A 72089-nucleotide genomic window follows, 5' to 3' on the forward strand; every position below is an offset into this window, starting at 1 on the left:
GAAAACAGTATGTCAGGGGCACCTGGGTGGCTCAGTCGGTGAAACATCTGCCTTCAGCTCAGGCCATGATCCCGGGGTCCTGGGATCGAGTCCCACATCGGGCTCCCTGCCCAGCGGGAGTCTGCTTCTCCCTCTCCCGCTCAACCTGCTTGTGCTTTCTCTCTCTCTGTCAAAAAAAAAAAAAAAAAAAACCTCTTAAAGAAAACAGTATGCCAGTTTCTTACATAAAGTTATATATTTACTTACTGTATTACCCAGGAATTCTACTCTTATGTATTTATCCAGGAGCACTGAAGATTTTATACTTGAATGTTCATAATAGCCCCAAATTGGAAACAACCTAAACGTGCATCCACTGGTGAGTGGAGAAACTGTGATATGCCCATAGAATAGAATACAAATTAGCAATAAAAAAGAGTACAACTTTGATACATGATGCCTAAGAACCTGGATGAATCACACAATCCATATGCTAAGTGAAAGAAACCGGACAAAAAAGATTACATTCTGTATCATTCCATTTATAGATATTCTGGAAAAGGCCACATTATAGAGCAGAAAACCATCAGCAGTTGTCAGAAGCTGGGGGTGGTGGTGAGGGGATTTACTGCAAAGGGCCGTAAGGTGACTTTACGGGGAGACAGAAATGTTCTATATTCTGATTATGGTTGTGGTTACACAACTATATACCTTTTTCAAAGCTCATCAAATTATACAATAAAAATCATGAATTTATTGTATGTAAATTATATCTAAGTCAAGCTGTTTTTTTAAAGCTATTCCTTAGCTATCAAAATTACAGATGCACATATCAGATGCACATATCCTTGGGCCCAGTAATCCCATTTCAAGAAACATTCTACAGATATACTTGCACATGTGGTATAATTTGTGCACAGGGTAATCATGGCATTGTTTGTGATGCCTCACTAAAGGGGAATGGGGTAGTTAGTGGTGGGGATGGGAGGGAGACTCTTTGCTTTTGTACATTTTGGATTTTGAATCATTGAATGTATTCTTATTTATTTTTTTAAAAAGAAACTATTGGGGCACCTGGGTAGCTCAGTCCATTAAGCATCCAACTCTTGGTTTCAGCTCAGGTCATGATCTCAGGGTCGTGGGACTGAGACCCCCATCAGCTCTGCACTCAGTGCGGAGTCTGCTTGTCCCTCTCCCTCTGCTCCTCCTCCATCCCACCCCCCCTCAAATAAATAAAATCTTTAAAAAAAAGAACAGAATTTTTTTTAGCAATTTCCATGGTCCAGGTGAGAGGTGCTGGTGTCCTGGTCAAGGATTTCCTCCCCTCAGGGCAGCTGCTTATTTATCACATGACCCCAAGCAGGTCATTCCCCTTAATCTCCACATCTGTGAAATGACTCCTTGTTCCTAGAGCCTTCGCTCCTCTCTGGCTGAGTATCATCCTCAGTTTTTCAAAATCCCAGGGTAGCGTCTGAAGTTTGGTTCTTTATGCCACCTTTTCTGTCACACTAGGTTGACGGCACCCCAGGTTGGGAAGCAGTAACTTTTCCTTGGTGCCCTGCGGGACCTGGCCCAGGGTGGGTGCTCGGGCTGCTATTTGGTAGTGTCACCACCAGATGGCAGCATGGCTCTGTTCCCAGAGGCCAGGTCTTAGATGCTGGATCTGTCCAATATGGTAGCCACTAGCCACAGAATGGTTATTGAGCACTTTAAATGTGGCTAGTCCTAATTAAGACTGTTTTACATGTAAAATACTCATAGGATTTTGAAGACTGAATATGAAAAAAGAACATAAAGTCCCTCGTTAATAATACTTTTACATTGGGCACCTGGGTGGCTCAGTCGTTAAGTGTCTGCCTTCGGCTCAGCTCATGATCCCAGAGTGCTGGGATCAAGTCCCGCATCGGGCTCCCTCCTCGGGGTGGGGAGGCCTGCTTCTCCCTCTCCCACTTCCACTGCTTGTGTTCCTGCTCTCGCTATCTCTGTCTCTGCCAAATAAATAAATAAAATAATATTTTAACATTGATTACATATTGAAACAATATTTTAGATATACTGGTTTACATAAAATACAATAAAATTTCCACCTTTTTTTTTTTAAGATTTTATTTATTTATTTGACAAAGAGAGACACAGCGAGAGAGGGAACACAAGCAGGGGGAGTGGGAGAGGGAGAAGCAGGCTTCCCGCCTAGCAGGGAGCCCAAAGCAGGGCTTGATCCCAGGACTCTGGGATCATGACCTGAGCCGAAGGCAGACAGTTAACGACTGAGCCATCCAGGCGCCCCTCCACCTTTTTTTTTTTTTTTTAACTCTTTTTAATGCGACTCTTAGAAAACTTGAACTTACACATGTGATTCACATTATATTTCTACTGGACAGTGCTGGGCTTAGACTCTCTGTAGAACCTCCCTCGCACAGAGCCAAGGAACTGGTGCCCCTGCCTCTGCCCCAAGATGGACAGCCACATGGCACATGGGTGTCACAGAACTCCTTCCCCATCACAGAGGTCCAGATCACAGCAAGGCCCCGATCAAGAAGGAGCCTCTGACCATCCTGACTGCTCCTCTCCTCAGTCAGGTCTCATGGGGAATCCATGGGGGAAGAGGCCATCCCCAGTGGGCACTGGCAGGGCTGGCCAATATGCAGCACTTTTCCTGTATTCTCTCACTGACCCCTCCCATCAGCCCAACTTCAGTGAAGAAATAGGATCAGAGGAGTGGAGAAATCTGCCCAAGTTCCCCAGCGGCGACTCACAGAGCTGTCACAAGATGTCACTAGATGCAGACTGTCTTCCTCTGCGTCACCCTGCTATCCTAGCAAACCCACTGGGGCCACAGAGGAAGGAAGGAACTATCCTTCTACATGCTCCTGAATGAGCTAGAAACCTGGACTGCCAGTCATCTCAGTTCTGCTCATGGGTTGCCTGTGATTTCCTGAAGGCAGAAATGGGGCGGCTTACCTCTCAGGCGATGCCCAAATCCTGAACAAGGGGAGAATAGCTGCTTTGTGTCCTCAGACCACACTGTCTGTGAGTGGGACATACTAGAGGGAAGACTGGCCAAGGGAAGCCCAGAGCAGAAGGCTCTCCTGGAGGCTGGCTTCATGCCAGACCCGGTGCTATGCACTTTTCTTACATTATCTCGTTTAATCCACATAGGACCCCACCAAAGTAGGTGCTATTAACCCAAATTCACAGTTGAGGAAACTAAACCATTGAGAGATCTATGTGGACAAGCAGGAGAAGCTGAGACCTTGTGGTCATAGTCTGTGCCTCTCTTGGGTCTTCAGTCTCAGCAGTGTGAGTGTGCAGACATTACCTTCCTGATGGTAGGTGAGGCTGGGTCTTGCAGAGCCCACGAGGGGCATGAAGAGGGAGGGGAACATCTAGAATCTACTCTGAATGACCTCTGAGATGGTTGGAGCAAAACCAGGAGAAAGATGCCCAGCAGGGAATGCAGATGCCCATGTCTTTTCCTTTCAAACCACTTTGGTAGATTCTTCTTCACCTACTGAATAAGAGCCAGGTATCCTAGACCTGCACTTATGGTCCCAACAGTCCAGCTGTGGATGATACTCTAGCCTCACCTTCTACAATACACATCTTTCATGCAGCCCAGTAGCCTGCTCCTGCTTCACACACATGCAACCTTGCTTACCTGTCCCCTGGCCTCTGCTCCCATTATGTTCCCCCTAGAAATGTTCTCTCCCACACAACCTGCAACAGCCCTCTCTGTCTTTGCCTGTCCTTAGCTTGCCCACTGTTCAAGGCACAGCCAGAGCATGCATGGGCTAAACATAACAATTAGGTGTACTTGACAGACAGGTAAGTTTTGTGCAGGACTGTCAGGAGACTTGAATGCTAAGATAATTAATCTAGAGAGAGCTCCTAGCATTGAAGAACAAGCAAAGGTTTGGGGGCAGGAGAGAGACCTTAAAAGCATGGTCTTTTGGAATACGAGGCAAAGGTGAGGCAGAGAGCCCAGGGAAGCTACTCAGAGACCACAGAACTCGGTGATTTCAAACAATGCCGAAGGCATCCCAGATGCGGGTTCCAGTCTAGTCCTGATACAAACCAACAACATGGCCTTGGCAGGTCACTTCTGGTGTGACAAATACACATCACAAACATAGTATTTAATTCTTACTATTACTCTGGGATTATATGCTATTTTTATCTCCAGCTTACAAATAAAGAAGCTGGGGCTTTTGGATGTTGTACTATTTCTCTAACACCACATAGCTGGTAAGGGTTGGTAGCAGGAATCCATAGGCCACATCATAATAAGAATAGCACAGATGCCTAAAGTGCTCATCTGGGACATCTATAGATACTAAACTTCAAGTGATGGCCCTGAACCAAAACATGGAAGTACCAATGGAGAGAAGACCAAGGCTCCACAGTTATTGAAGCTGCAGGAAAAAAGCACTTTATCATTAGCAGTAATATATGTCTGTGGACTGTACATGTTATAGAGCTCATTCACATCCATTATTCCAGAAGAATCTCCTGAGAGATTTGTGAGCAGAATTTAAATTCCCTGCTTTGCAAGAAGAGAAGCAGAGGCGTTTCTGGTAGAGGGTCATGCCACTCCTGCGCAACGTTCCACAGTGCCTTTCCCACTGCTATCAGTCAGGGCTCGTGGGGAGGAGGTCAACCAGACCCTCCTCAGCTTAAGCAAAAGGGAAGGATGGCAGGATGACGGGGTGGCAATGTCCCTGGACCTCAGCCTCAATTAAGACTGGGACTCAGGAGACACCAAGATCTTCCATTCCTGATTAGGACATAAAGTCATGGGGAACTATCTCTCTTACCCTTAAGATCAATAACATCAACAAAAGCCAAATACTCTACAAAATCATAGATTTAAAAAAAATGATGGGAAAGGAAAAAAAGAGAGGGGGGGAAGCAAACCATAAGAGACTCTTAACTATAGAGAGCAAACTTAGGGTTGATGGAGGGAGGTTGGGGGGGGGATGGCTAAATGGCTGATGGGTATTAAGGAGGGCACTTGTTATGATGAGTACTGGGTGTTATATATAAGTGATGAGTCACTAAATTCTACTCCCAAAACCAATATTATGCTATATGTTAACTAAAATTTAAACAAAAATTTGAAATAACAACAACAAAATGATGGTTTAGCCCATCAGAAAGCTGAGGTCACCAAGAAACCTACTAAGTTAAAATATAGAAAGTGACAGAGTCCTCTTGAAAGAAAAGGTACCCCAGTTATTTTATCATTGCAAGAGCCGCATGAAGAGGAGGAGGGTGCCATAGATATGGGTAGGAAGACTTTCTGAAAGCCAAACGGGGGCTGTTTTGACAATTTAGAACCTTCAGTAGCACCAGATGTAAAGGGAGCCTACAGCCACTGCACAGCTGTTTTCTTTTTCTTTTTCTTTTTTTTTTTAAGATTTTATTTATTTATTTGACAGAGACACAGTAAGAGAGGGAACACAAGCAGGGGGAGTGGGAGAGGGAGAAGCAGGCTTCCCGCCTAGCAGGGAGCCTGATGCGGGGCTCAATCCCAGGACCCTGGGATCATGAGCTGAGCCGAAGGCAGACACTTAACGACTGAGCCACCCAGGTGCCCCCGCACAGCTGTTTTCAACAGGCTTTCACTGAGTGCTCTTGAGAAAGACTGGGGGCAGAGGATGTGGTCCATATATACAATGGAATATTACTCAGCCATCAGAAAGGATGAATACCCAACTTTTACATCAACATGGATGGGACTGGAGGAGATTATGCTAAGTGAAATAAGTCAAGCAGAGAAAGTCAATTATCATATGGTTTCACTTATTTGTGGAACATAAGGAATAGCATGGAGGACATTAGGAAAAGGAAGGGAAAAATGAAGGGGGGGAATTGGAGGGGGATATGAACCATGAGAGACTATGGACTCTGAGAAACAAACTGAGGGTTTTAGAGGAGATGGGGGTGGGGAGATGGGTTAGCCCGGTGATGGGTATTAAGAAGGGCACGTACTGCATGGAGCACTGGGTGTTATACAAAAACAATGAATCATGGGTCACTACATCAAAAACTAATGATGTATTGTATGGTGACTAACATAATATAATAAAATTAAATTAAATTAAAAAAAAAGACTGGGGGTAGAGCAACAGAGCTGAAAGAGACTTCCTCTGAGGCACAGACACTCACAGATGGCTGAAAAACCTAGAACAAAAAAGGAAAACAGAAGAACTCCACAGGAACTGTGGCCATTACACTGGGTATGGGGCAGTGGTGGTCCACAGAATGGGGACAGGTCAGGGAGACAAGAGAATTGGCCAAGGGGGCAGGCAGCATTTGCTGAAGTCTGGGGGACAGTGGGAGGACTGAAGGGACTGTAAGACACTCAGGATCTTACAAGAAATAGGAGGCAGTGGCCTCCACAGCTGTCAGCTTCAACAAAGGAAGGACTCTTGACCCAGAATTGGCCCCGATAGTGGAACAAACAAACAGAAACTAAAATAACAAAAACAGCTGACTATTTTAAGGAATCTAGTGGAAAGAGAGAACGACATGAACAGTGGGGAATTTTGGCATACAGTTGAAAGCTTTTTTTCTTCAAAAAGAAATGCTAGAAATAAAAGATACATCAGAGAAGAAAAAAATCTTTCAATGGACTTACCAGCATGATACAGCAAAGAATAGATAAACTCAAGATAAGTCAACAGAAAGTAGTCAAATTGAAACACAAAAAGTAAAGAGTAGAAAAATAGTGTTAAGAAGATTTTTTAATGAATAATAATACATCAAAAACAATTGGGTTTATCCCAGAAATGCCATTCACTTAACATTTGAAAGTCAATGTAAAACCCCATATTGATAAGCTTGAAAGAGGAAAAAAAAGATCATTTAAGCAGACACAGAAAAAGTAATTGATAAAGTCTAATCCATTCATAATTTGTAAAACCTGTCAGCAAACTATGAACAGAAGGAAACTTTCTCAACCTGTGAAACCTATAGTTGATATCATACTGAATGAAAGTTTTCTCTTCTAACAGCAGAAACAAGACAAGGTGCCCAGGATGTCCACTCTCACCACTTCTGTTCAATGCTGAATTGGGGGACAGTGGAATAAGTGCAAAACAATAAATAAAAGGTATCCAAAATGGAAAGGAAAAAGTAAAAATGTCTTTGTTCACAAATGGCATGACCATCTATGTAGACAATCCAATGATTAATTCCAAGGAAACTAATAAGTTTAGCAACTTGCAAAAAAGATTCTTTTAAATGTGTTTTTATAATGAACATTTTTATAAAGAATGATCAGAAATTAAGTTTATCACAGGGCACCTGGGTGGCTCAGTCGTTAAGCGTCTGCCTTCGGCTCAGGTCATGATCCCGGGTCCTGGGATCGAGCCCCGCATCGGGCTCCCTGCTTGGCGGGAGGCCTGCTTCTCCCTCTTCCACTCCCCCTGCTTGTGTTCCCTCTCTCGCTGTGTCTCTGTCAAATAAATAAATAAAATCTTAAAAAAAAAAAAAAAAGAATGGGGGTGCCTGGGTAACTCAGCCGTTAAGCGTCTGCCTTCGGCTCAGGTCATGATCCCAGGTCCTGGGATCGAGTCCCGCATCGGGCTCCCTGCTCCGCGGGAAGCCTGCTTCTCCCTCTCCCACTCCCCCTGCTTGTGTTCCCTCTCTCACTGTCTCTCCCTCTGTCAAATAAATAAAAAAAAATCTTTAAAAAAAAAATTTAAAAAAAAAGAAATTAAGTTTATCACAATAATATTTATAATATCACCAAAAACAAAATTCTGACAGATAAATATGAAAAAATATCTGTAAGATCTAGAACTACAAAACATTGCTTTTAAAAGATGTTTTAAGGGGCACCTGGGTAGCTCAGTCAGTTAAGCATCCAACTCTTTTTTTTTTTTTTTTAAAGATTTTATTTATTTGACAGAAAGAGAGAGACATCAAGAGAGGGAACACAAGCAGGGGCAGTGGGAGAGGGAAAAGCAGACCTTCCATGGAGCAGGGAGCCTGGCACAGGGCTCGATCCCAGGACCTTGGGACCATGACCTGAGCTGAAGGCAGATGCTTAATGACTGAGCCACCCAGGTTCCCCAAGCATCCAACTGTTGATTTCGGCTCTAAGTCATGATCTCGGTTGTGAGATCAAGCCCTGTGTTGGGCTCCATGCTGGGTGCAAAGATTCTCTCTCCCTCTCCCTCTCCTCCCGCCTCCCTGTCTTAAAAAAAAAAAAAAAGACATTTTAAAAAATACTTTGTTCGTGTATAGGAAGGTGCAATGTTATTAAGATGTTAATTCTCGGGCGCTTGGGTGGCTCAGTTGGTTAAGCCACTGCCTTAGGCTCAGGTCGTGATCCTGGAGTCCCGGGATCGAGTCCCGCATCGGGCTCCCTGCTCGGCTGGGGGTCTGCTTCTCCCTCTGACCCTCCCCCCTCTCATGTGCTCTCTCTCTCATTCTCTCTTTTTCAAATAAATAAATAAATAAATCTTTAAAAAAAAATTTTTTTAAAAAGATGTTAATTCTCCCTAAATTGATCTACTGATTCACTAAAACTCCAACCAAAATACCAGAAGATTTTTTTTAGGAATTGACAAGCTGATTCTAAAATTCATATGGAAATGCAAAAATCTAGAAGAATCTAAACTACTTAAAAAAAACAAAACAGAACAAAGTTGTAATTTCAAGACTAAGAAAATCTAATTTCAAGACTTACTAGAAAGCCACAACGATCAAGACAGTGTGGTGTTGACATCAAGATAGGCAAATAGTAAATGGGACAGAATTGAGAGTCTAGAAATAGGTTCACACATATACAGAAAACTGGGTTTTGACAAAGATACAAAGGCAACTCAGTTGATAAAGGATAATCTTTTCAATAAATAGGGCTGGAATAATTATATACCCATATGCAAAACAAAAAAAAAATGAACTTCAGTCCATACCTCCCACCATATTAAAAATTAATTCAGAATATAGACCTAATCAGAAAACCCAAAAGTATAAAACGTACAGCAGAAATTCAGCACAGTTATAGGATACAAAATAAAATACAAAAATGAATTGCATTTCTATATACTAACAACACACATTTGGAAACCAAAATTAAAATCACAATACCATTTAAAATTTTTCCAAAGAAACAGAAATAATTAGGTATAAGTCTAATTAAACATGTATAGGATCTGTATGATGAAAATTATAATATGCTGATAAAAAAGAATCAAAGAACTCCTATAAATGAAGAGACGCACAGTGACCATGAACTGGAAAACAACACAGTAAAAATGTCAATTTTAGGGGTGCCTGGGTGGCTCAGTCGTTAAGCATCTGTCTTCAGCTCAGGTCGTGATCCCAGGGTCCTGGGATAGAGCCCCGCATCCGGCTCCCTGCTTGGCGGGAAGCCTGCTTCTCCCTCTTCTGCTCCCCCTGCTTCTGTTCCCTCTCTCGCTGTGTCTCTCTCTGTCAAATAAATAAATAAAATCTTTAAAAAAAAAAAGTCAATTTTACCTAAATTCATTGTTAGGTTCAATGCAATTCCTAGCAAAACCCCAGCAAGGTTTTGTGAATTTATTCTAAAGTTAAATGGAAAGGCACAGGACCTAAATAGCTAAAACAATTAAAAAGAATAAGAAAGTGGGAACTTACTATATAGTTACAGTAATCAAGACAGTGTGGGGCTGGCAGCAGGTTAGATGCATAGATCAACAGAAGAGACTAGAGATCCCAAAATAGATCTATTTGAAATACCCAACTGATTTTTTACAAAGGTGCAAAAGTATTGCGATGGAAGATTTGCTTTTTTGGCAAACAGTGCTGGAGCAATTGGACATTCCTGGGGAGGGAGGGAATGAATCTCAAACTAACCCTTACACCTTATATAAAAACTAACTCAAAATGGATCACAGACTTAAATGTAATGCATAAAACTTCTACCAAAAGAGGGGGAGACAGAGAGAGGTGGGGGGGGCAAACCATAGGAAACTCTTGACTGTGGAGAACAAACTGGGGGTTGTGGAGGAAGGTGGGTGGGGGAGGGGCTGAGTGATGGGTATTGAGGAGGGCACTTGTGATGAGCACTGGGTGTTGTATGTAGGTGATGAGTCACTAAATTCTACACCTGAAGCCAAAAAAAGGAAAAAAGGCTTTGAGACCTAAGACAAGGAGGATTAGGCCTAGAATTCTTAGCCTTGACACAAAAAGCATGATTCATAAAAAGGAACTTTTATAAATTGAACACAATCAAAATTTTAAACTTTCACTCTGTAAAAGAGAATAAAAAAGCAAGCTACCAGCTGGGAGAAAATAGTTTCAAACTACAAATTCAACAAAAGACTTGTATCTAGAATATCTCAAAACTCAAAAGCAAAAAAAAATCAAACAACCCAATTTTTAAAAAGGTCAAAAAGAAAAAAAGAAAAAAAACATTTCACTGAAGAAGATATACAGATGACAAATAAGCACGAGAAGATGGTCAATATCATTAGCCATTAGGGAAATACAAATTAAAACTACAATGAGGTATCACTATACACTTATCAAAACAGGCAAAATAAAAGTAGTGTTAACACCAAATGCTGGGGAGGATGTGAAAAAACTGGATTGCTCATACATTGCTATTGGGAATGTAAAATGATACAATTACTCTGGAAAAGAATATGGCAGTGTTTGGTTTTTTTTTTAAGATTTTATTTATTTATTTGAGAGAGAAAGAATGAGACAGAGAGAGAGCATGAGAGGGGGGAGGGTCAGAGGGAGAAGCAGACTCCCTGCTGAGCAGGGAGCCTGATGCAGGACTCGATCCCGGGACTCCAGGATCATGACCTGAGCTGAAGGCAGTCACTTAACCAACTGAGCCACCCAGGCACCCAGAATATGGCAGTTTCTTATAAAACTAAGTATGTCCCTACCATATGGCCCAGAAATCATGCTCTGTAGTATTTATCACAAAGAAACAAAAAATTATACTCATACAAAAACATGTGCATAAATGTTCACAGCAGCTTTATTTTTAATGCCCAAAAACTAGGAACAATGAGTGAATGCTACTCAGCCATCAATAGTAACACAGCAGCTTGGATGGATACAAGGGAATTATGCTAAGTGAAAAAAGCCAACCTCAAATGGTAACATACAAATAATTTCACTTAGGGGCACCAGGGTGGCTCAGTTGGTTGAGCATCCAACTCTTGGTTTCAGCTCAGATCATGATCTCAGGGTTCTGAGATTGAGCCCTGGGACGGGCTCCACACTAAATGGGGAGTCTGCCTCCCCCCTCTCTCTCTCCCTCTGCTCCTTCCCCTGCTCATGCACTCTCTCTCTCTCTCACTGAAATAATTAAATATTTTATTTATTTATTTTAAAATATATTTTTTAAAGATTTTATTTATTTATTTGAGAGAGAGAGACCCAGCGAGAGAGGGAACACAAGCAGGGGGAGTGGGAGAGGGAGAAGCAGGCTCCTGGCTGAGCAGGGAGCCTGATGTGGGGCTCGATCCCAGGACTCCGGGATCACGACCTGAGCCGAAGGCAGACACTTAAGGACTGAACCACCCAGGTGCCCCTACTTTTAGATATTTTTAAAAAATAATTTCACTTACATAACATTCTGGAAATGCTAAAATTATAGAAATGGAGATCACATTAATGATTATCAGGGATGAGGAAGAGGGAGGAAGAAAGGTAGCTGTGGCTATAAAAGGACAGTGATCCTTATGATGAAACTCTTCTGTATCTTGACTGTGGTGCTAGTCACATGTATCTACACATGTGATAAAATCACATAAAACTACACACACACATGTACACACACACAAATGAGGGCCTGGAAAACATGAAATCTAAACAAGGCTGATGGGTTGTACTGATGTTAATTTCTTGGATGTGACATTGTAGTGCAATTATGTAAGATGTTACCACTGTGGAAAATGGGTGAAGAGTATTTGTGATCCCTCTGTACTATTTCTGAAGTTGCATGTGAATCTACAATTATCTTAAAACAAAAAGCTTAAGGAACAACAACAACAAAACCTTATAAATAAAACACAAGAGAAAATCATTATGACCTTAGGTTAGGCAAAGATTTCTTAGATACAACATCAAAAGCATGATCCATAAGAAAACCAATTAATAAATTGGTCTTCATCAAAATAAAAAACTTCTGATCTTCAAAAGACCTTGTTAAGAAAAATAGGAAAGAAACCACTGGCTGGGAAAAAAAATGTATTTGCAAATCAAATATCTGAAAAAGAACTCATATCCAAATGTAGAAAGAACACTCAAAACTCAATTAAAAAGGACTCATATGACTCATTTCTTAAAATGGGCAAAAGTTTGAACAGAAATTCTACCAAAGAAGATGTACAGATAACAAATAAGCACATGAATTAGAAACTCAAGATCATTAGTCATTAGGGAAATACAAATGAAAACCACAATAAATACCACCACACACTTATTGGAATGGCTAAAATTGAGGGGGCATGAGGAAACATTTGGAGATGATGGAGTGATGGTTTTATGTATGGCATACATATGTAAAAGCTTACTAAATTTTAAATTTTATATCAAATTTTAATGTATACTTTATCAAATTTAAAGTGTATGTTTTAAATATGTGTTATTTATGCTAAATGAAATAAGTCAGTCAGAGGAAGACAAATACCATATGATTTCACTCATATGTGGAATTTAAGAAGCAAAACAGATGAACATAGGGGAAGGGAAGGAAAAATAAGACAAAAACAGAGAGGGAGGCAAACCATAAGAGATTCTTAACTCTAGGAGACAAACTGAGGGTTGGAGGAGTGGTGGGTGGGGGAATGGGGCAACTGGGTGATGGGCAATAAGGAAGACACTTGATGTAATGAGCCCTGGGTGTTATATGCAACTGATGAATCACTAAATTCTACCTCTGAAACTAATAATATAATATATGTTAATTAAATTGAACTTAAATAAAAAAAGTTTAAAATATGTGTCATTTATTACATGTCAATTATTATTCAATAAAGCTGTTTTTTAAAAATGGAATACAGCCTCTGAAGCATGTGACACAATATCAGTCTAACCTATGTGTTGTTGAAGTACAAGAAAAAGAATGGGACAGATGAAATATTTGAAGATATGATGGCCAAGATTTAACAAAATTAGTGAAATATAGCCACCCATGAATCCAACATGACCTATGAAACACAAACAGATAAATGCAAAGAAGTCCACATATAGTCACAGTCTAGTCAAACTGCTAAAATCAAAAGATAACAAAATTGTGAAAGCGGCCAGGGAAAAAAAATAAAAGACATAATACATGTACAGGAACGGTGAGAAGAAAAATAACTGACATCTCATCAGAAGCAGTGACAGCCAGAAGACAATGGAAGCACATCTTTGAAGAGATGAAAGACAGACTGTCAGCTTACAATTCCATATCCAGTGAAAATACTCTTCAAAAATGAAGGCAAAATAAAGATACTATCAGACAAAGGCTGAAAGATTTTGTCTCTAGTACACCAGACCTATACAAGATGTGAAAAGTCCTTTAGGGTAAAAAAGAAAGGATACCAGAGAGAAACTCAGTTCTACAGGGAGAAATGAAACACCAGACAAAGTAATATCTTTTTGAAAGACATACCATTGTGTCAGCTGGATCTTCCAGAAAGTTAATGACAAGATAGTTAGGAGTGCAAGAGGTTTATTGAGGGTGATGTCTTTGAAAGATAAGAGGGCTCAGAATTTGGCAGGTGAAGCCTTTAGACCACAATGTAAGTTGAACATCTGAGAAAGGAATGGGAAAGGGAGCAGGATTTGGCAGGAAGTTCTTTTGAAATTTTAGCCAGTCTAATAGGGAGCTCCATAGCAAAGCAAACCCACCAGAGAAGCCATGCACTGTGCTGGAATGGTCAAGTCCTGGCCAGCCCACCATGCTTATTCATCAGCTGCAGGCTGCCTAAGGAACCATGACCTCAGTTCTAAAGCTGAGGCAGGTCCTGGATGTTCTTTAACCAGAGGCTCTCAAATAATTGCACTTCTCACAGCTGAACAGTGAGTGTTTTCTTAAAGGCAGATCTGAGCAGCACACCTAGTCTATGGATTCCTAAACTGTATAAGTGAAAATAGCAACATAACATGAGGATTTTAGTCTATAGTGAAGTAACATATATGACAACAAAGACACAGAGTATGGGAGGGTGCCAGTTAGAAATACCCTGTATAAAGTTCCCATATTGCCCATGAAACAACATATTATATTTTAAAGGTAGACAGCGATAAGTTACATATGTATATGGTGATCTCCAGAGTAGCGGCTCCAAACTTTTTTGGTTTCAGGACTCCTTTAGACACTTAAAAAATTATTGAAGATACCAAAGAATTTCTGTTTAAATGGGTTAAGTCTATCACTATTTACACATTAAAAATTAAGACTGAGAAAATTGTAAAATAATTACTGTAAAATAATAATAAGCACATTACATGTTAAAGTAGATTTTATGAAAAATAACTATTTTTTCAAAACAAAAAAATGGTGAAAGAGTGGCATTGTTTTACATTTGCAAATCTCTCTTTAATATCGGACTTAAAAGAAGACAAGTACATTCTCATATCTACTTCTTTGGTTTGTGGTGATAACACTTTTTTTGTTGAAGTATATGATCAAAATCTAGCCTCATACCAATATGTAGTTGGAATGCGGGAGTTGTTTTAATAGTTTTTAAAGATAATTATGGGTATTCTACTTTGATACTATGCTGAAATTCAACAACTGGTGGTTTCTTAGAGGAATGCAATGTGGAATCTGAATACCTATCAATAAATTCTCATATTGTTTACATTAAAATCCATTAGGCTAATAGTAATCAAAACAATATGGTACTGGCACAAAAATGGACACATAAATCAATAGAATAGAATAGAAAACCCAGAAATAAACCCACACTTATATGGTCAATTAATCTAGACAAAAGAGGTAAGAATATGCAATGGAAAAAAAAGACAGTCTCTTCAACAAATGGTGCTGGGAAAACTGGACAGCTGCATGCAAAAGAATGAAACTGGACCACTTTCTTACACCATACATAAAAATAAACTCAAAATGGATTAAAGACATAGATGTGAGACCTGAAACCAAAAAAACTCCTAAAAGAAAACATAGACAGTAATCTCTTGAACATCAGTCTTAGCAATATATTTATGGATATGTCTCCTCAGGCAAGGGGGAAAAAAATCAAAATAAACTATTGGAACTACACCAAAATAAAACACTTTTGCACAGAAAAGGAAACCATCAATAAATCAAAAAGGCAAACTACTGAAAGATATTTGCAAATGATATACTCAAAAGGGGTTAGTATCCAAAATATGTAAAGAATTCATACAACTCAACAACAACAAAAAAACAAAACACACAAACAACCCAATCTTAAAATAGGCAGAGGATCTAAACTGACATTTTTCCAGAGAAGCATACAGAAGGCCAATAGACACATTAAAAGATGCTCAACATCACTCGTCATCAGGGAAATGCAAATCAAAACCATAATGAGCTATCAACTCACACTGGTCAGAATGGCTAAAATCAAAAAGACAAAAAAACGTGTTGATGAGGATGTGGAGAAAAAGGAACCCATGGGCACTGTTGATGGGAGTGCAAACTGGTGCAGCCACTGTGGAAAACAGTATGTAAGTTTCTCAAAAAATTAAAAATAGAAATATCATATAATCTAGCAATTCCACTACTATGTATTTACCCAAAGAAAATGAAAAGACTAATTTGAAAAATACATGCACCCCTATGTTTATTGCAACATGATTTACAATAGCCAAGAAAAAGAAGCAGCCCAAGTGTCCATCAGTAGGTGAATGGATAAAGAAAATGTGGTATATATACAATGGAATATTACTCAACCATAAAAATAACGAGATATTGGGTGCCTGGGTGGCTCAGTTGGTTAAGCGACTGCCTTCGGCTCGGGTCATGATCCTGGAGTCCCGGGATCGAGTCCCGCTTCGGGCTCCCTGCTCGGCGGGGAGTCTGCTTCTCCCTCTCCCACTCCCCGTTTGTGTTCCCTCTCTCGCTGTGTCTTTCTCTGTCAAATAAATAAATAAAATCTTTAAAAAAAAATAATAACGAGATATTGCCATTAGCAATAACATGGATGGACCTAGAGGGTATTATGCTAAGTGAAATAAATCAGACAGAAAAAGACAAATACCATATGATTTCACTAACAGTGAAATCTAAAAACCAAAACAAATGAACAAACACACAGACTTTTAAATACAGAGAAGAAACTAGTGGTTTCCAGAGGGGCGGGTAGGGGTGGGTCAAACAGATAAAGAGGATTAAGAAGTACAAACTTCCAGTTATAAAATACAGAGATGAAAAATCACGGAGATGAAAAGTACACCAGAGAGAACACAGTCAATAATACAGTAATAACTTTGTAAGGTGACCAATATCTATATCTATCATGGTGAGGGAGTAATGTATAAATTGTCAAGTCAGTATGTTTTATACCTGAAACTAATACAACACTGTATGTCAATTATACTTCAATAATAATTTTAAAATCCATTAGCCTATTTTTACACTTTGAATAGATCTTTTATACATGATTTTATTACATCATGCATTGGTTATTTGGAAAATACTGGTTTACTGAGATATGTAGGTCTTTCAAATGTTAACACATTTCATTATATAATATCAAAAAATATCATTAATATCACCAATGACCTAATAAGAAACATATCTAAATATTGGGAAAGTGCCAAACTCTCACACATTTACGAATTTCCACAATTCTTTTTTTTAAATCTCCATAATTCTAAATTTTGCTTGAAAGATGAAATTGTATTAGGAACATAGAGTGTCAGAGATGACAGTCTCATCTTACTCATTTTTGAGAAATTGTCTGCCAAATACCCAAATCTGAGTATTCATATTTTTATCTGTCAGTAGTTTTTCAAGGAAGAAATGGTTTTCCTATGAGACAAAATCAGCTACTTCAATCACAAACACAAATAATTGCTCAAAAATGCTTTCTGCTACTTCCCATTTTGTCACACAGAGTATTAAAAAGTCATGTATTCAAGGATCAAGATTTAAATAGAATTAATAAATTTTATTTCATCAACAGAAATCTTAAGTGACACTGGCTTTTTTTAGAAAAACCCTTTTAAGTGTGTGGCAGTAAAGAATGACTACTAGTACAGTTCGGTGCCACTACCTTGATTCATGCTAAATGGATCAATAGTTTTGCTTATTGCTTTGTACCATCTGTGTGAAGGTTAACACATTTAAAAAGGCAAACAGCATCTGAAATATACTATACAAATAATAAATTATAAAAATAACTTAATCTTTGGATCCTCTAAAGAATCTTGGGGTCCCCTAGGAGGTCCATGGACCACACTTTGAAAACTGCTGTTTGTCAACTGATCAGGTAATGTACCATCTTCTTAGTTAGGGTTCTCCCAAATGTCAGTATTTGGAGATCTTTTCTCTGGGGCAGGTGTTTCTACAATCCCCTGCCTTGAAGGGATAGGAATGAAATGAGAATTCTCCATCAATAGGAGTTCTGTGAAAATAAAGGGGCTAAGGGTTTCAATATTCAAACTCTCACCCAACATTCCAGTATATTACTCCAACCTCATGCCTGGAAGTCAGACCTCTCTGGTTCAATTTCTCCATAGAAGACACCTCCTGGAAAATTTCACCTGTCTTCATGGCTGGAATAAAGAAACTCTGGATTGGACTATGTTGTGTTCAGATTTAAACAATCCCTCCTCGTTGCTCGCCAATCTTTCATGGTGTTTGGTACTTCCAATTCATCAACTTCCCTAGCCACATTTCATGAACAACTCATATAATGAAAGGTCAGGGTACACATGAATCTCCTGAGATCAGGTCAGAGCTGATACTCCATCTCTGATGCCCTGTTGGCCACCTTTACAGCCACTGGATGATCATCCTGTGCACATGGTCTCTATCCACACATAACCTTCCTCTGCTTTTCTTAACTTCAGGTCTGTGGTGGATGCTAGAATGTGCCACCTAGATCCCTCTTCAGGAATGAAGAATCATTATCCCAGCTGCTGGAGGTACAATTGGCAGGCAACCCTCAGTCCCAGACCGTTTTGGAGATTGCCTTGGCTGCAGACAGTCAGTTCATACTAGGTGCCTTTACAGATTGGTCCCAGCATCCAATAACTGATCAACATGTGAGCCTAAAACCCAACTCTCTTATCCCAAGTCAGGGCAACTCTGAAAGGCCATCTGAGTTCCACAGACCCTAATGTATGTGGCTGGCTGTAGTCATTGTTAAACTTCCCTACTCAATGTCTCTGCCCAGTCCTGCTTCCTTCCCCTCTTTTAAAATGTTGATCCTGAAAGCATAAATAATAAATGTTCTGCAAACTAGCCTCTACCTCAGAGTCTGCTTTCTGGGGAATTCACCCAATCTGTGACCAAGTCAAAATGATGTCTTAGTTTTATTTGTAAGATCATTTCCATATCATTACTTCTTCCTTGGGCACCATCCTGCAAATGTGTACATGGATTCAAAAAAGCAGAGCTCCAGTCTCAAGAGGTTATGGTACATTCCAGAATTACTGGGTAAAAAGAACAAGTAGCTTCTTCATGCCTCACTTTACCTCTTCTGTGAAATGGATTACTTGCCCAACTCAAAATAATTGTGTGGAAAGCACTGGAGTCCTATCTCTGCCTCTCACTAGTTATATGACCTCATATAAATCATCTCATTCCTTTGGGATTGATTCCTCATCTGTAATGATGTCTACTACTTATTGAACAAAATGCTAAGAGTGTTACATGCATAATTTTCCATCACCTACATAACCATGTTTGAGGTGCATATTGTCATCATGATGCTGGAGCTTAGGAAGTCAAAGTTGCTCACCTGAGATCACAAAACTCTTAGTTGCTGGCTCTGAATTCAGACTGAATTCCAGGCTGTTCCAAAGCCTGAGCTCTTAGCAATATCTTCTGCAATCTAAAACAGAGGAACAGTGTTAATAACGGCCCTTCTAGTGCTATGGTGCTAGGTATAAAAAGAGGGAGGGGTGCCTGGGTGGCTCAGATGGTTAAGCGTCTGCCTTCGGCTCAGGTCATGATCCCAGGGTCCTGGGATCGAGTCCCGCATCGGGCTCTCTGCTCCTTGGGAGCCTGTTTCTCCCTCTGCTTCTCTCTCTCTCTCTCTCTGTCTCTCTCTGTCTCTCGTGAATAAATAAATAAAATCTAAAAAAAAAAAAAAAGAGGGAAATGAGGGCGCCTGGATGGCTCAGTCATTAAATGTCTGCCTTCGGCTCAGGTCATGATTCCAGGGTCCTGGGATCGAGCCCCACATCAGGGTCCCTCCTTGGTGGGAAGCCTGCTCTCCTTCTCCCCCTCCCACTGCTTGTGTTCCTGCTTTCGCTATCTCTGTCTCTGTTAATAAAAAAATCTTAAAAAAGAAAAAAAAGAGGGAAATGAGGGAAGGATTATGGAATGACTTTGTGACTAGTAAAATACTGGACAAGTGATACTAATAACTCAACAGTGTTGAGAGGGAAAGGCTTTATTTGCTATGTTGATGAGAGAAACAGCTGGCTTATTCCAGCAGTTCCATGTAAAAGGAAACTAGCATTTGCAATACAAAAATGTTCAGTTAATCAAGACAGCTATCTGGAGCCAACATAGAGCTACCCTTGAGCATCTTTCCAGAACTGATTGCTGGGATGCTAATTTGAATGAAAACATTGTTTCTTCAAAAGAACATCTTTCATAGTGCTAAGAATTAAGATTCTTAGGAAGATGGGGATTCCAACATGGGAAAGTTAGGAGCTCAGAAAATCTTCTTCTCCAAAAATAAAACAAAACAATAAAACTGGAGAAAATTTGTCAAAAATCAATGATTTCAGGACTCCAAAAATTGACAAAAAGACAACAAACTTAGAATTTAGTCATGAAAAACTACTGAATGATGCAGTATGTGGCCTTATTACTGGGACTGCTCCTACTTCCCCACCCAGCTGGGTCAGTTTCAGTTTTATAAGGGTGGGGCAAGCCCTGAAAACCAAGACTCACTGTGAGGGAGACTTACTTTCTTTGGAGCAGAATGCAAAAACAAACAAAAACCTACACCCAACAATGTTATCAGGAAGAGTAGCATCTAGCATCTAGGTAGCAAAAAAGGGTGGGGGGAATACCAGTGAACCAACTACTCTGAGGCTTCAGTCTTGGCTAGGGAAAGCAAAGGACCAAAAGACTAGTCAGAAATTTAACAAGGATACAAATGGAGAACCTTAATGAGCTCTCCACATGCCCCAGGCTTACTGGAAGGCTGCAACATGTGCAGGAGAAACCAGAGGGAATTTAAGCCATCTATACATTCTTGGATGACCGTAAGAGTGTCCGCACATGTGGAAACGTGAGATGGCCCAAGAGAAATAAAAGCTAAAGGGGACTTGAAAATGGCCTGAACTTTGAATACATTCCCCAAACTACGCATAGATATATTAGCAACGAGTGGGAACCTTATTGGCTCAAGGTGTTTGAACAGAACCTCTGACTAATCTTTGGCTGACAACTAAGATATGCTGAAGCAGAAGCAACTTCTAGAAAGCCAGGCTTACAAAAAATAAACAAACAAACAAACAAATAAATAAAGTGAGCATAGACACCCACAGCTGCACATTGTCAGAAAGATGAACACCACGGAATTAGTCCAGACTAGTTTACTACACAAAAAACAAACAACAACAACAATAACTCTCAGGGGAACGAACAAGAATCCACAGTTCCTGCAAAATGTTTTCTAAAATGCCAACTTTTATACAAAAGAATTACCAGATATGTAAAGAAATAGTGTGAATAATACTTAGGAAATAAAGCAGTCAGTAGAAACTATCTCTGACTAATCTCAGACAATGGAATTGGCAGACAAAGATGTACAAGAAAACTATTTTAAATATATATATTTCAAAGAAATAAAGGAAACCACATCTAAATAATTAAAGGAATAAATGATGACAGTGCTCAAGTAGAGAATATCATTAAGAGAAAGAAATTGCTTTTAAAAACAACACAGTGGAAATTCTGAGATGAAAAATTACAATAACTGAAATGAAAATTTTGCCAGCAAGTCTCAAGAAAAGATTTGTGATGGTGAAAGAAAGAATAAATAAACTTGAAGACAGCTCAATGGAAATCTTCCAATAAGACAAGCAGAGAGAAAATGATTTTTTTTTTTTTAAATGGACAGTGCCAGGGCCCCTGGGTGGCTCATTTGGTTAAGCATTGGCCTTTGGCTCAGGTCATCATCCTAGGGTTCTAGGCCCATGTTGGGCTCCCTGCTCAGTGGGGAGCCTGCTTCTCTCTTTCCATCTGCCCCTCCCTCATGTTCTCTGTCTCTCAAATAAATAAAATCTTTTAAAAAGATGAACAGTGCCACAGAAAAGTGTGAAACAACATCAAATGCACCAAAATATATGTAATGGAGCTCTAGAAGTAGAAGAAACAGAGATGTGCAGAAAAAATATATTTGAAGAAATGATGGCCAAAACCTTCCTAAATTTGATAAAAAATGTTAATTTACATACCTAAGAAGCACAATGTGCTTCTTAGAGACTCACACCTATACACATCATAGTTAAACTGTTGAAATCCAAAGGCAAAGGGAAAATCTTGAAACCAGCATTGCATATAGAACAATACAATTAATAGCTAACTTCTCATCAGAAACAACAGAAATCAGAGACAGCAAGAGGACATGTGTCAACTAAGAATTCTATATCCAGGAAAACTATCCATTACAGAAGAAAGGAGAAATAAAGATAGCATAGAGTTCTTCTGTAGGAATTTTTAGGTTGCAAATTAGACTTCCTTAATAGTTATAGAGCTGTTCAAATTACTCCATACTGGGTGGGTTTTGGTAGTTTGTGTTTTTCAAGGAAGCAGTTCAATTCATCTAAGTTGTAAGATTTATGGGTGGATCTTCTTTTAGTTATCCTTTTGGATATCCTTTGTTTCATTCTTTAAAAAAAAATTTATTTATTTGAGAGTGAGAAAGAGAGAGAGCATGAGATGGGGGAGGGCCAGAGGGAGAAGTAGACTCCCCGCTGAGCAGGGAGCCCAATGCGGGACTCGATCCTGGAATCCGGGATCATGACCTGAGCTGAAGGCAGACGCTTAACTGACTGAGCCACCCGGGCGTCCCCAGAATACACATTCTTTTCAAATGCCCATGGGACATTTGAACAGATCCCTCCAGAACAGATCACATCTTAGGACACAAACAGGCCTTAACAAAAACAAAAAGATCTAAGTCATGCCATGAATCTTTTCTGACCACAAGAGAAACTAGAAGAGAGAAACTAGAAGTCAACCACAAGAAAAAATCTGGAAAGACCACAAATACTAGGAGGTTAAACAACATACTACTAAACAGTAAATGGGTCAACCAGGAAATCAAAGAAGAAATTTTTTAAAATACATGGAAATAAATGAAAATGAAAACGCAATGGTTCAAAACCTTTGGGATGCAGCAAAACGGGTCCTAAGACGGAAATATACAGCAATACAGGCCTTCATCAAGAAGCAAAAAACATCTCAAACAAACTAACTTTACATGTAAAGGAGCTAGAAAAAGAACAACAAATGTTGCTAAAGGCAGCAGAAGGAAGGAAATAATAAAGAGCAGAGCAGAAATAAATGATATAGAAACTAAAAAAATAATAGAACAGCTTGTTCTTTGAAAAAATTAATTAAATTGATAAACCTCTAGCCAGACCTATCAAAAAGAAAAGAGAAAGGACCCAAATAAATAAAATCACAAATGAAAGAGGAAAAGTAATAACCAACACCAGAAGAATACAAACAATTGTAAGAGAATATTATGAAAAACTATATGCCAACAAATTGGATAACCTGGAAGAAATGGATAAATTCCTAGAAGCATATAGACTACCAGCACTGAATCAGGAAGAAATAGAAAACTTGCACAGACTAATAACTAGCAAAGACGTTGAATCAGTAATCAAAAAGCTCCCAACAAACAAAAGTCCAAGACCAGATGGCTGCATAGGTGAATTCTATCAAACATTTAAAGAAGAGTTAATACCTATCTTCTCAAATTATTCCAAAAAAAAAAAAAATAGAAAAGGAAGAAAAACTTCCAAATTCATTCTATGAGGCCAGCATTACCCCGATACCAAAACTTTGCAAAGACACTACCAAAAAAAGAGAGAGAGAGAGAGAACATCACGCCAATATCCCTGATGAACACAGACGCAAAAATCCTCAGTAAAATGCTAGCAAACCAAATCCAACAATACATTTAAAAAAATCATTCACCACAATCAAGTGGGATTTATTCCTGGGTTGCAAGTGTGGTTCAATATTCGCAAACCAATCAAGGTGATACACCAAACTAATAAAAGGATAAGAACCATGAACATTTCATTAGACACAGAAAAAGCATTTGACAAAGTACAACATCCATTCATGATAAAAACCCTCAACAAAGTAGGTTTAGAGAAAACATACCTCAATATAATAAAGGTCGTATATGAAAAACCCACAGCTAATATTGTCAGTGGGGAGAAACTGAGAGCTTTTCCTCTATGATAAGGAACAAGACAAGGATGTCCATTCTCACCACTGTTATTCAGCATAGTGCTGGAAGTCCTAGCCACAGCAATCAGACAACAAAAAGAAATAAAAGGCATACAAATCAACATGGAAGAAGTAAAACTTTCACTATTTGCAGATGACATAGTATCTACACAGAAAACCCAAAAGACTCCACTCAAAAACTGCTAGAACTGATACACATATTCAGTAAAGTCGCAGGATACAAAATCAATGTACAGAAATCTGTTGCATCTATAGACCAATAATGAAGCAGCAGAAAGAGAAATTAAAGAATCAATCCCATTTACAATTACACACACACACACACACAAAGATATCTAGGAATACACCTAACCAAAGAAGTGAAAGACCTGTGTTCTGAAAACTATAAAATGCTGATGAAAGAAATTGAAGAGGACACAAAGAAATGGAAAGCCGTTCTGGGGGCACCTGGGTGGCTCAGTCGGTTAAGCATCCAACTCTTGATTTTGGCTCTGCTCATGATCTCAGGGTCATGAGATGGAACTCCTTGTTGGGCTCCCAGCTCAGCGGGGAGTCTGCTTGAGATTCTCCCTCATCATCTCCCTCTGCCCCTCCGCCCACACTCACACGATCTCTCTATATCTAAAATAAATAAATAAATCTTTAAAAAAAAAAGAAAAAGGAAAGAAAGAAAGCCATTCCATGCTCATGGATTGGAAGAAAAATATTGTTAAAATGTCTATACTACCCAAAGCAATCTACAGATTTAATGCAATCTCTACCAAAGACCAAAAACATTTTTCAAAGAACTAAAACAATCCAGAATTTTGTATGGAACCATAAAAGACCCCAAAAAGCCAAAGCAACCTTAAAAAAGAAAAGCAAACTTGGAGGCATCACAATTCCACATTTCAAGTTATATTACAAAGCTGTAATGATCAAGACAGTATGGTACTGGAGTGCCTGGGGGGCTCAGTCTGTTAAGTGTCTGACTCTTGAATTCAGCTCAGATCATGATTTCAGGTCATGGGATCAAGCCCCATGTCAGGCTCCACGACCAGTGGGGAGTCTGCTTGGGGATTTTCTCTCTCCCTCTTCCTCTTTCCCTCCCCCCACTCATGCTCTCTCTCACTCTAGAATAAATAAATCTTAAAAAAAAAAAAAAAAGACAGTATGGTACTGGCACAAAAAGAGACACATAGATCAATAGAACAGAAGAGAAAACCCAGAAATGGACCCACAACTATATGGTCAACTAATCTTTGACAAAGCAGGAAAGAACATCCAATGGAAAAAAAGTCTTTTCAACAAATGGCGTTGGCAAAACTGGACAGCAACAGGCAAAAGAATTAAGCTGGACCACTTTTTTTTTTTTTAAGATTTTATTTATTTGAGAGAAAGAGAATGAGAGAGAGGGAGAGCACATGAGAAGGGGGAGGGTCAAAGGGAGAAGCAGACTCCCTGCTGAGCAGAGAGCCTGATGCGGGACTTGATCCCGGGACTCTAGGATCATGACCTGAGCCGAAGGCAGTCGCTTAACCAACTGAGCCACCCAGCCCCAACTGAACCACTTTCTTATACCATTCACAAAAATAAACTCAAAATGGATTACAGACCAAAATGTGAGGCCTGAAACCATAAAAATCCTAGAAGAGAGCACCAGCAGTAATTTCTTTGACACTGGCTTTAGCAACTTCTTTATAAATGTCTCCTGGGGCAAGGGAAATAAAAGCAAAAATAAACTACTGGGACTTCATCAAAATAAAAATCTTCTGCACAGTGAAGGAAACCATCAACAAAACTAAAAGGCAACCTACTGAATGGGAATATATATTGGCAAGTAACATGCAATAAAGGTTTAGTATCCAAAATATATAAGGAACTTATAAAATTCAACACTAAAAAACAAATAATCCAATTAAAAATGGGCAGAAGACATGAACAGACATTTCTCTAAAGAAGACATCCAGATGGGGATGCCTGGGTGGCTCAGTCAGTTTAGTGTCTGACACTTGATTTTGGCTCAGGTCATGATCTCAGGGTCATGAGATTGAACCCTGCATCAGACTCTGCACTGAGTGTGGAGCCTGCTTGGGATTCTCTCTCTCCCTCTCCCTCTGCCCCTCCCTACTCTTTCTCTCTCGATCTCTCAATAAAATAAAATCTTTAAAAAAAAAGAAGATACCCAGATGGCGAATAGACACATGAAAAGATGCTCAACATCACTCATCATCAGGGAAATACAAATCAAAACTACAATGAAATGTCACCTCACACCTGTCAGAATGGCTAAAGTCAACAACACAAGAAACAATACATTTGGCAAAGATGAGGAGAAAAGGGAAACCTCTTGCATGGTTGGTGGGATTGCAAACGGGTGCAGCTACTCTGGGAAACAGTATGGAGGGGTTCCTCAAAAATTAAAATAGAACTACCCTATAATCTAGCAATTGTACTACTAGGTATTTATCCAAAGGATACAAAAATACTAATTCAAAGGGATACACACACCCTAATGTGTATAGCAGCATTATCTACAATAGCCAAATTATGGAAACAGCCCAAGTGTCCATTGACTGATGAATGGATAAAAAAGATGTGGTATATATATACATACACAATGGAATATTACTCAGCCATAAAAAGAATGAAATCTTGCCATTTGCAATGACATGGATGGAGCTAGAGAATACTATGCTAAGCAAAATAAGTCAGTCAGAGAAAGACAAATACCATATGATTTCACTCATATATATAATTCAAGAAACAAAGCAAATGAGCAAAGGGGGGTGGAGAGAGAGGCAAACAAGGAAACAGACTCTTAACTATAGAGAACACACTGATGGTTACCAGAGGGGAAGTGGGTGGGTGGGGGATAGGTTAAATAGGTGATGGGGATTAAGGAAGGCATGTGTTGTGATGAGCACTTGGTGTTCTATGGAAGTACTGAATCACTATACTGTATATCTGGAACTAATATTACACCGTATGTTAACTAACTGGAACTAAAATAAAAACTTAAAAAATTTTTGAATGTCCTATTTCACAGAAATGGAAAAGCCAATTCTCAAATTCCTATGAAATTACAAGAGCCTTGAGGAGAGAGATTGGTCAAATTTGGAGGATTTACATTCCCTATTTCAAAACTTACTGTAAAGCTACAAGAATCAAAACACCATGGTACTGGCATAGAATAGACATTTAGACCAATGAAATAAAATTGAAAATCTAGAAATAAAACAACACATCTATGGCCAATTGATTTGGGATGAGGGACCAAAACCATTCAATGGGAGGAAAAATAGTATCTTCAACACATGATGATGGGACAACTGGATAGCCACATACAAAAGAATGAAGTCAGATCCCTACCTCATACTATATATAAAAATTACCTAGAAATAGATCAGTGACCTGATGTAAGACCTAAATTTATAAAACTCTTAAAACATATTGGCAAATCTTCTTGACTTTGGATTTGGCAATGGATTCTTGCATGAGCAAAACTTTAAATTTAAATTTCATCAAAACTTAAAACTTTTGTGTATCAAAGGATATTTTCTGGAAAGTGAAAAGACAACCTACAGAATGGGAGAAAATGCTTGCAATGTATATCTCTAATAAGGGACTAGTATCCAGAATATTTAAAGAACTCTTACAGCAAAAGACAAACAAAATTTTTAAATGCAAAAGGACTTATATAGACATTTTTTCTAAGGTCTACTAATGGGCAAGAAACACGTGAAAAGATGTTCAACAGCATTATTCATTAAGGGAAATGCAAATCAAATCTACAATGAAGTACCATTTCATATTCTCTAAAATGTCTGTACTTAAAAAAAGAAAAAGAAGGCATTAGTTGAAAGATGCTTTGTGAGGGGAGGGAAGATGGAGGAAGAGTAGGGGACCCTTGCTTCATCTGATCCCTTGAATTCAGCTAGATATCTCTCAAATCATTCTGAACACCTGTAATTCAACCTGAGATCTAAGAAAATAATTGCTGCAATTCTACAAATAGAAAAGTGACCACTTTTTGCAAGGTAGGAGGTGCAGAGAAGTGAATCTGAGGGGACATATAGGAAGATAAACCATGGGGGGAAGGAGCATCTGTAAGCCAGCTGCTGGAAAGTGATACAGCAGCAGAGTGCAAAATCTGAACTTTTAGAAATCTGCTCCAGGGAGGGATGTCCTGCCTGAAAGGTGCTCAGGTGGTGAAGCAGGGCAGAATCCTAGGTGGGACAGTGTAGTCTCAGGACCCTGGGGTCACAGAAAGAACTGGGGTGCCTGAGTGCAGCAGAGTTCCCAAGCATTGGATCAGGGAAGCTGGCTATAATCAGCAAGCTGGGGAGTGGGCCCTCAGCTCACTGTTGCCATAAACCATGAACCAAGGCCTGATCAGGTGACCGCTCTCCAAACAGGGGCCCGACAAGCAGCAGAACTGTGGCGACCCTCCTCCCTCCCCTGGGAAGATTGGTGGGGGTGCACACTGCAGGGGTCTGCAGAAATTGGCACATACAAATGTGATTGATTGCTTTTCCCTGAGGGTGCACTGAGGAGTGAGGACTGTGCTCATTCAGCTCCCCAGCTAGAAATCAGGGCAACGCCATTTTAATTCTTTTTTTCCATCCTCTAAAGTGGTGTGGAAAGCCTTCAAGGAACAGAAGCCACATAGAGCAACCCCAAGCAGCTTACACTGAGCCCAGCCCCTGGCATGTGGCAGTGCAACTCTGTCCAGGCAAAGATACCTGAGAATCAGTGCAACAGGCCCCTCCCCCAGAAGACCAGCAGGAACATCAGGCTAATATCAAGTATATGGATCACACAGAACTGAAAAACTCCTGTACTAAGGGAAAATAGAATATAGAATTTGAGGTTTTTTCTCATTAGTCATTAGTCTTTCAGCTTAAAGTTTTCTTTTTCTTTTTTTTTTCTTTTCAACTAGTTTCTTATTTTATCAACTCTTTGTTTTTAAGTCTAATTTTCATTTTTACATTCATATTCTATAGATATATTCTTCATTTTTGGCTTCCTTTCACTTTATTCAATTTTATTTTATTTTTTGTATATATATATAAGTTTTTCTTTCTTTACAATTCTGGGATCTAGTGTCTTCTAACAAAGAGACCAAAATACACCCAGGACCAAGTATATCACCCTGTTTTGTCCACCTGTGAGATTATATTCTCTCTTTTTTCCCTTTTCTTTTCTTTTCTTTTTTTTTTTTTTTTGGTTTTGGATCTCTTCGGATTTGTTTAGTATGTATCTTGTTGGGGTCATGGTTGATATTTTTAATTTTGTTCTCTTGTTCATCTCTTCTTCTGTGGACAAAATTACTAGAAGGAGAAATTCACACACACAAAAAGAAAGAACCAGAGGTAATACTCACTGCCATAGATTTAATCAATATGGATACAAGTAAAATGTCAGACCTAGATTTCAGAAAAATGATTATAATATAAGATACTAACAGGGCTTGTAAGCATAAAAGACCCTAGAGAATCCCTTAGTACAGAAATAAAAGAACTAAAAATCTAATCAGGCTGAAATTAAAAATGCTTTAACTGAGATGTAGCCTAAAATGGAGATTCTAAAGGCTAGGGTAAATGAGGCAGAAGAGAGAGTCGGTGATCTAGAAGACAAAATGTTGGAAAGTAAGGAAGCTGAGGAAAAGAGAGGAAAACAGCTAATGGATCATGAGGGGAGGCTTTGAGAAATCAGTGACACCATAAAGCCAAACAATATTAGAATTATTGGGGTCACAGAGGAAGGAGAAAGAGAGGGACAGAAGGTCCCTCAGATAAAGGGCTAGTATCCAAGATCTATAAAGAACTGATCAAACTCAACACCCCAAAAAACAAATAATCCAGTCAAGAAATAGGCAGAAGATATGAACAGACATTTCTCCAAAGACATCCAAATGGCCAACAGACACATGAAAAAATGCTCCACTTCCCTTGGCATCAGGGAAATACAAATCAAAACCACAATGAGATACTACCTTACACCAGTTAGAATGACTAAAATTAACAAGTCAGGAAACAACAAATGTTGGTGAGGATGTGGAGAAAGGGGAACCCTCTTACACTGTTGGTGGGAATGCAAGCTGGTACAGCCACTCTGGAAAACAGTATGGAGGTTCCTCAAGAAGTTAAAAATAGATGTATCGTATGACCCAGCAATTGTACTACTAGGTATTTACCCCAAAGATACAAGCAAAATGATCCAAAGGGGCACCTGCACCCCAATGTTTAGAGCAGCAATGTCCACAATAGCCAAACTATGGAAAGAGTCCAGATGTTCATCAACAGATGAATGGATAAAGAAGTTATGGTATATATATATGCAATGGAATATTGCTCAGCCATCAGGAAGGATGAATAGTTGCCATTTACATCGATGTGGATGGAAATGGAGGGTATTATGCTGAGTGAAATAAGTCAATCAGAGAAACACAATTATCATATGGTTTCACTCATATGTGGAGTATAAGAAACAGCACAGAGGATCATAGGGGAAGGGAGGAAAAACTGAATGGGAAGTAATCAGAGAGGGAGACAAATCATGAGAGACTCTTAACTATAGGAAACAAACTGAGGGTTGCTGGAGGGGAGGTGGTGGGATGATGGGGTAATAGGGTGATGGGCATTAAAGAGGGCATGTGATGCGATGAGCACTAGGTGTTATATGCAACTGATGAATTATTGAACACTACATCTGAAAGTAATGATGTACTATATGTTGGCTAATTGAATTTAAATTTAAAAAAAGAAAAAGAAGGAAAATATGAAGTGTTGTTGAGGATTTCAAGAAACTAGAACCCTTGTCCATTGAGGAAATGTAAATGGCTCAGTCACAGGGGAGGAATGTTTAGTGCTCTTTCAAAAAGTTAAATATAGAATTATCATATATCCCAGCAACTCCATTCCTAGGTATATACACAGAAAAATTGAAAACAGTTAATCCAGTATATGTACACACATGTTCATGGCAACACTATTTTTAAAAGATTTTATTTATTTGAGAGAGAGAGGAGGAACAGGGGGAGGGCAGAGGGAAAGAGACAAGCAGACTCCCCATTAAGCATGGAACCCAGGACCCCACAATCATGACCTGAGCCAAAATCAGACACTTAACTGATTGACTGAGCCACCCAGGCACCCCAATTCATAGCAACACTATTAACAATAGCCAAAAGGAAGAAATATCCTAAATATCCATCGACAGATGAATAGATAAAGAAATTGTGATACATACATACAATGGAATATTATTGGAATAAAGTAGCAATACATAATACAATGTGGATGAATCTTGAAAACATGCTAAGTGAAAGAAGTTAGACATAAAATGCCATATATTACATGATTCCATTTACATGAAATACCTAGAATAGGAAAATTCATAGAAACAGAAGCTGCCTGGTGGTTGCCTGAGGTGGAATGGGTAGGGAATGGGGAATAACAGACTAATTGGTACAGGTTTTCCATTTGGGGTGATAAAAATGTTACGGAACTAAATATAGGTGGTGATTACACAACATTGTGAATGCACTAAATGCCACAGAATTATCTTTAAAATGGCTAATTTTACATTATGTGAATTTCATCTCAATTAAAAAGAAAAGTCAATAAAAGACATTGAGATTGCAAAAGAACAAATAAAATATCTTTATCTGAAGATGACTGCCTATGTAGAAAATTACAAAGAATCTAAAAAGACAAAAAACAAAACAAAACAAAACAAAAACCAGCCCCAAATCTCCTAAAACTAGTATGAATTCAGTAATGTCACAGGATATAAGATCAACACATAACCAATTGCATTTCTACCACCTAGCAATAAACACACTGTAATTGAATTTTAAAACACAATTTAAAATGTATACTTAGTTATAAATGTAACAAAATATATGAAGGACCTACATCCTTCTAATTACAAAATGCTAATGAAATAAATAATTTTTTTTTAATGTTCTGGTTGCTCAACATAGTGAAGATATCAGTTCTCTCCAAAATGATCTACACAATTCCTTTCAAAATCCCAGCTCTATGTTTTGAAGACATAGATAAACTTATTATAGACTATGTAGAAAGGCAAAGGAATGGCAATAGATAAAATAATTTTGAAACAAAAAAGAACAGAGTTAGAAATCACTCTCTTCAATGTTAAAAAAATTCCTATATAGCTAACATAATTAACACAGTGTGGCTCTAGCAGAAAGATATACACATAGACCAATGAGACAGAATAGTAAATCCATAAATAGACCCATACATATAAACCTGACATTTCATAAAGGTGAAAAAGCAATTCAATGGAGAAAAGATGGTCTTTTGTCAAATGGTGCTGGAGTAATTGGATAATTCATAGGTACCAAAAAAAAAAAAAAAAAAATCAACCCAAACCTCACACCTTCCACAAACATTAACTCAAAGTGGATCATGGATTGAAATGTAAAATATAAAACTATGAAACATTACAAAAAATATAGGATAAAATCTTTGGGATCTAGGGCTAGGCAAAGAATTCTTAGATATGTTGCTAAAAAAAAATAATAAATGAAAGAAAAATGATAAATTGGAGTTTATCAAAATAAAAAAGTTTACTTTAGTGAAAGACCCTGTTAAAGGAAGAGAAGACAAGCTACAGGCTGGGAGAATATACTTGCTAACGCTGTACTTAATAAAAGTCCCTATCTACAATATGTTTTAAAATTCTGAAAGCTCAACATTAGAAAAACAAGCCAACCAGAAAATGGCCAAAATATATGAATAGACATTTCATCAAATAGGAAATAATTATGGCACATAAGCACATGTAAACATGTTCAACATTATTAATCATTACAGAAATGCAAATTAAAATCACAAGAAAATATAACTATACGCCAATTAGAATCGCTAAAATAAAGAAGTGTTAAGCAAGATGGCAGACTAGGAAGCTCCAGGCCCTCATTCTCCCAAGGAAACATTAAAAATACAATTAGAGACTGACTAATGTAATTTTATAGGAGTTCTGGAAACCAAACTCTACAGCAACCAAGCAAATGCACAATGAAGAAAAAGCCACATTCAAATGGTAGGAAATGTCGAGGCATTTTAAATTCATCCTCACCCCACCTTCTCCCAGATGCACAGCATGGTTGAGAGGAAATAACCCAATTCCCCGTTCCCTCCCTCAGACTGGAAGGACTAATCTGTGCACTACCTGAAGAACTGGTTTCTGTCTTGCCCAACTCAAAGCTCAGAGAGGGAACAGCATAGCTCAGAACTCAGATTGGCAGAACTCACGTAAGGCAGTGGAGGACACAATAGCACATGAAAAATGCAGACCCATGGACACCTGGAGCAAGAATTACAGGCAAAGGAACACAAAAGAACATCTAAGGCCCTAAGAGGCTTTGATGAGATTCTTTGGGAAGTTAACACATTTAAGGGCAGTCATTTATTCTGGAGAAATTAGAAGGAAAAATTGCACACATATGGCTGAAGCAAGATGCATGTCCAAAAAGAACTGAGAAAGTGTTAGTTTTATGCCAGACAAATCTCAAGGCTAAAGACATGCCCTGCTAATTACTGAAGGTCTTTCATGTTTGTCTGCAAAGACAAGGAGAGGTGGCTGTTTTCCCCTACGCCCAATTTTCAACAAAAGATCACAAAACATACACAGAAACTAAGGGCATATTCAAAGCAGCAAAATAAATCTCCAAAAGCCATCCTTGAAGAAACACAGGTTCTGGACTTACTAGACAATGTCTTTAAAACAAGTGTCTTAAGTGCTCAGAAATAAAGGGAAACTTGGACAAAGACTAAAGGAAATCAGGAAAATAATATATGAACAAAATAATACTGAACAAAGAGATAGTAATAGTAGAAGGGAGCCAAAAAGTAATTCTGGAGCTGAAAATACAATGAACTGAAAAATTTACTAGACAGGTTCATCAGCAGACTTGAACAGACAGAAGAATCAGTAAACTTGAAGGCAGGTCATTTGAAATTACTGAGTCTGAGGAGCGAAAAGAAAAAAAAAATGAAGAAAAGTGACTAGAATATGAGGGACTTATAGGACACCATCAAGAGATCAATGTATACATGATAGGAATCCCAGAGGAAGAGAGAGATAAAGGGGCAGAGAGATTATTTGAAGAAAATTTCCAAAATTTGAGGAAAAAACAAAGCTCTACAAATTCAAGAAGCTCAGCAATCTCGAGTAGGATAAATCCAGAGACACACACCAAGACACATTATAACTGCACTGGGAAGAGCCAAACACAAAAAGAGAATCTCAAAAGCTGAAAAACAGTTGAGCTACTCAGCACGTACAAGGAATCACAAGTAAGATTATTAGTGGATTTCTCAGGAGAAATTTTGCAGGACAGAAGGCAATTCGATTATATATATTTTAAAAAGAAGAAAAGAGGAAGAAGGAGGAGGAGGAGAAAAAATGTCAACTGAGAATTTTATATCTGACAAAACAGTTCTTTAAAAATAAGAAAGAAATTAAGGAATTCCCAAACAAGCTGAGGGAAGTCATTGCTACTAGATCTGCCCACAAGAAACGTTCAAAGAAGTCCTTCAAGTTGAAATGGAAGGACACTAGACCTCCCCTGTGAAACTCCTAGAAGCTCCTAGAGCAGAGAGATACAGATCATTGACAAGAGTCATTTTATTTTTACTATTTTTGACACACAATGTTATGCCAGTTTCAAGTGTACCACACAGTATTTTGACAACTGCAGACATTATACTGTGCTCACCACAAGTGTAGCTACCATCTGTCACCATACAACACTATTACAGCACCACGGACTATATTCCCTGCACTGTACCTTTTATCCCCATGATTATTCATTCTGCAACTGGAAGCCTGTACCTCCTACTCCCACGTACCATTTTGCCCATCCCTCCACCCTCCTCCTCTCTGGCAACCACCAGTTTGCTCTGTATTTATGGATCTGTTTCTGCTTTTTTTTGTTTATTCATTTGTTGTTTTTTAGATTCTACACATAAGTAAAATTATATAGTATTTTCTCAGTCTTATTTCACTTAGCATAATACCCTCTGGGTCCATCTGTGTTGTCACAAACAGCAAAATTTCATCATTCTTTATGGCTGCATATATCCCATTATGTATATATACCACATCTTTTTTATCTGCTCATTTGTCCATGGACACGTGGGTTACTTCCATGTCTTGCCTATTGTAAATAATGTTGCAATAAACATAGAGGTGCATATATCTTTTCAAAATAGTGTTTTTGTTTTCTGTAGGTAAATACCCAGTAGTGGAATTGCTGGATAATATGGTAGTTCTATTTTTAATTTTTTTTTTTAGGTTTTTTTTTTTTTTTTTAAGATTTTATTTATTTGCGAGAGAGAGAGAATGAGAGACAGAGAGCATGAGAGGGAGGAGGGTCAGAGGGAGAAGCAGACTCCCTGCTGAGCAGGGAGCCCGATGTGGGACTCGATCCCGGGACTCCAGGATCATGACCTGAGCCGAAGGCAGTCGCTTAACCAACTGAGCCACCCAGGCGCCCCTATTTTTAATTTTTTGAGAAACCTCCATACTGCCTCCCACAGTGGCTGCACCAATTTACATTCCCACCAATAGTGCACAAGGGTTCCTTTTTCTCTACATCCTCACCAACTTATTTCTTGTCTTTTTTACTTTAGTCACTCTGACAGTTATGAGGTGATATCTCATTGCGGTTTTGATTTGTATTTCCCTGATGATCAGTGATGTTGAGCATCTTTTCATGTGTCTATTGGCCATCTGTATGTCTTCTTTGGAAAAATGTGTCTTTAGGTCTTCTGCCCATTTTAACTGCATTATTTGTTGTTGTTTTTGGTGTTGAGTCATCTTAAGTTCTTTATATATTTTTGGTATTAACCCCCATAAGGTATATCATTTGCAAATATCTTCTCCCATTCAGTAGGTTGTCTTTTTGTCCTTTGATTGTTTCCTTCACTGAGCAAACCCTTTTTATTTATTTTTATTTTGATGTAGTCCCAAGTTTATTTTTCCTTTTGTTTCCCTTGCCTCAGGAGAACTATCTAGAAAAACGTTGCTATGGCTGATGTCAAAGACGTTACTGCCTATGTTTTCTTTTAGGAGTTTTATGGTTTCAGGTCTCACATTTAGGTCTTTAATCCATTGTGAGTTTATTTTTGTGCATGGTGTAAGAAAATGGTCCAGTTTCATTCTTTTGCATGAAGCTTTCCAGTTTTCCCAGCACCATTTGTTGAAGAGACTGCCTTTTCCCCATTGTATATTTTTGCCTCCTTGGTCATAGATTAGTTGACCACGTAAATATGGGTTTATTTCTGGGCTCTCTATTCTGTTCCATTGATCTATGTGCCTTTTTTGTGCTGGTATCATACTATTTTGATTACTACACCTTTGTAGTATATCTTGAAACCTAGGATTGTGATACCTCCAGCTTTGTTCTTCTTTCTCAAGATTGCTTTGGTTGTTATTCACAGTCTTTGTGGTTCTATACAAATTTTAGTATTACTTGACATCAGTCTTGGCAGTGCTTTTCTGGATGACATTGAAGGCACAAGTAACAAAAAAAAGAATTAACAAGTGGGACCACATCAAATTAAAAATTTCTTCACAGCAAAAGAAACAATCAATAAAAATGAAAAGGAAACCTACAGAATGTGAGAAAATATTTACAAACCACCTATCTGACAAGGGGTCAATATCCAAAATATATAAGGAAATCGATTGCAAAATATTCTGATTACAAAATGGGCAGAGGAGACTTCTGGGGAAGATGGCAGAGTAGGAGAACTCCAAGCTCACCTTGTTCCACAGTTACAAGTAGATAACACCCACATGAGTGTAAATAACCCAGAAAATGACCTGAAAACTGGCAGAACACAATTTCCACAGCTAACTGTAGAGAAGAGGTCACATGAAGGAGGGTAGGAAGGGCAGACACACAGGACTGTCCTCAGGAAGGAGAGATGGCATGAGTGCAGAGAAAGGAGAGAAACAAACCCTCACACTAGGTGCCCCAGGCACAGGGAACCCACAGGAGGTAGACGAATCCAGTAACATTCAAATTTGAAAACCAGAGGGGCTGAATTTCATGAGTTTTTACAATCTGTGGGGCTTAACACTTGGGACTTTAAAAATTACAGGCTCAGCTCTGGAAGAGCTAGAGGGTGATAGAAAATGGAGTCCCCGGCCTTAAAAAGATAGCACAATAAACAGCCCTGTGGAGATAGAGCAAAAAAGCAGCAGTTTGAAAAATGTCTGGGGTACATGGGAGGGATATTTGTTTACTCATCTCAGAGCATGTGCTGTAGGGGCAGGGATCATTGGACACTTCTCCAAGAACAAAAGAGCTGGCAAGCACCATCCCCACCCCCGCCCCAGCCTGCCCCAGCCTTAACACACAGACACCTCTGAAAACTAGTGCAGCACCAACATGCACAACCTAACCTTCTAACAGTGTGCTGTGCCCCTGTGATCTCCGGTGGACAGAGCCCCTTCCAGCTGGCCTCATTCCCACAGCAGACCAGCACAAACTTTGCTAACACTGCATGCCCTGCCCTATATTCTTCTGTGGATCTGCCCCTAGAGCCAGGCCTTGGTTCCAGGTACCCCCCACCCCCACCCCACAGCAGACCAGTGGACCTTGCTGGCACTGTCTCCCACCCCCATGTCCTCCTATGGACCTGCCTTCTTAAATACACCTTTGGCCAAGCCCATCCGAAGTGGTGCCATAAGCCTAGCAGTGTGCAAGCAGTCCCGATAGGGGCCAGCACCACTCCAAAGTGACTCCTGCCCCAGAGAGAGGGGAAGAATACCACCCACAGCTGTCCAACTGAGGCCCCAGCAGTAGACTAGGAGTAGACACTAGTTCTGACTACAGGCCCCACCCACCAATAAAAGCTTCTCTGAGACGACACAGGGAGAGTGCCCTGCAGTTCTGTGCTACTGAATCTCTGACAAAGGCCTGGTCTGATTCACTTCAAGCCCAAGGCAGCCCCAGGCTGGCCCACTAACAACAAAGGACCAAACCCTGCCCTCAATAATGGCAAAGAGAGCCACTGCAGATGACTGGTCTGAAGACAAACACAACTCAACCATAACAGTAGGGCACACACAACACACAAAGGAGACACTTCTGAAACACCAGGTTCGGTAAGCAGAGGATACTGTACTGCAGGACGCTATAGGACCTCTTCCTCGTAAGACCATGACTTTCAAGAACAGGAAATGTAGCTGACTTTCCTAACACATAGAAACAGACACAGAGAGTTAGACAAAATGAGGAGACAGAGGAATATGTCCCAAATGAAAGGACAGAACAAAATCACAGCAAGAGAGCTAAACAAAACAGTGATAAGTAATATGTTTGATAGAAAATTTAAAGTAATAGTCATAAAGATATTCCCTGGACTTGAGAAAAGAGTGGAGAACCTCAATGAGACCTTCAAAAAGGAGAATACATAAAAAAGAACAAGTCAGAAATGAAGAACTGAGTAACTGAAATTAAAAATACATTAGAAGGAATAAAAAGACTACAGGAAATAGAAGAACAGATCAGTGACTCTGGAGATATCCAGATCCAGGAGCACAGACAGCCCCCAACAAAATCAACCCAAGGAGTTCTACACCAAGACATGTGGGAATTAAAATGGCAAAAAAGTGGTGATAAAGAAAGGATTTTAAAAGCAGCAAGAGAGAAAACAGTTGCATATGAGGGGAACCACATTAGGCTATCAGCTGATTTTTCAGTAGGACTTTGCAGGCCAGAAGGGAATGGCATGATATATATATCCATGTTGAAGGAAAAAACATGCAGCCAAGAATACTCTATCCAGCAAGGCTATCATTCACAATAGAAGATAAAGTGTTTCCCAGATGAACAAAAGTTAAAGGAATTAATGACCACTAAACTGACCCTACAAAATATGTTAAAGGGGACTCTTTGAGTGGAAAAGAAAAACCATAAGTAGGAGTAAGAAAAGTAGATGGCACAAAAGCAGTAAAAATAAGTATCTCTGTGAAAATCAGTCAAGAGATTCACAAAATAAAAGGATGTAAGGTATGACATCATATACCTAAAATGTGGAGAGGAGATGAGTAAAGAATGGGTTCACACTGAAATGATCACCAACTTAATATAGACTGCTATATGCAGAAGATGTTACATATAAACCTAATGGTAACCACAAATAAAAAAACAGTAATAGATATGCAAAGAATAAAGAGTGAGAAGAAAGGAACAGAGAAGAACTACAAAGCAACCATAACAAGAAAATGGTAATAAGTACTTACCTATCAGTAATGATGTCACTGTAGATTTTTCCCTTTCAGCATTAAAAAAACTAATGTAACACTGTATGTTAACTATACTGGAATTTTAAAAAAATATATTACTTTGAATGTAAATGGACTCCAATCAAAAGACACAAGGTGACAGAATGGATTAAAAAACAAGACCCATCTATATGCTGTCCTACAAGAGACTCAGTTCAGACCTAAAGACACATAGAGACAGAATGAAAGTGAGGGGATGGAGAAACATTTATCATGCAAGTGAATATCAAAAGAAAGCCAGAGAAGCAATACTTACATCAGAAAAAACAGACTTTAAAACAAATAGATTTGTAATAAGAGAGAAAGAAGGACACTTATATAATCATAAAAGGAACAATCCAACAAGAAGAAATAACAATTGGGGCGCCTGGGTGGCTCAGTCGGTTAAGCGGCTGCCTTCGGCTCAGGTCATGATCCCGGGGTCCTGGGATCGAGTCCCGCGTCGGGCTCCCTGCTCAGTGGAGAGTCTGCTTCTCCCTCTCTCTCTGCCTGCCTCTCTGCCTACTTGTGCTCTCTATCTCTCTCTCAAATAAATAAATAAAATCTTTAAAAAAAAAAAAGAAGAAATAACAATTGTAAATATTTATGCACCAACATAGGAGCACCCAAATACATAAACCAGCTAATAACAAATATAAAGATATTAATCAATAATAATACAATAATACCAGGGCACCTTAACACTCCACTTACATCAATGGACAGATCATCCAAACAGAAAATCAACAAGGAAATTGGCTTTGAATGACCCACTGGACCAGATGGATTTAACAGACATGTTTAGAACATTCCATCCTAACATAGCAGAATACACATTCTTTTCAAATGCACATGGGACATTCTCCAGAATAGATCACATATTAGGCCACAAGTCTCAACAAATTCAAGAAGATCCAAAGTCATACCATGCACCTTCTCTGACCAAAATGCTATGAAACTGGAAGTCAACCACAAGAAAAAAAATCTGGAAAGACCACAAATACATGGAGGTTAAATAATCTACTAAACAATGAATGGCTCAACCAGGAAATCAAAAAAGAAATAAAAAAATAAATAAATGGAAATAAGAGAAAATAAAAACACAGTGGTCCAAAACTTTGGGATACAGCAAAAGTGGTCCTAAGAGGGAAGTATATAGCAATACAGGCCTACCTTGAGAAGCAAGAAACATCTCAAATAAACAACACAACCTTACACCTAAAGGAACGAGAAAAAGAACAAAGCCTAAAGCCAGAAGAAGGGAAATAATAAAGATTAGAGCAGAAATAAATGATATAGAAACTAAAAAACAAACAAAATAGAACAGATTAATGATATCAGCATCCTATACCTTGAAAAGATCAAAACTGATAAATCTTCAGCCAGACTCATCCAAGGCCGGGGTGGGGTGGGGGGCTCAAATAAACACTATTAAAAATGAAAGAGAAGAAATAACAACTAACACCACAGAAATACAAAGGATTATAAAAGAATATTTTGAAAAATTAAATGCCAACAAATTAAACAACCTAGAAGAAATGTATAAATATCTAGAAACATATAACCTCTCAAAACTGAATCAGGAAGAAATTGAAAATTTGAACAGACCAATTACCAAAAATAAAATTGAATCAGTAATCCAAAAAACTCCCAACAAACAAAAGTCCAGGACCAGGCAGACGCACAGGTAAATTCTACCTTTCTACCAAATATTAAAGAGTTAACATCTATTTTTCTCAAACTATGCAAAAAAAAAAAAAAAAGAGAGAGAAGATGTCAAAATTTTCCAAATTCATTGTATGAGGCCAGCATTATCCCAATACCAAAATAAAAACCAGATAAAGAGACTACAAAAAGGGGTGCCTGGGTGGCTCAGTCATTAAGCGTCTGCCTTCGGCTCAGGTCATGGTCTCAGGGTCCTGGGATCGAGCCCCGCGTCGGGCTCCCTGCTCAGCGGGAAGCCTGCTTCTCCCTCTCTCACTCCCCCTGCTTGTGTTCCTGCTCTCACTGTCTCTCTCTCTGTCAAATAAATAAATAAAATCTTAAAAAAAAAAAGAGACTACAAAAAAAGAGAACTACAGGCCAGTATCTCTGATGAATATTGATGCAAAAATCCTCAACAAAATATTAGCAAACTATACCCAACAATACATTTTAAAAAATCATTCACCATAATCAAGTGGGATTTACTCCTGGAATGCAAGTGTGGTTCAATATTCGCAAACCAATCAATGTGATATGTCACATCAACAAGAGAAATGATAAAAACCATATGACCATTTCAATAGATTCAGAAAAAGCATTTGACAAAGTACAACATCTATTCATGATAGAAACCCTCAACAAAGAGGTTTTAGAGGACCCACACCTAACATCATCCTCAATGGTGGAAAACTGAGAGCTCTTCCCCTAAGCTCAGGAACAAGATAGGGATAACAGATAACAAAAAGAAAAGAAAAAGAAAAGGTAGTCAAATTGGTAAGGAAGAAGTAAAACTTCACTATTTGCAGATGACATGATACTATATATAGAAAACCCAAGACTCCACACACACACAAAAACAACTACTAGTACTGATAAATGAATTCAATAAGGTCACAGAATACAAAATCAATATACAGAAATCCACTGCATTTGCATACACTAATAATGAAACAGCAGAAAGAGAAATTAAGAAAACAATCCCATTTACAACTGAGCCAAAATAATAAGCTTAACCAAGCAGATGAAAGACTGATACTCAGAAAACTATAAAACATTGAGGAAAGAGATGAAGAGGATACAAACAAATGGAAAGACATTCCATGCTCATGGGCTGGAAGTACAAATATTGCTAAAATGTCCATACTACCCAAAGCAATCTACAGATTTAATGCAACCCACAGATTTAATGCAATCCCTATCAAAAGACCAACAGCATTTTTCACAGAACTAGGGAATCCTAAAATTTATATGGAATCACAAAAGATCCCAAATAGCCAAAGCAGTCTTGAAAAAGAACAAAACTGGAAGTATCACAATCTCAGATTTTAAAATACACTACAAAGCTGTAGTAATCAAAACAGTATGGTACTGGCACACACACACACACAAAACAGATATATAGATCAATGGAACAGAATAGAGAGCCCAGAAATAAACCCACAATTAATCTTCAACAAAGGAGGAAAGACTATACAGTGGGAAAAGAGTCTTTTCAACAAATGGTGTTGGGGAAACTGGACAGCAACATGCAAAAGAATTAAACTGAAATGCCTTCTTACACCATATACACAAAAAAGTAAATTCAAAATGGATTAAAGATCTAGATGTCTGAGCTGAAACCCAAAAAATCCTTGAAGAGAGCACAGACAGTAATTTCTGACATCGGTCATAGCAACATTTTTCTAGATATGCCTCCTCAGATAAGGGAAACAAAAGCAAAAATAAACCACTGGGACTTCATTAAAAAAAAAAAAAGCCTCTGCACAGCAAAGGAAACAATCAACTAAAAGACAACTTGCAAAATGAGAGAAGATATGTGCAAATGATGTATCAATAAATGGTTAGTATCTGAAAAATAGAAAGAACTTCTATAACTTAACACCCAAAAAACAAATAATCCAATTAAAAAATGGGCAAAAGACATGAACAAACATCTCTCCACAGAAGACATCCAACAGAAACCTGAAAAGATGCTCAACATCACTCATCATCAGAGAAATGCAAAACAAAACTACAATGAGATTTATCAACTCACACCTGTCAGAATGGCTAAAATCAAAACCACAAGAAACAACTGTTGGTGAGGATGTGGAGAAAGGGAACCCTCGTGCACTGTTGGTGGGAATGCAAACTGGTGCAGCCACTCTGGAGAACAGTATGGAGGTTCCTCAAAAAGTTAAATAATAGAATTAACAAATGATATAGTAATTTCACTATTGGGTATTTACCCAGAGAATACAAAAACACTAATTTGAAGAGATACATACACCCAGATGTTTATTGCAGAATTATTTATAGTGGTCAAGATATGGAAGCAACCTAAGTGTCCATTGATAGGTGAAATGGATAAAAGATGTGGTACCTTTTATACAATGGAATATTACTCAGCCATAAAAAATGGAAATCTTGACATTTGCAAAAACATGAAGGGATCTAGAGGGTATAATGTTAAGTGAAATAAGTCAGAGAAAGACAAACACAATCTGATTTCACTCATATGTGGAATTTAAGAAACAAAATAAACGAATAGAAAAAAAAAAAAAGATAAACCAAAGAACATTCTTATCTATAGAGAACTGATGGGGAGGGGAGTGGAGGAGGGGTGAACTAGGTGAAGGGGATTAACAGTACACTTATCATGATGAGCACCGAATGATGTATAGAATTGTTGAGTCACTATATTGTACACCTGGAACTAATATAACACTGTATGTTAACTATACTGGAATTAAAGTTTTAAGAAAACAGAGGACTTCAATAGACATTCTGTAAGGAAGACATACAAATGGCCAACAAGTACATTAAAAAGTGCTCAACATCACTAATTATCAGGGAAATGCAAATGAAAACAATGAAATATAATTTTCCACCTGTTAGGATGGCCATCATTAAACAGCAATAGATAAAATTGTTGGCAAGGATGTGGTGAAGAGAGACCCTGTGCATTGTTGGTAGAATATAAAATTGTGCAGCCACCATGATAAACAGTATGGGGGCTCCTCAAAAAATTAAAAATAGAACTACCATATGATCCATCAATCCCACTTCTAGGTATCTACCCAAAGGAAATGAAATCAGAATCTTGAAGAGGTATCTGTTCTCCTATGTTCACTGCAGCAATATTCACAATAGCCAAGGTATGGAAACCACCTATGCGCACTGACAGATGAATGGATATAAGTATGGTATGTATGTGTCATCAACTATTATAGGCATGTGAAAGAAGGAAATCTTGCCATTTATGATAACGTGAATGAACTTGGAGAACATTATGCTAAATGAAGCTAGACGCAGAAAAAAAAATATTGCATGATATCACTTATATGTAGAATTTTACATAGAGTGTAGAATGGTGGTTGCTAGGGGCTGGGACATGTAGGAAGTGGGGAAATATTGGTCATAGGGTTAACTTTCTTTAAACTTTAACTTTGTTATAAAATGAGTAGGTTCTAGAAATCCACTGTATGCATGGTGACTGTAATTAATAATGTATTATATACTTGAAATTTGCTATGAGTAGATCTTAAGAGTTTTCAACACAAATGGTAAGTCTGGGAGGTGACGGATATGCTAACTTGTGGCAATTGTTACATAAGGTATGCTTACATCACACCACCAATCGTACACCTTATATATATGTAATCTTGTGCCAATCCCTGCCACAAGTCATGCTCAGATTCAGGTTCTACTGCAGCCTCCAGATGCCAGAGATCCAGTCTTTAGCACCCTCATCTCAGCCATAAGACTCCTTCCTAGCGGATGGCCTCAGCACCTTCTTCACTCCTCCCCAACAGGTAAGCACACTTGGGGGCTTGCCCTGGACTTCCCTGAGTGAGGTGGGATCCCATTAGGGAGCTTTCCACTGCAAGTAACAGCACATCCGCTCATTGTGGCGTAGTTTTTCTCACATAACTGAAGTGTGGAGTGGGCAAATACTGGCGTTGTCCCTAAAGCTCAGTGATGTCACAACTCTAGGTTGGCATGGCATCCCTCTCATGGTCACAGATGGCTGCAGTAGCCCTGGTCATCACACAACCGTGTTTGAAGGTAAGCAGCAGGGTACAGCACAAGGCAGTTTCTCCTCCACAACCTTCTGAAGGATCCCTTGTGCCCTCCACCACTCCTTACAGCTCATGGGTGGGATCCAAGCACAACCTATCCCTAGACCAAGAGCTAGGGCACCTCCCCAGAGGTCCCAGCACCTCCCTGTGGGTAGTCACAGCTCTCCTCCAGCCATCATGGCTGAAATACCACCTCGTACCCAGGCTTCCCTGGACACTTTGTGTTCTCCCCAGGCTGTGCTCTGGGGACAGGCGGCAAACCCACCACCTGCTGCCCCTGGGCTCCCACCAGGCCCGCTCCAAAGAGTGGAGCCCAGGGACTGCTCCCCAGCACCCACCAGTCCCATCCCCACCTACCTTACTGCCTGCTTCCTGGGCAGAGACAGTTCATCACGCCTTTCCCTCTACTCTGCAGCTACAACGCGACTCACTGCCCTCAGTCCTCCAGGTTTACCTCTTGACGTTTATACAAAATGCCAAAAAATCATTTCAGGTACCTGCTTTTGCCACTGATTTTCCAGTTGACTTTGGCATTCAGAGCCAAGAATCCGTCCCCTGGTCATTGCTGTTCCGTGTCTGCTTCTATGGGGCAACAAGCTAAGCTTCTGAGCCTAATTCCAGTGGCGGAAGAACTTCAAGCAAAGGGAGAAACGATGTGCTTTAAGACGATAGTGGTCAGGTGTCGGTGGAGCGAAGTTTGGAGGGGGAGGAGCAGGGTTATGTGAACTCCGTACTTTCTGCTGCATTTGCTGTGAACCTAGAACGTTTTTTTTTTTTTTTTAATATTTTATTTGAGAACAAGAGCATGTGAGTGAGGGGCAGAGGGAGAAGCAGACTCCCCACTGAGCAGGAAACTGTGGGGGGGGGGGGGCTTGATCCCACGACCCCAGGATCATGACCTGAGCCGAAGGCAGACACTTAAGCCCGACTAAGCCACCCATGTGCCCCAAACCTAAAACTGTTCCAAACAAAACGTTAAGGGGGGAAATGCCTTATTAGCTCTAGTTCTGTACCAGGCCAAGGGCCCACACAGGCCTCCTGAGCAGCTCAGCTGCTCACTGGAGAGGTGGAGCCCCACAGCCCTTCCGACTAGACCTCCTGCCTCAGCTGGAAATCTGCTGTGCAAGTGTTAATGGCAGGTGTGGATCAGGGCCTACTCACCCTCTCTACATTCCTTCCTAACACCCTCTGCTCCAATTCCCTGCACGCCTCCTCCTCTGTCTCCTTGCTGGGGAAATGGCCTGCCCACATGTGACAATCACCCACTGTTGGCAGAGGGGTCAATAGGCGGCACTGCCCAGAACTCCTCAAAAGGCTGCCAGGCAGTTTAGAGCAGTCTCCGTGACAAAAAGGGGACATCTCGAGAAGGGAAACCACGTGCTGAGGATGGAAGAGAAGCTAGAGCTTTTAGGATGTTGGTCAGGATGCTTCCTACAGGCTTGGTATTTCTTTGAAACACTGATTTCTCTAACCCCCAGTCTTCACAGCCACTACTCTACCCCTACACCCTCTTCCTTAGGGAAAAATAGCCTTTAAACTGAAATTGTCAGTTATGGGTTTCAAACAAGAGGCAGGATCTCAGCATCCACATCCAGCAGATGCTTCCCTCAGGCGGGCCATCCAACCAGCTGACATTGCTGAGCACCACTGGCCAATGCTCAGGGGGCCCCCTCAGCTCCCCTCTCACCAAGACCCCAACAGTGGAAGGCTGTTGTGGAAGGAAACAAAATGGGGGGGGGGAGCAAGGGAGCAAGAACACATGGAAAGTCAGTTCAGTGGTATGGAGGAAAAAATGAGGTCTGGTTGGCATGGCCCATGAGGATGGTTGGAAATAATTCAGAATACTTTTAGAAGCAAAAGCAGAAGAAATCTGAAATGTTGATGAATCACCCCCAATCTTAGTATATAGCCAGTACCATTTCCACTTTCTCGCTTTCCCTATGCATTTTTCACTCAAATCAGTGTACACAAAATTTATGTATTTTTGCTCATCAACTGAAATCTTTCAAATCTTTTATTTTAAAAGGATACACAATGTAAAAAGCATCTTGGAAGCCACATCCAACTATCTCAATTTACAGAGAAACTTAAAGCCCCAGAGCTGTAGACTATGCCTAGAACCCACCTCCTGACCTTTCCTCCCCTGAACATCCTCTAAGGGCGACAGGATGTGCAACTCCACTGAATGCCCCTTCAACCTTTCCACTCTGGAACCTTCTAATCACTGTTCCAAGTAGTTTGCAATAAATTAAATCTAGTGCTGGGATGCTAATGCACACACATCCCATGCTCAACAGATGTTTGAACCATACTGGGGAACTGAGGAAGGACAGCAATTTTTGCAAGGTTCTATCTGCTTGAGGAGATACAAAAAAATTACTCCCAAGAAAGTGGGGGCATCCCAAGCATATATAATTGCGTGCACAGAGACACAAGCGCTTGTAAAAATGGAAATGTTGGATATGGCTCATTAGCTTTATTAATGTACATCTGTGAATAGTATGATTAGCAAATTACTGTGCATAAAAAAACGAAATTAAGTACTTTAAGAGATTTTAAAACAAGTCTAAATACTTAAATACATCTAGTTCTGCAAGGATGGAGATGAAAGTTAAGAATGATTTTAGAACCACAAGTTTTAAAAGTAGTATTTTATTGAAAAGATACTTAATGCCCATGCACACATTTAAGATTCAATCACAGGGTTACATACCATAATGGTGCTCAAGGCAATGATGGATTCCCACAACATGCAACACCACCCTAAGAGCTGCCCAAACTTTAAGTCCAGACCCAGACCCTCGCAAGATAAATACCTGCACACACAGTGTAGGGAGCAGCAGGTGTCTCGATGGCCTGACCCGGTGCCTTCATTAAGTTTAACGGGGGAAGCAGCTGGCAGTTTCTAGATCAGAAACGGCAACTTGACCAAAACCCAAAAACCTGTTTTCCAAAACTTTCCAGTGACCTCCAAGTGAGGCACATAAGCAACCAGGTATTCCTTGGAGTCCTGCATTCTAACTCTGTAGTAACCAACGCTGGCACTGGCTGTGTGGTCTGTTAAGTCACTAACATGGGCACAGCTATTCCTGCAACATTTTTACTTCTAAGAAAACTCGCAGGAAGAACTGTGCTTACACCGAACAAGGTGACAAGGAACAGGTTACTGAGGAATAATAAGGCCCTAAGAAAGGCAGCAGGTCGTATAGTTACCTCCTTGTGGGCAAAATCCCTGCCCTAAAACTATGCAACCTACTACCTCTTCCTAGGAACCCATTTTTTCCATGCTGGTCTTCTACTTGGCAGCTGTACTTCAAATTAACCTGTCAAATCAGGCCGTATTCTTTGGGTTTTATTCCAAATTCTAATCAATTAGAATTTCTTCACTGAGGCTTTTAAATAAAAGTTACTGGCCATGACCTTGGTAAAATTCACAAATGCATTTGCTTAAAAATAAGCCTCTTGTTCAAAAGAACAAAAATGCAATTATATCAGAAGATGCAAAATCTCAGAAGCCTAATATCTCCCAGCCCACCACATATTGTTGGAGCCAAAGACTTTTTAAAAACAAAGGATTACCAAAACTTAAGTATCTAATTTCACAAAATCTCCAGCCTCTCTTGAGCCACTGGAAAATGAGGTGACACTGTATGTGTAAATGCTGTTTGCCACCTTCCACTGGAGCACATTAACTTACCAAGTTCCCTTTGGACACCAAGTGTTTCCTACTTCCAGCCAGGCCCCTTCCTGGGCCCCGGGATATGAGTTAAGTGCTTTCACAGACTGTAGCAGTTCTCCACAACTTGATTTACTTACTGGGCTTGGCTTATAGTAAGGATATGAAGTGGGCCCTTGTTAATTAATGAAAGATACAGATTCATGTTTCTCCAGACCTTAATCATTCCAACTGCAGAGTGGCCAGGACGTCCAGACCAGAGGCAACATGTGTCACAAAACCCCAAAACCCCAAGACTCCACTAGCCACACAGTGAATTACTCACCTTATCAGCTTCACAAAAATTAAGCCGAAGAGATTTCTTGAACGTTCCCACTTTTCTTTGGCACACCAAAAGGTAAGAACATAAAGGGTCTCCCCCCTCCCCTGTATGTCCTGTTTCTAACAAAAACAAACTCTGGACTATGCAGGTGTCCCATCTAAACCCCAGGGATAAAATAAAAAGCATAAATTCAGCCCAGAGAGATCACCTGGGCCGGGCCCACCCAAAAGAATTGGATGTTTTCTCTAACACAAAGTTCCTGCTGCCAATGGCAATGCACTAGAATTATCTTATAAGATTCGGAACAGATCGAGGAAACATTTGGGAAGAGGTTACCTTTCCCTCACCTCCATACGTTGCTGCTTTCTCTTCTCCCAAAACAAAATAAACACAAGTGCTTTTAACAGGGAGCTTTTAGTATTGCTTGATTACAAAGGCCCAAGGTAGGATACGGTTTGGCCACTGAAGAAGGCTGAAACACTGGCCTTCGGGGGTGTTAAAACTCAAATAGCCCTTTCTAGCATGATCCTCACATTTTCCTTTAAAACAACCAACTATGGATTTCCCCATCTGACAGCTTCAGGGGATTTCCCTTTGTGAATGAAGGGACCCTATGGGGGGCAAAGCTGAGGTCTTTGTGACTTACCAGGAGCAAGGGTAGGACCCAGAGCCCATTGCTCATTTCCCAGGCTGGAGGTGAAGCTGTCCAAATCAACATACCAGTGAAACAGTGCTTGCTTACAACATTGCCGAAGGCCACCCAAAACCCCAAACTGGGAGTAATAAGCAAACTGACTCCATTTCAGCTCAGAGGGTGCCTTTCCAGTCTGTATTTACTGCTGCCACCCAGGACCTCGTCCTGGATACATGCAGTGGGATGCAGAGCGATCAACCTATTCTTAATTCCAAGGGGGCTTAGTCCCGTTAAGATTTACTTTCTCCACTCAGATTTTTCTTTAATTTCAAATTTCTGACACATGTGAAATGTAAAAAATATTAGATCACTATATCTACTGTAGGTACACAATCCTTCAAGAGAAAATTAGCAACTGATATAGAGTACAAAACAATGTCAAAATTAATTCTTCTGAGTTTTAATATCATCTAGATAAAGACAAAATGCAGCAAGTCTACTCCTCAGGGAAGGCAATAGATTGTATAGTTATCTCCTGAACAGGGTAAAATCACTACCCCACAACTATACAATCTACTACCTCACTCTGATAGAGCAATCTTTTCTTGTAGAATGGAGAACACAATCTTTTTCAAAAGAAAAATATAAAATAAAATTATCGGCATCAATCAAATTAAGATATACACTTATTCTTATATACAGAAACGAGAAACAAAGTATCCCCACTGCTATCTAGGTGTACTTGTTAAAGTTTTTAATCATTAAATGAGTAAGCAACCTGCAAAACATAAAAAATGCTGCACTATAGCATTTTTATACAAGTTAAAATATTATATAACTAGTTATCAACTTTCTATGAGGCCGCTGGGATGTAGATTTTTCCATCACGTTAGGAAAGACAGTAGATTGTATAGTTATCTCCCAGTGGTGGGTGTGACCCTAAAACTATACAACCTACTACCTCATCCCACAGTGAAGAGAAGGTCCAGGGTCAGCTGAGCACCACAGGAAGGCTTTCTCCTCAGTAACTCTGGTTTCCCTGTGTGATGAAAGCAGAAAAAATAGTATTAGAACAATTTCATTCACTCAACGTGAACATAAGTGTAACTGAACAAACCTTCTAAAACCAGCATTTTAAGTTCTCGCTACATTTACGATCTATGCAGTGCTTCATTTCCTATTTTTGGTTACTATTAAATCCTTGTTTATCTGAATCTGCTCCTAATGCCATATATTTACAAGATCTAGTACGTTATCTCTTACTTGACTGTTACCAACTTCTGATTTTTTTTTAGTTGCTAGAAATGAAAATTCATAAAATCACATATCCTTCCACGAGAAACCAAAAAAAAAAAAAAGAAAATCCATTATAAAGGAACACAAGAACCTCTAATGAAATCTAATGCCCTCAAAACCCAGACATGCTATATATCTCATGCATAATCCATGATTAAATGCATTAATGTACACAAAGAGAACTTCATTCATTCATTCATTCTCCACAACGAGCGTGGAGTCCAATGCAGGGCTCAAACTCATGACCGAGATCAAGACCCGAGCTGAGATCAAGAGTCAGGACACCTAACTGAGCCACCCAGGCACCCCAAGAACTTAATTAAAAAATTAACCTAATGCACCTAATTCCATGCCAACGAACACTAAGTAGTCTTTTTAACAGAAAACTAACTGGATCTGACTCAGGACCAGGATCCTTCCTTTAGCTAGAAAGGTGCCATGAGGCTGTCAAAGGTAGAGACCAAGATATTTAACACCTTGGCACAATACTTTTGCACTAAGCAATATGATCACTTTAGATACTGACTTTCAACAACAGTGCCAAGACAATTCAGTGGAGGAAAGAATAGTTTTTTCAACAAATAGTGCTAGGACAACTGGATATATACATGTGAAAGAATGAATTTAGACCCCCTACCTCACACCATATATAAAAGTGACAATCTATTTTAAAGAAGCGCAAAGGATTTAAACAGACATCTCTCCAATGACTAACAAACACAAAAGGCCAAGTACATAAGAAGACACCCAACATCATTTATTAGACATTAGGTACATCTAAACCAAAACCACAATGGGATGCCACTTTCAGATCCACTAGGATGGTTATGATAAAAAAGACAAGTAAGCATTGGTGAGGATACAGAGAAATTAAAATTAGAACCCTCATATACAGCTGGTGGGAATGTGAAATGGCGCCAGGTGTTTTGGAAAAGTTTAGCAGTTCACTAGAAAGTTACACAGTTACCACATGACCCAGCAATTCCAACTCATAGGTATATTCCCAAGAAAACTGAACACACAAACTTGTACATGAATCTTTCACAGGAGCAATACTCATTTGGAGTCATCAAAAACCAAGATCAAATCCTGGCCCTGCTCACTCACTGTTACATCAGAACACTGGGCTGAATGATCTGTGAGAATAAGGGGAAAGATTTACCATGCATCCAACACACACAAGGCCCCACTGTAAAGCCCTTCATGAGTGCCATGTTCATCTTATTTAATAGTCATCATCTCTATTTCCATGGTGGGAACTCATGCTAAGTGTTAATAACTTGTCCCAAATTACAGAAGATAGCCCTAGATCTCCAAACTTACTATATCTGAGCTCATTTCCATTATACAAGGCCAGATGATCCAAGGTGTGAACATGCAGATAATTGTCCCTAAAAAGTCAAGTCTTTATAAGCCAAAATCCTTCCTTAGAACCAGCATGGATCTTTTAAAAGAATGACGGCCAACAGTAAAACCAGCTGGTTACCTCTACCCCAACCCTCAACTCCAACCAATTTTCTCATTTAAAATGTTTGAGGGCGCCTGGGTGGCTCCGTTGGTTAAGCGTCTGCCTTTGGCTCAGGTCATGATCCTGGAGTCCTGGGATAGAGTCCCAGGGAGTCTGCTTCTCCCTCAGCCCCTCACCCCACTCTCATGCTCTCTCAAATAAATAAAATCTTAAAAAAAAAAAAAAAAAAAGTTTGAATCCTCATCAAACATAGGTTATCTAAAATAAATGTACAATCTAAAATGTATTCATTTTTCAATCTCAGCAAGTGTGGCGTGCTTACTTTGTACTGTTTTTCTTTTCTTTTCTTTTTTTTTAAAGATTTTTTATTTATTTATTTGAGAGAGAGAGAGAGCACATGAGAAGGGGGAGGGTGAGAGGGAGAGGCAGACTCCCTGCCGAGCAGGGAGCCCGATGCGGACTCGATCCCGGGACTCCAGGATCGTGACCTGAGCCGAAGGCAGTCGCTTAACCAACTGAGCCACCCAGGCGCCCTGTACTGTTTTTCTTGATCCAGCAATGTAAGTACCATATTGGTAGAAAGCAATTTGGCAATTTACACACCAAGGGCTATTAAAATGCTGCTCAATTTGGGGGGAAACCATACACAAATATAATTGAAAAGTTGGGTGTTGTTTATGAACAAGGGGCAGAGGAAACAGATAGCTACTATGTAGCATTACTATTGATTAGAGCAGTGGTTTCCACCTTTCCACAATCCATAGCAAGAAAAGTATTTCATATTTCTAAACCACATTCATGTGTCTATAGATAATACTAGTACAATAAAATATTAACATTTACAAATCAACACTATCCCTTACTTTTATATTTTCTATTTTATTATACAGAATAAATTGATTTTATGGTCCACTGATAGTTCTCAGCCTGTTTTCTAGAAAGCACTGATAAGTGCAAATTTTGAAAACTAAAATCTAACACCTGAGAGGAGGCAATGTTCAATTAAGCAAGCTTTCAGATTCAGATTGAACTTACGAATTATGATGATCCATGGAAATGTTCATTAAGAAATAAGGTTAAGTAAAAACCCTACCATGTACACAATCACAACTATAAAATGCTCGGCTACTGGGAAAGAGAAAGGAGTAGGTGTACGTCACTAGCTTATTTTCAGTTGAGATTTCTCCTTCCATAGTTAAAGTGTATTTCAGAGACCTGATCTGAATGCCAGCTTTTTATTTTATCATATATTTATTTAATTTACATCAGGTAATCTCCGGGCATTTGTTATTTTAACTTATAAAAATCTGACAAATTTTACAGGACTGTTAAGAAGGATTAGAAATAAAATACAAAATGCACCAAGTACAATGCTGAGTGCATAATGGATGCTCCTTATCTGGTAGCTGCAACCGTCAATTATCAGATTGTTAACCAAAACATTCTTAGACTAAGGGGCGCCTGAGTGGCTCAGTCAGTTGAGCGGCTGCCTTCGGCTCAGGTCATGATCCTGGGGTCCTGGGATTGAGCCCCACATCAGGCTTCCTGCTCAGCGGGGAGTCTGCTTGTCCCTCTTCCTTTCCCCTACCCCCTGCTTGTGCTGTCTCAAATAAATAAATAAAATCTGAAAAAAAAAATTCTTAGACAAGATGCTGTTAGTTAAAACTATCTGAATTTGATCTTTGATAAATTTTTTAGAAAGTAACACACTTTTATACCTACTTTCAATGCTTATTCACATACTACCTCAATCTGTAGCTTGAACTACTCCTCACCCATTAAAAATTATAGTCATTAAAGTTACAATTCAATCTGGACAAATGTATGATAATAAACTGATTTCAGAACATAGCAGTATAAGAAAGAATTCAGGCCAATGACTTTGGGGTTGAGCAGGTACTTGGTGGCTGTGTTCTTGGGCAAATTACATTTCGTCCCTGAGATTTAGTTCTCTCACCTCAGATTAGGGAACTAACATGCACACCTCATGGGGTCGTTTTAAGAACTGGGAACATGTGCAAAACGCCTTAATGACCTAGAAGTACTTAACAAATCATAACCATTCTTACTAAATTAAATCAAGTTGAAAACCTGTCTCAGACAGTAATTTTCCTTTCCCAGATTTACTTGTGATAGAAATACTTATGTTCAATGTAAAATTTGCTTTGTCAATTTAAAATGTGCTGCGAAGAGGCTAGTTATTAATTATCAATAAGCTTGTTTGCCTCTATCTCTACTTATATTAAGGTTCCATAACTAAAAGATTCAATCCTTAACACATTTTAAAATCCACTTATATTTTAGTAAATCATAGTGCATAATATCATAATATTTAAATACTACTTATACAGCCAACATCTTAAAGTGAGGGTTGTTCTTTTTTTATGTTCAGTTAGCCAACATACAGTACATCATTAGTTTCTGATGCAGTGTTCAACAATTCACTAGCTGCGTTTAACACCCAGTGCTCATCACAATAAAGTCAGGGGTCTTAACCTGCATCCACAGCAGGCTTCAAGAAGGGCTACAGTAACCCCTAGAAATTGCATATACAATTTTTCTGCAATAATCTATGACTTTTATCACATTTTTAAGAATACCTATGACAAAACGGTTAAGTATCATGGTTCGAAAAACATATCTGAATATACATTCTGAAGGCTACATGTTAATGACGTAAAATATGTAAATTTCACCTTTGTATTTGACAATTTTACAAAGATAGTATTTTAAACAAACTAGCTTCTAAATTCTTAAAATATACTAAACTTAGTCCAGTAGCAGGCATACTCTACCTTCTATACACTTCATACTTATTAAGAGTTCTGGGCAAAAATGCTGATTTTCTACAAGTCTAGTTTTCTAGACTTTACATTAATTTACATACTCTTATCAAAGCTCAGAAAGTTTATTTTTAAAAACCTTTACTCATAGGGGCACCTGGGTGGCTCAGTCGGTTAAGCAGCTGCCTTCAGCTCAGGTCATGATCCCAGGGTCCTGGGATCGAGCCCCGCGTCGGGCTCCTTGCTCGGCGGAGAGCCTGCTTTTCCCTCTCCCTCTGCCTGCCTGCCGCTCCCCCTGCTTGTGCTCTCTCTCTCTGTGTCAAATAAATAAAATCTTTAAAAACAAAAAACAAAAAACCTTTACTCATATGCCCTTCTATGTAGGGTTGTATAAATTTCATTTTTGCCAAACTTCCATACAAATAAAGTAAAACATTTCCTTCAGTCCTATCATTGTTTCACTTGCTGATAATCAAACCGAATAGTGGCTGCTTCATAAAGATGTCCTTCAATCTCAAATATTCAGTTGAACATCAATGAAATAATTTATCTGATGATGCTGGCTGAATAGTAAAACATTTTCATTCCTTTGACAGAGCATATGCAGTATTTCCAACAATGGATCAACTCCATCAACATAAGTTGACAAGTGAACTTGACAAAATAATGTTTTTAGATACAAATAAGTTTTGCTAATGAAAGTTAACCCAGTTCTAATTGAAGATCTCAATTCCTTTTTTTTTAAGATCTCAATTTCTTATCCTACCAAACACTGCACTGAGGATCCATGTCAAGTTTTAAATTGTGAAATACTAGGTCATATTTTCCAAAAGGACAATTTCCTTTCACTCACTTAAACATACAGCAGGTACAGAGATGCTATTTTTTTTAAACTAGGCTCCACACTGGGTGTGGAGCCCAACACAGGGCTTGAACGCACAACCCTGAGATCAAGACCTGAGCTGAGATCAAGAGTCGGATGCTTAACCGACTAAGCCACCCAGGCACCTTGAGATGCTATTAGATGAAATACCTCAATTCTGAAAATTTTTAAAAAGGTTAACTAATGCCAACTCAATTCTTGGTATTCCTTTGTAAATTTTCCAATGCTGCATGTTACTTTGGGGCCAATCTTCCTGCTACTACAAGAGCATTCTATACTACCTCTGTAAAACTAAGAAAATTCTGCTACAAATACTACAATACATGCAAATACTAAGGGTGAGGCAGTGTTCAACAACTTGGGTGACTTGTTCTGCTTAACAGTCCTCATATATACATCATTATTTCTCAATCCTTTAAAATCTGTCTTCCTGTCTTTCATTATACTGATATGTTCCCAGGTTGAAAAATCACTGTATTATCTACACATCCCCAAAAGCCAAGAAAAGGTATGTTCTGGTTTTTAAATCTAGATTCCAGTTTACTGCAATTACCTATATTCTAGGTAGACAATTCATAATCTACATTGTACAAAAGTGAATTCTAAGAAAAATGCTCCCTCCTATACATTAAGCTACCATGTAATTGACCAAATAAAAACAAACCTCCCAAGTGAACAGAAAGCTGGTATAACTTCCTGATAATGAATACTGACACAAAGCAAAAAATGGTTTCTTAACAGAACAAAATGATCCAAAATCATATTCATCCTTATTATGTCCTTTTAAAACATCACCTAAAATCTCTTGAAATATTCTTAGAGAAGCGAAAGTAACACTTAACAGAAGTGTAGTTGTCAGCTGCCTCAGAAAACTTAAATCTTAGACCTACAAAGAGCCTAAGAAATCACCTGATGCAATTTCCTCATGTTTGAGATGAGGCTATAGAGAGAGGGAACATTTCTGCTGATAATATGAAACTGCGAACAGCTACAGAAAGCTAATGTTTAAAAAGCAGCTAGACAATCCACTAGAATTACATTAGCCACTCAGTAGCCATTAGCAACTTGTCACTACTGAGCACTGGACTGCAACTAACCCAAAGAGAGATGTGCTGTAACTGTAAAATACACTCTAGATTTCAAAGACCTGGCACCAAAAAAAGGAGTAGTGGCTTTCATTTTATCTGGTTATTTAATGAAGTCCACTCTTAAGTGATTGTGCAATGCTTAGAACACCCACACAGGCAAAGGGCACAAGTGACCAGGCCTCCTTGACTCCAGTGCTGAGGTCACATGAGGCAATGTTGACAACTCATTACTGGGGATCCAGATTCTTCTACGCTCATCTAGAGATGAAAAAAAAGAAATCACTGGAATTAATATTCTGGGATCCTTTACTGTCTAAATAAAAGCTTCTCAGGATATTAAAAAATCTAAGTGATAAATTAACAGGGCTTTTAGTATTCCTTGCAGAAGACCAGTACTGTGAGAAACCTTCCCTTTAGAAGTACTGTTTTTCAAACTTTTTTGACACCCCCAGAAAAAGAGATTTTACAGGAATGTATGTGCATGTAACTGAATCAAGTTTCACGTAACACATTAATATTTTCTATTCCAGTTTTTTAAAAATTCTAACCATCACCCACTAGTGATCTCATGAGTCAAGACCTACAGTCTGAGACAACGGCATACAGCTCTTAATACAGAGTACTTCCTACTATTAGGAAAGCTATTACTGTTCACTATCGAAAGAAAAGGCACAGATATCCAAAAGGCGGGCTGTACTCTAAACCAAGAAATCCCAGTTCATGCTAACGAATAAAATGCCCTTAAGGAGTAAACAAGACCAACTCGAGAATACTCATGTCTTCATTCCGCAAGTCTGCACTCACTCACAAACCTCCTCTTATTTATGAGCAGGTATTCTGTTTCCCTCACACCTGCCTAATTCCTGAGTCTCTCAAATTCAGCAGTGTGAACTTAGTGGAGAAGAGGGAAGGACCCACAGCCGTTCCAACGTAAAGAAAAACATTTTCTAACTACGAAAACGTCGGTCTACTCTCAACTCAAAAGCTTCAAGGCTGTGTGTAATAAATCAAACACCCTCACAAACCCACGCGAAGCAGCCACAGGCTTCCCTTCCTTTACTACACACACTCCCTCAACACACCGTAATGAACCTAGCCGCCAGCCAGCAAAAAGCCTGGGAACGGGCAAACTCCGTGCAAGTCTACGCCCTAGCATTAGCCTTCCTGTACTACCGCAGGGCTTTCGGGCCGCCCGAAAGCAGAGCAGGGGCTGCTCAGGGAGCGGCTAACTTCAGGGCCCGAGCGCCCAGGAAGCGGCACGCTCGTCCGCTCTCCTAAGCGGCGGCGGGCATCTCGGCCCCGCGGCCTGGACGCCCTCTTCCGCGGGGACAAGTCCGCCACCGAGGGAAGGGCCGGGGCACCGAGCGCACCCCCCCCTCCGACACCCAAGGCCATCGCGGGCCAAGGACAGAAAGGTTACCCATTCCTCACCCGGGGCCTGCCGTGGACCGACCCCGGCCAGCCCGCGTGCGGGGCGAGCGGCCGCCGGCGGGGAAGGGTCGCCGCGCACGAGACCGCCCCCCGGGGTCCCACTTCCTCCCGCCGCCCGCCCCGCTCCCCCAAGGACGGCCGCCGCGGCGGAGCCGGCCGCACAGCTGCTCGGGGACCGAGGCTGCGCTCGGCCGGCCGGATTAGGGGCAGGGAGCCAGCCCAGGGCCCGCCCGCGCCCGCCCGCGCCGGCCCTCCCCCCGCACTTCCTACCTTCCCTCCTGCATCCCAGCCCCCAAGGCCAAGGTCTCCCCGGCCCACAAACCTGATAGCGGAAGTGACGTCAGGGGACCCGGCTGTGCCCACAGCCAGCCACGCTACAGCGGGAGGCGGCGCCGGCCAATGGGCGCGCCCCGGGGGCGGGACTTCCCGCGCCCAAGCTTGATTGAGGCGGGGGGAGGGGCGGGGTGAAGAATGTGAAGAATGACCCCTCCCCCCGGTCCGTGAGGCGCTGGGCGGGAAGCGGAGGGGGGTTGGGGCCAGCCGACCGCGCCACGCGGCGCCCATCCCCCGCCCGCCCGCCTGCCGCCGCCCCCGCTCACCACCCACCCGCCCCGGCTCCGGGCCCGCGCCGGCCCCTCCGCAGCACTCCCCTCTCCCACCGCCACTAGAGTTCGGAGGGAAGGAAAATGGCGACGGGCCTGCGCTCGCCGTCCGTCTTCGTACCCACCTCGAGCGCGCAGGAGAGGCCTCCATCCGCCGCCTCCCTCCACGGGGACGACCCAGCCCTCGCGCCCGCCGCCCGCCACCGCCCGAGAGTCGCGCGCGAGGACCCGGATGGAAGCGCGGGCGGGCGGGCCGCGGCGGCCTGAGGGAAAGCAGCGCGGGCGCCGGGAGGCCGGGGCGGGGGCGGGCGCGAGGGCAGCGCGCGAGGGCATTGGCCGGGCCGCTTGACTGACGTACGCCTCGCCCTTTCGCCTCGGCCGAGCCGGGCTCGTCGCGACGCCACTGGAGGGCGGCGGCTGGGCCCGCCCCACGCTGGGCGGCCGGCGGAGGGGCGGGCGGGCCCGCCTACCCGGCCCGCTCCCCGCTTCCCATTGGGCGAGCCGGAGAGTGGCGGCGGCGCCCCGCCCCCCGAGCGTGACGGACGGGCGCCGTCACGTGGCGCCGAGGGCGCGCTGGGCGGCCGTGCGCCCGGCCTCCGGGCTGCCCGCTGTGCCTCGGTTTACCAGCCCGTGGCTGAGGCAGTTGCTTCTGGGGGCCGTCCCAGCCTTGAAGAGCCTCGTCTCCGGACGCTTCTCAGCGCGAGCCTTAATGTTCCCGCGTTCAAGCCAGCCTCCGGCGGAGCTGCCGCCTGCGCTGCGGCTTTCCCGGCCAGGACCCGGGGCGCGCGGGGCAGCAGCTGCGGGGGCGGTGGGTCCGCCCCGGGAGCCGCCCCCGGGCCCGCGCGGCTCCGGCCCGCGCGCGGAAAGGCGGTGCGAAACCGAGCGGGTCGCGCCTGCCCGCTGCGTTCACACCTCGCAGCTCCCGCAGTGCCGCCCGCCACGCGTGCCCGAGGCGAGGGGCGGTTTCGCGGGAACCTGGAGGAGGGCACGCTTGAGCTTGGGCCTGCCAGCGGGGCCGCACTCCGGGAGGACTCCTGGGGGGAGGCGGTGCTCGGGGGGGGCGCGAGCCCACTGACCTGGCTGGGTTGTGCGGGGGGGGGGGCCCTGCCCTTCGACCGCGCGGCCCGGACCGGGGCCGTCTACTAGGAGCGCCTGGCACTGTGAGCCTTTCTGACGTTTTCTGCACTCACCTGGAACTTTGGAAGTGCGCACGAAATACGTGACGCGCTGCTTTCGGGTCCCGGCCAACCAAGCAGCTCCAGGGTCCATGATGGGAAAGACGAATGGATACGACCGTGTATGTGAAAATCCAATTAAAAAAAAAACGGTTAAAAGGCCAGTGACAAATTGGAAAAACAATTTTGTAAAATCTGTAACTGGCAAACCTTAATTAAAATGTCTAGCGGTTAAGAGCAGGAACCTGAACCCGACGCTGCGTTTAAATCCCAGGTCTGTCTTCCCCGACTCCACTGACCACACTACGACACAGCACTGGGCACACTGCTTAGCCTTTCTGTGCCTCAGAAGGGTAACGTGGGGATTCTAGTAATACTTAGCCAAGGTTTAGGTGAGTCTGCATTACCAGCACTTAGTGTCGGTGCACATAGCTATAGAAGTGCTAGTATGTTAACCTTAATATGTAATGTGGATTTTCTTCTCAAATCAATAGGAAGAAAGTGGACAGTCCCTTAAAATAGAGACAAAGGGTATGAACTGGCAATTCACAAAAGACAAAAATATGACCAATAAATGTGAAAAGACGGTGGCCCTCATTAGTAGTCAAATAAATGCAAATCACAGCCCTCTCCAAGTTCATCATAGTCATCACTTAAGCATGCCATGAAAAAGTATGATGGTAAAGTAGGTCTCTATTGATACGTGGAAGTTACGAGTTATGTTGTTGAGCAAGAAGGTTACAAAAGTATGTGTATGACATGACCCCGTAAGTCTTCAACATCAGTTAGCTAGCTCTGGAATTACTGATGGTCTTTATTGTCTTTAACTATTTATGGATTTTTTTTTTTTTAAGATTTACTTATTAGAGAGAGAGAGCTGGGGGGAGGGGCAGAGGGAGAGGGAGGGAGAAACTTAAGCAGATTCCCTGCTGAGTGCGCAGCCTGACACAGGGCTCCACAAGGGCTCTCTCTCATGACCCTGAGATCACTACCTGAGCCAAGACCAAGAGTTGGATGCTTATCCACTGCATCACCCAGGTGCCCCATCTATTTCTGGATTCTTAGCACTGAGTGTGTGCTGTTTTCATAATCAGGAAAAAAAAAGTTATCCAGACATGGTCAGTTGTTCCCCAGTATCCATTTTTCTGCAATAAACAGGAACCCGGTTTTTAGGTAATAGCACAAGTAGAGCGTCCCGGGATGGAGATGTGTGACTGTGTTCTGGCTGGTGAGATATGGGTGTTTCTGGGTTCTGCCCTCCAGGGGAAGGGCTTGCCTCTTCTCTCCCCCTCTGATTCCCAGCAGCCTGGGTGGAACGGAGTGTAGCGGAGAGCCACCTGGAGTGAACCCCATCCTCTGGTAGCATCGTCCACGAAAGCTGGGACTGTGACAGAGACATGACTTCCATCTGATTTGAGCCCCTCAAGTGTGGGGACACTTCACAGCAAGATCACCTGAGCAGGCGGGCATTCCCCCCACCCCGTGTCTCATTCTGCGGGGGGGAGGTCTAGGGAAGGTGGAGAGGGCATTTTGTAGAACACCTTGCAGCTTTGGGAATAGAGCAAACATGGGTGAAAGTCCTGGTGTCTGTGTCCCAGGGGCCCCCTCAGGCACAGACACCGCATCCACTTAGACCAGAGCAGGAAAGCGCCGTGGAACGGCCGGGTGGAAGAGAAGGAAGAGGCAGGAAGAACACGCATCACTGGGCACAAGCAGAAGGACCTGCTGGTAACAGACCAGCCTGCAGCAATCCTTGGGTTCAAGTCGGATCCTGTGCCATGGCCTGGCCTCAGCCTCCCTCTCCACTCCCTGTGCTCCTACCACTGCTCAGGCTGCCTGGAATGCTCGTCCCCCTCTTTGTCTGGCAGGTCCTGTCGTTCTGATGGCACTTAAGGCTGGCCTGCTCAGAGAGCCCTTTCCTGACCACACAGCCTGAGCCCCCCACTTTGATCACACCTGGCCGTCTTTGTGCTCTCTGAACCTGGCCTGCTTGTCTGCATTTTCACGGCTGTGGCCCCATCTCCTAGAACAGGGCCCCATGCACACAGTAGGTGCTCAATCTCTTCGTGTGGAATCAAAAGGGAAGTGACAAGGGCAGTTCACAGTGCTTGAGTTCAAAGGACACCAACGGTGGAAAGGTCACAGTGGAGTCCAGGTCGTGAGGGCCACGACCAGTGGACAATGTGAAAAGGCTGAGCGAGCAGGAGACGGAGTTCTGAGGAGACCTGCAAACTCCCATGGGACCCCAAAGGCCCAGTGTCCCTGCCTTGCTGTCCCGATCCCACTGCTGGTCCACACCTCTCTGCAGGCAGCCTCGGGACAGAACCCATCCTCCACCCTTGTTTTCTGGCAGCCAAAATTTGGAGTAAAACACAGTCCTGGGAGCTCCCTGTGATGCGTCCATGCCCAGGTGAGCCTGGGGGCGTCTTGGGCTCCCCTCCTCTGGCCTGACACTCAGCGGGGTGCAGATGACCAGCTTGCCTCTGGGCCTCCCTGTTCTTCAGAGCTCAGTCTTCTCACCCTTACTCCTGGGTTCCTGCCTTGGGACCAGGTCACAGCAGAGCTCCGGTGTGTGTCTGTCTATATGGAGGAAAATGAGCATGCCTCCCGAGGGCCCCCCACTGTGCCTGCCTGTGGCTCCAGGGGCCTCCTGCTTCCTTGCACGCCCGCTGGAAAAGTGCTGGCCTGGGAAGTCCCAGTCGGACGGGGGAGAGCCTATACTTGGCAAATGCACCCCCCCAGGCCCTGGGGGAGGGGCAGTTATATTGTCCACCTCTACCAGAGGCTGCAAACTGGTGAGGGTGGGGAGGTCCCATCTGGTTCACAGAAGGGCTTTGTTCCGCCCACACAATGTTTTAAATCTATTTTTAATTAGCTGACAGCTTTCAAAAGAATCAAGACATTTAACATAAAAAATCTGGATTTCTTGCTTTTCTCAAAAAACCCGGGATCTCTGGCTACACTCAGCCTACATTCCAACAGGACAATCTTTTCTTTATGCGCAGCATGGGCTCTGCTATTTGTCACAGTACCCCCCGCACCCGCCCCCGCACCCCCACCGCTTGATTTTTATTATGAGCCTGGCTTCATGGTCAGTTGAGTTTGTGTCCCCACCACCTCCTCTTTGGGGCATGGCTCCGGCCCGACTTGGGTCTAGGTGGAGCAGAATCGTTTCCTGGGAATGTATCAAAGAGGGATGGGGAGAAGAGACCTCGCACACCCACCCACAGCCTCACACCCCAGTCTGTAACGAGGGGAGAAGTCATTCTGCAGAAAATACACAAAACAAGTGTTGAAAACAGAGAAAGAAGAGAGACAGGGCTGAGTCTTGGGGTCCCGTCATACCCGAGGCCGCCCCACCCTGCCCCCGTGTGTTTCAGATGCCCCTGACCAGGAGGTAGCAGAAGCAGGGGGCTTGAGAAAGACCTTTGGAACCCAGGTGGCCAGCTGTGGTTTTGGACAAATCTTAGATCTGCCTTCCCCCACCCCCACCCCCGTTTCTTCAGCTGTGCCATGTGGACTCTGCTGCTAACCTTCCGAGGTGGGTTATGTCATTACGCGGAGCATTGAATGCAATGCTTGTGCATAATAGGGGCTACTGAGGGTTCCATAAGCACTTACTGACCTTTATGGCAAATGTTTAAACACAGGTGGGCTGGCATTAAGACGAGCCCCCTCCCTCCTGAAGAATGGCAGCAGTATCCTTTAGGGAGACATTTCTAGACCAGTACTGCCTTCAAGGACTCTGGGGTGGGCTGGAAGCAGCCAGGCCTCCACCCGATGGACTGGGGTTCGCATTACATCCCATCCCTCCAAGGACTGCGTCCTCTTGGGCTACTTATCTCAATTCTTGGACCCTGAGGTTCCTCCTATAAAGTGGAGATAATAAACCTCATCTCTTTCAGTGACTTTGAGAAAGAAATTAACTCCCTAGCAGAAGGAGTGCCTCGTAGTTATACTAAGCATTCGACAAATTGTGGTTATTAGGATGGACGTCGAAAGGCCACGGGCGAGAGCCAGCCAAAGGCTTCACTTCTGGAGAAACACTGCTATTGTGATTTCTAGTATCTGAGGCCCAACTGAGCCATGAAAGTCATCAGAGCACAAAGCCGTTCTGTTCAGCAGGGCCAAGAACTCCCTCGTGCAGCACTCACCCCACAGCCAAGCCAGCGGCCCCCACGATTCAGAACCTCCGATGGGAGCTTCAGACAACAAGCTGTTACAGCAGATTTCTGCTCAAAAGAAAGAAAAGGAAAAGTTTCAGATGGTCAATTGGCAATGTAAGACCCCCAAATCAAGAGAAAAACCACAATGTAGAAAGAATCTTTTTTTTTTCTTTCTTTTTAAGAAGTAAAGTCTAGCAACTTTCAAGTTGCAGCCAAAATGATAAAAGTTGCTGGCATTTTGAGGCCAAAGTACTGTGTTGTATGATTGATTCCCTGCGCGGGTGGAACGGGGGAAAAAAGGGGTAAGATGGGCTCCCGGGAAGCTTTGTCTCTTCTTCCAGTTTTGGCACCATGCCTGACCCGCCTTGCACGAAGTATCCTCAAACACTTGCTGGGATCGGTGGCCCTGGGCGCCACGACTTCCCTGCCAGGAGCTGGCCAGCACTGGGTAAGTCTTGAGGGTGACAGGCAGCGGTGTCCGTTGCTTTGATGAGCTCTTGAAAATAACGCCCGATGGAAATAGTGTCTGTGGTGGGGCCCTGGGGGGACACGCCGCCCCCCACAAGTCTCTGCTGTTCACCTTGAGCCTCTGATGCTCGTGGAGAAACTGCACCACGTTCGAGTGTTGCCACCAGAGTGTCTTCATCGGCTGGCCCAGCTGCCAGGCTGTGTCAAGTTCCCGGGCAACCAGCTGTAACTTCTCCAGCTTGGAGGAGTGCTTGCTGCCTTTTCCAAGTGGCTCTTGGGCACTCTGGTGGCACAGAGCATGGCCCGTGTGTCGGTGGCCCTGGCGCGGAGCTCCCAGAGGAGCTTCTGCATGTCCTGTGGAGGCAGCGTGAACGCTTCCTTAGGAGCGACCTCCCGAGGGCAGGCGTGGGCATGCTTCACAGCATTGTCTCGGCCTCCTGTCCTCCATGGGCCAGGGACTCCTTGGGTGGGGCTGGCACCCATGGTCGCCAGCCCAGCACCCATTTTCACCTTTCCTCCCCAAAGAACCCTGAGCCCTGCCAGCAATGTGTGGGCAACTAAAAATACTACATTCGTTTCCTGCTTCCCTTGCAGTTAGGGGTGACCAGACATGCAACAGAAGCAGAAGTAGGAGTGGCTGGGTGGGGCCTCTGGGAAAGCAGCTTCAAAGTGGGCAGATGCCTCTGGGACAAGTCTTGACCCCTGCCCTTCCCCTTCCTCCTGCAGGCCTGGGGCTGGTGCCTGCACGGGGCAGCACCTTGTGACCCTGTGTGGCAAGGGCACCCCCAGCGTGGCCGGAGAAGAGGGCAGAGTTTCAAGGGCAGCCAGCTGCCTGGGCTGGCTCCCCACCTCTGGACATCTCAGTAGGAAAACAGAACCCTTAGTTTCTTAAAAATCACTGCTCATGAGCTTTCATTACAATCAAATGCAGATCCTTGCTGAAAGAATGGCCAAATACGGGGCGCCTGGGTGGCTCGGTCGTTAAGCGTCTGCCTTCGGCTCAGGTCATGATCCCAGGGTCCTGGGATCGAGCCCCGCATCGGGCTCCGTGCTCGGCGGGAAGCCTGCTTCTCCCTCTCCCACTCCCCCTGCTTGTGTTCCCTCTCTCGCTGTGTCTCTCTCTGTCAAATAAATAAATAAAATCTTAAAAAAAAAAAAAAAAGAATGGCCAAATAGAAGGATTACCCAAATAATTTTGAGGGGAATGAAATCTCAGACCCGCCCGTCGTGATCGTTCTAGAAAAAGCCAAGATCTCCGTCCTGGATTGTCCACGGCCACAGCCCCTCCGTCTCAGCCCATCGGCCCATCACCCGCTCATCCCGTCAACCTTGGCCCCCGTCAGCTCTGGGACACATTTCCGTCGCAAGGCGTGGTGAGGTCCTGTGGACGCTGGCGTCACCTTGGCTCTGATGGCAGGAGAGTCCTGCATCTGAGATTCCTGCTTGTGGAAAAGGGACCCGGGTCCCACAGAGAATGGAGTGAGAGGTGACCCCGCAGGACATACAGCCACACGCAGCAGGCAGTAGGCCCTTGGCAGATGGGGCTCGACTCCCCACACCCCCTCCGCCCCGGGCAGCGACCGGTTCTTCCACCCTTGCGTGTCGCCGCAGTCCCGCACACGTCACCATCGGTCACCATAGCACGGCACAAACACGTCCCGACATTGCGAGCCGACCGAGAAATGATGCGACTCTCCCCCATTTCCAAAACCGTCTTCAAGTTGCCAGTTTAGTTGATAAATAGATATGCCTGCCCTCCCTATCGCCCCCGGTAGCCCGCCCGGTGTGTGTTGAGGCCTTATTTGACCCACTAGAGTAATCTTCCCGCGGGCCGCCTCGCGGCCCTGACAGACACACTGCAGAAAGATGAAGGGACATGGAGCGCGGTGGGCACAGCAGTGGAGCGCCCAGGGGGCAGGCGGCTGTTGACCTGGGGTGGTCCGGGAAGGCATCTCGGAGAAGCTGTCCTCAGAGGCAGGACCGAATGATGGCCAAGCACTGGTCTTATGACACAAAGCACAAAGGATGTCTGAGGAGCGGCCAGGCACTGAGGCTGAGACACAGCTGGGCGGAGTGGGGACGCGGCGCTGGAGAGGCAGGGGGGCCAGGCCTTGGATTTATTCGCAGTATGTGGACCCCCGCCACCAAGTGGGGATTTTGAACAAGGGACTGGTATGAGCTAAAGCGCTGGCTATTAGTGGGGCTGTGTGGGCATGAGGAGCCCACGTGGGAGCCACTGCAGGGTCCAGGCCAGAGATGAGGAGGGTGGGACCCGCGGGGAGGCCTGTGCACCACCAGGGTCATCAGAGAGCGCAGCACGGCTGACCAGGGGCCCAGGGAGCTGCACGAGTGGGGACGGCCAGGAAAGGCCACGTCCACTCCCACCAGTCCACAAAGTGTTGGGGCCGTGGAAATGAGGGTTTTCTGGGATGGTGGCTCCCACAGGCGAGAGAGAACAAAGTGGATGAAGAGCAGGCCAGTGAGCTCGTCTGTATCCTTCACCCACCTGGGTCTTGCAAGATGTTAAATATCTCTTTCTCTTTCTTTTGAGTTTTTAATATTACTTTGGTTGTTCTTTGGCTTCCAAGAAAACTTGCAGTTCTGTGCTATACAAGAAATATTAAATGCTACAAATTGTGGACTTTTTTACATTTGTAAAATGATCCATTTTGTGATAAATAAATATAAAATGACGTATTTTCTAAGTATTTTAGGCTTTGTATAGAGAACAGAACCACAAATACAACAACAAAAAATTTAAGAGATTCCAAAAATGAGTGAGTCATTTGAATTTCTGTTTTTATGATAAGGAATACGTGATGCAGTAAAATTATTTTGTAATGCGACAGCAACTCACATGGAGAAGCTCACAAGAGAGCAGACTTGCTTATTTCTCCAGCCCTGGATCGCATTTAAAACACAACTGGCTTCTCTGGCCGCGGAGTGAACTGGGAGTGAAACCAGCAGGTGCCCTGGAGCAGAGCCCTCCCGCTCAGCGGGGACCGTGGGGCCAGTTCTCAAAACTACCCGAGTCTGTCCACCATTGAACTTCAGCGTAACACGTCCCTGTTCCTTTAACATAACTGAGATACTAATGACCCGAACCCACCGGTCCGTCCAGCAGGGCCTTAAATTCACTGAGCAGGACCCCTGTCTTGCTCACTGTCGGACGCCCTCTGCCAGGCCCCCAGCGGGCACCCAACAGACACAAACACCCAAGTGAACAACAGAGGGAGGTGGATGCTTTCTTGGCTGATAAAGCAGTGGCTCGGAGGAGTGCGATAAACCCAGCTCTTCAAAACATCCTTTAAATTTTAAAAACAGCTTTACTGAGTATAATTGACATGGGAAAATTATACAATTTGATAGGTTTTGAAGCTTACTGGATGAGGGGAAGCCATCATCGCAACCAGGGGGGCGAGCCCTTCTATCCTGCGCCCCTTTACCATCACCTGCCTTCCCCCCTCAGCGCCTCCAGTGCCTCCCCAGCAATCTCTGCCCTCCCTTCTCTAACTGCTTGCTACGCCACAGTTTCTAGGATTCTATATAAATGGATTCGTGCTCGCTTTTTGTCTGTCTTCTTTCACACAGCAATTTTCAGACTCATTTACAGGTTGTTGTGTGCAGCCGTTCGTTTATGCATTTGTCTGGATGTTTGGATGGTTTCCAGTTTCTGTCTATTATAAATAAAGCTACTATGAACGTTTGTGGGCACGTCTTTGTAGGCATATATATTTCCTTTCCTCTTGGGTATTGAGACCCAGGAGTGGAATGAGTAGATCATATGTTTAACCTTTTGAGAAACAGCCAAACTGTTTTCTGAAGTGTTTGTACAATTTTACGTTCCCTGCGACCATGTACGAGAGCCCCACTTCCTCTGCATCCTTGCCAACACTCGGTGTGGCCTTGTCTTTCTAATGGTGTGCGTGGGATCTCATTGTGACCAGTGACGCTGAGAATCCTTTCATGTGCTGTTTGGTGAAGAGTCTGTACAAATACTTTGCCTATTTCGATTGTTTGCTTTCTTAGAGTTGAGTTTGAGGGGCACCTGGATGGCTCAGTCCCTAAGCATCTGCCCGTCTGCCCCCGGCTGAGGCCATGATCTCTGGGTCCTGGGATCAAGTCCCTTGTCGGGGGGGTCCTTGCTCAGCAGGGAGTCTGCTTGAGATTCTCTCTCTCCCTCTGCTGCTTCCCCTGCTTGTGCTCCCTCTCCCTCTGTCAAATAAATAAATAAAACCTTAAAAAAAAGAAATGCTAGAGAATAGAAAAACAATACTATAATTAACAAAATATTGATTAAAATAACACCAAAATAAACAAAGCACTGAATAAATTAATCTAGAAAAAATAAAAATATATGAAATAAGAAATGAGAAGGGAGAAATAACCATTGAATCAAATGAATATTTTTTAAAATAGAAGACTACTTTTAATTGGATAATTTCCTAAGAAACAATAGCTTAACATAATTGACCCCACTGGAGAGAGAAAGCTTGAGCAGAATAGTTTCTGTACCAACAAAATAAAGTTATTGAGAGACTATCCCACTCAAAATCACCTGGCCCCGTTGTTCCCAAGAAGAATTCTATCAAATCTTCAACTTGTTCCAGAGCACAGAACATGGAGGACTTTGAAGTGCCTTTTATGAAACAAGTAGGATGTTGAGACACAATCCTGAGAAGACGATATCGAAGGAGCAAAATTTACAAACAAATATTACTTACACATACCAGTGCAATTACAGTAAACATAATGTTAGGGGAGGGACTACACCACCACATTGATGTAACACCATCCCATGGCCAAGCGGCATGTGTTCAAGAGTGAACATGGTGTTTTCATTTCCATGCCGTTCAGAACAGCTAGTGGATTCCGTTTGGTTTCTTCCTCGCTCTGTGCTCTCTGGAGGCGTCCCAGAGATCTCTGTCATTGAGTCCTGATTGAACTGTATTGCGGTCAGAGAAGTACTTGGTGTGATTTCAATCCCTCTAAATAGCGAGACTTGCTCCATGGTCTGTCTGGGCGGGCTGTGCACTCTGCGGTTGCTGGGCGGAGTGGCGAAGCGCTGTCTGGCCAGTGCCGTCGTCTGAGTCTACTGTGTATATGCTGAGTTCCTGCCTACTTGTTTTGCCAGCGATTGCGAGAATGGTATTGAAAATTATGCATCTGTCCATTTCTCCCGGGCCTTCTATCAGTTTTTGCTTTTTTATTTTGAAGCCTCATTAGACGCACAAACATTTAGGACCCCTGTGTTCTCTCAATTAGTTGATTCCTTCATCAGAATGAAGTGACCTTCGGGGTCCTGAGTGGCTCAGTCGGGTGAGCGTCCCACTTTTGATTTCAGCTCAGGTCATGATCTCAGGGTGGTGAGATCGAGCCCTGAGTTGGGGTCTGCACTCGGTGTGGAGTCTGCTTGAGATTTTCTCTCCCCCTGCCTCTGCCCCTCCCTCCACTTTCTCTTTCTCTCAAAATAAATAAAATCTTTTTTTAAAAAATGAGGTGACCTTCTTTACCTCTGATAACGTTATTTGGTCTGAGATCTGCTTTTTGTGATGTTGATAAAGCCCCTGTAGCTTCTTTTGATTCATGTTAGCATGACTTATTTCTTCCCATTTTTTACTTTTAACCCGTTTGCGTGTGTCTTCCTTTTTAAAGTGTATATATCACAGGCAGCATATAGTTGGGTCTTGATCTTTTAATCCATTCTGATAATCACCTTTTTAACTGAAGGATTTAGATAATTTTTATTGCATGTGATTACTGACATGGCTAGATTTGAGTTACTGACGTAGCTAGATTTGAGTTTTATCATCTTGCTATTTGTTTCCATTTGCCCAATCTGGTTTTTGTTCCTTTTTTCCTCTTTTTCTACCTTCTTTAGGATTGAGTATTTTTCTGTGATCTTGTTTTATCTCCATTGCTGGCTTATTCTCTATAACTCTGTCTTTGCCATTTTAGTGGTTGCTTTAGGGCTGATCATATTTATCTTTAACTTATCCCCGTCTGCCTCCAAGGATGTTGCAGCCCTTCACATACAGCGCCCTCCCACCCTGTCCCTCCTGGCCTTTGTGCTCTTCTTGTCCTGCATTTCACTTTTACATATTGTAAACCCCACGATATATCGTTGTTTTAAAACTGATTATCTTTTATTTTATTTTTTAATTTTTTTTAAGATTCTATTTATTTATTTGACAGAGAGAGAGATAGCGAGAGCAGGAACACAAGCAGGGGGAGTGGGAGAGGGAGAAGTAGGCCTCCCGCTGAGCAGGGTGCCCGATGTGGGACTCGATCCCAGGACCCTGGGATCATGACCTGAGCCCAAGGCAGACGCTTAATGACTGAGCCACCCAGGCGCCCTTCATTCCTACTTTTTTTTTTTTAAGATTTTATTTATTTATTTGACAGAGAGACACAGCGAGAGAGGGAACACAAGCAGGGGGAGTGGGAGAGGGAGAAGCAGGCTTCCCGCCGAGCAGGGTGCCCGATGTGGGACTCGATCCCAGGACCCTGGGATCATGACCTGAGCCGAAGGCAGACGCATAACGACTGAGCCACCCAGGCACCCTAAAACTGATGATCTTTTAGAGAGATTTAAGTAATACAAGAAAAATCTTTGGAAGTTCTGTGTTGGCTTCATTTCTGGTGCTCTTCATCTCTCTGTGTGGATCCAGATTTTCCTTCTGCTTGACGGGACCGCCTTTAACATCTCTTCAAGTGTGGGTCTGCAGGTGAGGAATACTTTCAACTTTTGTGTGTCTGAAAAGGTTTTTATTTTGCCTTCACTTTTGAAAGATATTTTCAGTGGATATAGAATTCTAGATTGACTTTTATTTTTTTAAATGCATACTTCTAAAATTTTGCTCCACTATCTTCTTGCTTAGATTGTTTCCAATGAGAAATCGGATGTCATCCTTATTTTTGTTCTGTATGGAACATCTTTTCCCCCTGTGGTCACTTTTAAGATTTTCTCTTCATCACTGGTTTTCAGCACTTTGTTTCCGTTTTTTTTTTTAATTTTTTTTTTTAAGATTTTATTTATTTATTTGAGACAGAGAGAATGAGATAGAGAGAGCATGAGAGGGAGGAGGGTCAGAGGGAGAAGCAGATTCCCTGCCGAGCAGGGAGCCCGATGCGGGACTCGATCCCGGGACTCCAGGATCATGACCTGAGCCGAAGGCAGTCGCTTAACCGACTGAGCCTCCCAGGCGCCCTGTTTCCGTTTTTTAATAAGATTTTATTTATTGGCCAACTGGTGAGACCTGTGGTCCCCAAAGAGCTTCCACATCCACATATTGGTTCTCCATCACTGAGGCACATCTGATGCATTTTCCCTCCATGTCCCAGCTCTGCGCACTCAGGACCCGCCATGCCCCAGGCCAGTGACATCTGTGGAATGTGTTCTGAAGCAGGTATCAAGGGTCACCTGCACAGGATGCCAG

General features: G+C 42.0%; 1 long non-coding RNA gene across 2 annotated transcripts; it reads right to left on the reverse strand.

Moving 5' to 3' along the window:
* Nucleotides 1-9380: 9380 nt before the first annotated feature.
* LOC118026386 lies at nucleotides 9381-58298 on the reverse strand. 2 transcript variants are annotated; one of them, XR_004683556.1, is made up of 5 exons: nucleotides 56961-58298; nucleotides 50252-50329; nucleotides 18882-18974; nucleotides 17586-17691; nucleotides 9381-9423 (listed from the first exon to the last, which is right to left on the reverse strand). It is a non-coding gene; the product is annotated as an uncharacterized LOC118026386 (long non-coding RNA). The 2 variants fall into 2 exon arrangements; XR_004683555.1 differs by lacking the exon at nucleotides 56961-58298 and having other exon boundaries at nucleotides 50252-52137.
* Nucleotides 58299-72089: the final 13791 nt, after the last annotated feature.

Source organism: Mirounga leonina, unplaced genomic scaffold (genome assembly GCF_011800145.1).
Source record: "Mirounga leonina isolate KUSES-001 unplaced genomic scaffold, KU_Mleo_1.0 Mir_224, whole genome shotgun sequence".
NCBI lineage: Eukaryota > Metazoa > Chordata > Mammalia > Carnivora > Phocidae > Mirounga > Mirounga leonina.